Source organism: Marmota marmota, unplaced genomic scaffold, assembly GCF_001458135.2.
Source record: "Marmota marmota marmota unplaced genomic scaffold, marMar, whole genome shotgun sequence".
NCBI classification, from domain to species: Eukaryota; Metazoa; Chordata; class Mammalia; order Rodentia; family Sciuridae; genus Marmota; species Marmota marmota.
In genome coordinates, this window is record NW_026000240.1 from 28,721,036 (window position 1) to 28,788,781 (window position 67,746).

A 67,746-nucleotide genomic window follows, 5' to 3' on the forward strand; every position below is an offset into this window, starting at 1 on the left:
TCAGCTTAGCAGGTGTCCAGATGCTGACAAGGCCGGAGCATCCCACGGTGCCTGTTCCCAAGGGGAAGGCCTGAGTCTGGTGGTTTCCATGCACCAGCCCAGAATCAGCTGGGCCCGGGAGCTCTTTCCCAGCCCTGCCCTTCTCTGTCCCCATGCCGCCCTCCCCTCCCTTCTGGCTGGAGGGAGCACAGGATGGCAGGATGCAGTAGGAGCTGGCCCGGCTCATGTTTCCCTCCTCTCTTCCTGGCAGGGATTACATGGTGAACAAGAGGACAGCTGAGCTGGCAGGTGGGTGGCCCGGCCATGCCGAGGGGGAGGCAGGGGAGGAAGGACAGCTGAGGTAACTCAGGCCTGCAGCAGCCACTCTCCCCAGTCCTTCCTCCCCCATGCTAGCCACCAGGGACCCCTCCATGCCAGTGGTGGATCCACCTGCCCTAGCGCCAATGCACGGACACTTGTACCCCTGTTACCCCGAACTCTGCTCTCCAGGGGAACCAAGGACACATCAAATGATTTCCCAACAGACAGATAGATTGACTTCAGAGAATTGAAAACCTACGCGTTGGTGGGGGAAGTGGTAGGGCTATAGAATTCTAGAACCTGGAGTTAGCAGTGGTCTCGATCTCCCAGCCTCTGCCACACACCCCTACCCCGCGAAAACAAGCTCTGCAGCCATTGGAGGGTATCTGTCTGATAAATCGCAGGTCCGCCTCATCCCCAGGAGCCCTGCACCCTGAGATGTTACTAGAAACCTTACTTAACTATTTAGGAATACCCCCATTTAGGGACAGCAGTTATCAATTAGTGGTCCTTGGAGACTCATTCGAATGGTCAGAGGACAGCAATGAGAATGCACCCAGAGAGTGCCAGGAACGATGTGTCTGTGGGAAAACTGAGAACCTGAGGGGCCTAGGCCTGGCTGAAACCTTAGCAGACGGGAGGTGAAGCTGACTTCTCACCCCACCACTCCCCCAGGAGGAGATCATGGGTCATAAAAACAAAGCTGGACATTGAACTAGCTGTATGGATGTCCTAAAATTACTTGATAAATCCTGGGAAGAAAGTTCAGGACCAGGAATCTTCCAGCTAGATTCTGGATCTGGTGCGGCCACCAAGGAACACTTCAACTCCACATCAAACAGGAACAACCCGGCATCAGACCCCAACAGCTGATTGAGCCCCCAACCTCCTCCTCACTGGGTTCCCTACGAGCAGCAGACTTTGGTTCCTGTCCACATACACCAGTCCAGAAGTTTCCGTCAAGTAACATGCTTTTCAACTGTCTTCAATCTGTTTGTTCCATCATTCTGATGCTTTGGATTAGCAAGTTTATTCAGCCTCCCCCAGGTTTTTCACACTTTAGACATGCTGACCAGGTGCTCTCTCTGAGCCCCAGTTCCCCAACTCTAAAATGTAGGTACCTACATCAAAAGATTGTCAGGAAGGCCAGGTGCAATGGTGCACCCCTGTAATCCCAGTGGCTCTGGAGGCTGAGGGAGGAGGATGAGGATCTCAAGTTTGAGGGTATCAGGATTTCAACATATGAATTTCAGACCACAGCTAACACCCTCATCCTCTCCCTCTTCCTGCCTCCTTTCTCTCTGCCCACTCTGGATCTTCCCAGAAAGGAGCGTTTCCACTGTCCTAATCTATCCACGTTCAGCTCTCTCTCTTCTCCTCCAGTCAGATGCTTTGTGAGCCTGCGAGTTCCCTCCAATAACCCTCTTCAGTTCCACCCTTTCCTTCCTAAGTGGATTTGCACGCTATTTTCTAGGTCAACTATGAGAGAGAGGCTCATTCATCTCTGTGTCCCTACACAAGGCCAAGAACATAGTTTCTAGTTGCAGTGGAGCGAGGGAGTTGGAATTGGAAGGGTGTTGAGGACAAATAGAGAAATCATGACTCAGTGGAGAGGGGGAGCGTGTTCGATGGAAGGGGTGGAAGGATGAAGTTGGCAGATGGGTTGAGGGGTGATGTCCAAGCAGAGATGGAGGGATGGGTGAATAAACAGCGAAGTGAGATGAATGGATGTCAAAGGGTGGTGCTCATGTATCCGAGAGGGTGGATTAGTGGATGGAAAACAGATGGCCGCAGGCACATGCTATGGTTGGCTCTGGGCCAAGACAGGAAGGCTGTAAGGAGCCCCCTTCCATGTTTCCACCCCACACCAGCGTTCTCATCCTGTACCCAGGGCTCTCAAACCATAAAGATCAGGGCAGTAAGGAAAGGAGGGACAGAAACAGCAGAGCCGGGGAGTGACTTCCATCTGGCTTTGCCCAAGCTCTCACTTAGTGGGTCCTGCCACCAACTTCACACAGCACAAACCTCAGAGCCACGGGGCCCCAGAATGGGTGCAAGGCATCAGTGGCGCACGCCTCTAATCGCAGCTGCTCACGAGGCTGAGACAAGAGGATGGAGAGTTCAAAGCCAGTCTCAGCAATGGTGAGGCCTTAAGCAAGATCTAAGTGAGACCCTGTCTCTAAATAAAATACAAAATAGATCTGAGGATGTGGCTCAGTGTTTGAGTGACCCTTAGTTCAATCCCTGGCATCCCCCTAAAAAAAAAAAATAAGAAGGGGTGGAGGGCAACCCTTGCCTCTCTCTGGCCATGTCCCCAATCCACCCTCAAAAGATGCAGAAGAGGAGAACTGGCTACACCAGCAGAGTTTTCAGGGTCCTCTCGCTCAATACCAAAGGCTGGCAACCTGTCAATTTCCCTCCCCACAGGACACCCTGGCATTCTGGCCACCTGAAGTTCATCAGGGCATCACCTCTGAGTGGCCCTCACCAACCCAGAGCTCTTTGACAGCAGGAGTGGCAGTAACCTCTCGCACCATTCCAGTGGCCAACTCTGACACAAAATTGGCACAGAAATAAATGTTGTGGGTTAAGGAAAATAGATGATGTATCTTAGATACAACCCAGTGTCACTGGGGGAAACCAATGAGCCTTGATCTAGGACCCTGAATTTGAACCCAGCTCGGCCACTTCCCAACTGTGTGACTTCACTAGGTCCCTGTGCCTCTCTGAGCCCCCATTTCCTCATCTGTGAACTCAGGATGATGGTTGATACAGTTAACTCTCTCAGGGAAACTTTTAATCTGGTCTTTGAAAGAACTTACCCAGACCCCGGAACCCTGAGAGTCAAACCCCAAAGTTGCCCATCCCTCCTGCCCAGCCTCACCCACCAGGGCAGAACAGGACCCTGTGGGGAGGGGTGGGCAGGCCGCAGGACGTGAACATGCCCCACTTTTTGGTTTCTGCAACTGGGGCTGTACATAATCGCCCTGACCTCAATCTTTCCCTGTGAATTATGGAAAGAGAGTTCTCTGCAAATGAGGCCTGTGGAAAGTTCCACCAGGCTCCTCTCCTCCCCTCATTTCATCCTGCCCAACTTAATAAGGACTACGGCTTATTAGCTGTTCCCGTCCAGCTCACCTTGTCCTGCGCCTGCACACGTGAGACTAAAAATATCCCCAGCTCCTATTAGAAGCTCTGTGCCAGGAACAGGCAAAGCTGGAGATGGCACTCTCACTAAAATCTGACTCCCGCATGCCCCCTGGGATCCAGGCCACTGGGCCTGTCCCTCATGGGGCAGATGGCACTAACATCTTCCTGACAGCCCCCTGGGGGTCCTTCGATACTCATCAAGAGTCCACTGGGATCGTCTGTGGTTTCATTCAGATACTCTAAAGCCTCTTCTGTGCCCCTCCTCACCCCCACAGGACAGGACAGGGTCCTAGCAGAGTGTCATGCAGAGTGCTTCCCCCCAACCCAGGTCCTTGGGAATGTCCAGCTCAAATCTCAATCTGTCCCTGGAAAACACACCTGTGCCCTTTTTCACTAAAGCATGCAGAATGGCAAGTACTTTGAACTCAGAGGGTCTGTCCCCAAGCCACTGGGGACTGTGTGAACCAATCTTTTGACCCTTTGTTTCTCTGTCAATAAAATGGGCACAGATCCATCAGCCTCACCTCAGCTTATTGTGAAGACCCAATGAGTTCATGGAAATACAAATGCAGACTTTGGAAGAACAGAAGCAGAGTTCTGACCCCAGGCAGACGAGGAGGCATGATCCAGGTGTGCAGAACTCTTGTAGGGTTCTGTAGGTAGGCGGATGGAGGAGCAGGCAAGGGGTGTGTCAATAGCTCGGTAATACGGACTTGGCAAGGCTGAAGAGGTAATCTCTCCGCAGGCTTCATGTGCCACTGGATACCTCTCTTGGCATTACCCAAGATATTTTGGAAATGGTGGTGAGAGACAAATTGATTTTCATCATCTCCATCCCCAGGAAAAGGCCAAGAATGCCGTAGAGTACAAAGACTTCCAAAAGTCAAACTCCTTGAAATTTGGAATGGAGGGCTTCCCACATTTGCACACAATTATATGTAAGAAGATGGGATTTTAATGAGCTATGGACAGAAAAATATGGAAAGTCAATTAAGGTGTCGTGAACAGAAACACTGGAACAAGGAATGGCTGACGGGCATTCATCTGGGGCGAGATACCAGAAAGGTTAAGAATGGAAATTGTTTTTAAAAGAAGAGACACAGCTCTGGCTCCGACTGGGGTGGGGTTAGGGGCGGTGACTGCATAGGACTGAGCCGCTGTGTGTCAGAACAAAGCTCTCCCCAAATTCATATTCCAGAAGCTTCTGCCAACAGCAGAGGAAGGTGCCTTTAGAGCCGCTTGTCCTCATGTGACCTCCTTCTCCTCCACTCCCTGAAGGTCTGTGAGAAAGACTCAGAAGAGCAAATGCTACAAATCTCTGAAAGGCTCAGCTATGCCTCCAGGCTAAAGGGAGAAGTCTCAGCTTGCTGGGAGCATTAATTTTGTTCCGTTTGATTCAGACATTTATTGAGCACCTCCTGTGTACAACACAGGCACAGTGGGGGGCTCAGAGGGATTCAGTAATGAGCTAGAACGTGACCTGGTCTTCCAAGGGTTTAAAGAGGTCAGAGGTATGGCAGTGCATTTACCAGAGACTTTATTATAAAATACAAAAGATCAGAGGAAGACTGGAAGAGTATTCATTTTTTCCAACTAACATTTTAAACGCTTGTGCTATTACAATAGGGGGGAAAAAAAAACTATGTGTATGAATCCAAAAAATCCTACACGCACGCACAGGTAAATTTATGTTTAAAAATTGTTCCATCTCAGAGGTGAAACAAGATGAAAATTAGAAAAGTTATACCATGTATCAGTTATCATCATAGCAGATTTATTTAATGATAACATTTGATGCTTGGGATGGTGTACGGAGGGGTCAACATACACAGCTTGTGAGTTTGTGAATAAGCAAAATCTTTCTGGAAAGTGATTTGACATTGTATATATCTCGAGCCTTAAAATAGTCATAACCTTTGACTCAGTAATTCCACTTCCAGGAATCTATTCTAAGGAAATAACCAGATATGTGGTCAAAGGTATAAGCACACAAATATTCATCATCACATCATTTATGAAGGTGGACAATGTGAAACAAACTAAAATGCCAACAATAAGAAAAGAAGAAAATTGGATTGTGGCATGTCAATATAATCCGTAATCAGGTAGCTTTCTAAATTGGGTTCTGAAAAGGATTTTAGTAAACCATTCATTACGTGTGTTGAGTAGGGGAAAAAAAATCAAGATACCAAACTGAACATGATAAGATCCTAATTTTGTTTTTAAAGATATTTTATATATATTTGTATGTATATGTGTAATATTCATTTATTTTATATGGATTGCAGTGGTAATGGAAGGAAATACCAAATAACAGAATGTGTAAAGGTGATTATCTCTAGAAGATGGGATGATAGAATGTGGGGTGGGGTGGGATGGGGGGGTATTTACTTGTTTTATACAGTTGATGTCTTTTTCTGAATTTTCAGCAGTGAACATAAGTTTGGCACAGCAGCTTGGCCTACTGTGGGCCCACGGAACTCCAAGACCCAGCTCACTGAGAGGGTCCCTGGGTCTTGGCACTAAGCTGGCCTCTGGTCTTCAGCTGCAGGAGAGATTCTGCCTGCTCCAACCAGCTCCTGCCTGTCCTCTCTCCATCGGGTCACTCTGCCCTACATTCCCAGATCCTCCTTTTCTTACAGAGCCCTGTGTTTGGTGCATGCCTGTCTTCTCACACTGCCACTGTCGTTGACTTGCATCTCCTCCAGAGAGCCAAGGTCAGGAAGCAGTGGCCATGAGCATGCCCACGGGCACAGCCAGATCTAGACCTTGCAAATACTCTGTGCTCTCCCCTCGCTCCTGACAGTGGCCTGAACTGCTCCTCAGATGGGAGCCGAAGCCCTGCCCATGGCAGAACACCCGTGGCTGCTCTACAGCTCCATGCCCACACCCCAACCCTTTCTCCCTGTACCACACAATACCAGGCAGATGGCTCTGCTTCCGCTCCTTAAAACATGCAATTTCTCTCTCACCTAGAGCACTCCTTCCAGCCTCTCCATCCATCCCCGGAGGTCCCACATCCTACTTCAGTGCCTCTGTCCTACTCATTCATCGGTCACTTTCACCTAGGATAGGGGTCCCTCCCTGGGCTTACTCTTTCATTTCACTGTGTAGTACTGCACATAGTAAGGGCTCAAGAACAGTAAGGGGCTTATTAAATTCCTTTTAATGTCTATGAAAATGGTGCACTTCTGCCTCCCTCTCCATCCCTGGCAGGGCTACTTCACTGTTCCTGAAGACTGCTGAGTGCTCCTGGCCACCAACTTGTGACTACTACCAATGCCACCATGTGTCCCCCCCTACTGATGCCACAGAGAGTGAAAAAATCTGTCCTCAAAGGGCCAGATCAAGGCTTGAGGTCAGAGAATCTTTTCCAAGGCTTAGGTAGAAGCCTGTGGGGAGAGATGTGTTCGCAGTGATTGCTGACAGCTGTTCTTCCCTTTAGCCTGGGCACTAAACAGCCTCAGATCACAGGGTAGGGACTGTTCAGCCTATGAGCTTTGGAGCATATGAAATAGGTGGGTATCAAAGGTTGAGATGTCCCCTGCTTCCCGTAAGATGCCTGTGAGATCTTATGTAAGTCTCCTAGGTTTCTAAGCATCCGTCTTTCATCTATTAGGTGTGGACCATGCAAAGACAGCCCACGGAAGATACACGGTGTCGGGAGTACGGTGCAGGTAGGAGGAAGCAGAGCTGAGCCATGAGCCCTGCTGGAGAGGCTGCAGCTGCACAGACCTGATGTCGCATCTTCAAGGAATGGATTCTGTGGCTCACTGAGTTCCTCTATATTAGCAGAATGGTGACATCGAACAATGAGTGACACAGGAAGAAAGACAGATTCCTCCCCCTGTGTGCATGGAGAAGAGCATGCCCTGTCTGCAAAATCCCCACTAAGAGCCTTCCTTTCCTTGGCCCACACATATCTGTTGGGGGGAGAGAAACTTGCCTCTTGAGAACCCAAGAAAGCTAAAAGGGTTATGATGACTGGTGGCGCCTGAAGAACGCCTACTTCTGAGGAAAGAGATAATCAGGACATCCCCCCCTCTCTGGTCAGGGTCTCCTCTACCAGGAGCCTGATGACTAGCCCTCATCTCCAAGGCAACGAAGCCAGCTCAGGGCCAGAACCACTCAGGCAACTGACAAATCCCAACTCAAGTAAAAGAAAGAGAAGCTTCAAGCTGTAAGTGACAGCTGGACATGTCATGTGACAGTCATGCATCACTTAACAAGAAGGATCTATTCGGAGAAATGCATCTTTAGGTGATTTCATCATTTTGCAAACATCATTGAGTGTACTTACACAAACCTAGATGGAATGTAGTCTACTACACACCTATACAGCCTATTGCTCCCAGGGCCATGGTGAACAAAAAGATCAGATTAAGTCCAGCACAAGAGAAAGTGGCGCCATCAAGAGACTAATCAATTGGAGGGGTATGAAGCTTCTGGTGACATACCACCACATACTGTTTATAGAAAATCTTGTATAAGTAGAAAAAGTGCACTCTCAAATAATGATAAAATGTAATAAATATGTAAACCAAGAATATAGATGTTTATTATCGTTATCCAGTGTTATCTACTGGACTTAATTGTATGTGCTGTACTTACTGGTAGTGTAGGTTTGTTTACACCAGCATCACCACAAATATGAGTAATGTGTTATGCTACGACATCACCATGGTCACGATGTCACCAGGTGATGCGAATTCTCCAGCTCCATTTAATGGTATGGAGCCAATATCTACATGGTCCAACACTGACTGAAATGTTATTGTCATAGGCGAGAATACAGAGATCCTTGAAGCCTGTGTTATTCAAGATGGCAGCAGGATGGTGGAATTTGAATGTTAAGGAAAACCTAGAGGCAGAAAGGCCAGATGTGTTTGGGACATAGAAGAAATGGCTTTGGCCGCAGGATACATGGGTCTACAGAAGGAGGGTAGGCTCAGGGTGTGAACTGTGGACTTAGAATCTGCTCTTTGTCCTGTAGGACCAGCAGGAGGTGGGATTTGAGCAGATGGGATAGAACCTCTGTCTAATGCTATGTCATTAGCTCAGCCTTCTCTTCTGCTCCCCTCCCCTTTACTGATATATCCAAATGCATGTACATACATTTCTTTTCCCATAATATCTCCCTCTCCCTCCAGGAAGAGGTCTCCATGAATAGGTCCTGGGAAGAGGGATGCAGCTGACTTGAACAAAGCCAGGAAGTGCAGAGGGGAGTGAGAAGCTAATCTCATCTTTATGCTCTTGCTCTTGGCAGGGAGTATCTCTGAAAGTCCCAAGAACTGGGCTATTTCATGACAGCCATGAGGGAGAGCCCCTGGGGAGTGGATCCAAGTACTGGTAGCATTAGGATTCAGGGGCAGTAGCATCTCTCAGATCAGCCAAGTTGGCCCCATTTGCTCTCACTGTCACTTGGGAAACATTTGTCTGTGTCTGAAGATGTTCCAGGTTGTCACGACAGGTGCTACTATCATCTAGTAGGTTTGTTGCTAAACATCCTGCAATGCAGAGGACAGCTCTCTACAACAAAGAATTATTTGGCCCAAAAGGTCAATGGTGCCAAATGAGAAGCAAGCCCTGTTCCAAAGTCTCAGATTCCAGACATAGTGGAGAAGCAGGATGCCCCCAAACTGTCTTAGTAGACCTCTGGCTGGCACACTCGCAGGTCTTCATCTTCTCCAGAGGCAATTCTGGGAGGGGACATCATGGTGAGAGAATCCCTAAGAGTGACACTTTCCAGCATGGGAGTTAGAGCCTGTTACTATAAGGTAAGTGGACATCAGCCTCCCTGCTTTCCCCACTCAGCAACAAGGATTATTGGACAGAAGCTGCTGATGGTTTCTGTACTCTGAAGGATAGAGGCAATACTGTCCCAGGACAGTAGAAGTAACTCTGGCACCTGAAAGCCACCTCAGCAGACTCTAATAACCCAGAAAGTTTGCATGGTCCATAGTCCTTTTCCCCCAGCTTCCCAGACCCTTCTGAACATGTATGTGCCCATGTGTATGCATGACAAAGAGAGAAACAGCCCATACACATGTAAACACGGAACAGGACTCAATTTAGCAGGAAAAATCCTGCCTTGGGAGTCATCCACCTCCAGCTGCCCATCCATAGGCTCAGATCTCTAGGGACACCAGTTCAACACTTACCAAAAGCCAATGACAGCTGCCCAGTAGGTGATGAAGTGGTGGTGATACAAAGGGGCAGCAACCTTTATATAGGCCCATGTGAAAGCCAAAGGCACGGGGGGAAGACCTTCAGAATCTGAGGGTGTGGCTGTGTGCACCCCCCCACCACCTGGCTTCATTACTGGCTTATCACTCCACCTGTCCCTTTCCTCACCCTCAAAATGAGATAAGAATGACAGCTAACATTTGGAGACCACTTACTATGTGCCAGGCACCTTACATGCATGTCATTCTCACAACAGCCTTGTGAGAATTTTTATTACCCCAATGATACGGGTGAGAAAATGGAGGAGAAATGGCTGTTCCAAGATCACATGGCCAGCAAGTGGTGGAGCCGGTACTGGAACACAGCCGCCCAATACTGGCAGTTCTAAGGAGAGGATGGAAGCTCCTGGGCCGATCTGCAAAGCAGGTCAGTATAGTCTGACGTTAGAAGGGGTTCCAGAGGAAAGCCCTCCATGTGGACAGCATTTATTCATGGTGGAAATTCAAATTAGGGAACTGTCCTCTACCCCGTGGGCCTGTAGTGCCAAAGGCTACCAGGCAGATGCCCATGTAAACACTCCTTAGACCCACAGCCAAGTGCCCTGCTGCTGTTGGCTGGGCAAGCTAGACCAGCTAAAAATAGAGGGTTCTCAGGTCCAGCTCCCTGACAGCAGCAGGCAGCCCCCTGTGCCCCAGCCTCCTCCCTCCCTCCCTCCTCCTTTCCCCTGAGAGCAGGAGTCAGTCTTCTAGAAGGAACAGAGATTTTACCACTTCCATTTCAGGCTAAAGAAGATAGTTAACCTGATGTCCAGTGGACACGATTTCAGTTTTGGACTAGCCATAATGCAGAGGTTGTGACCCCAACACCCACCCAACTCCCTCCTATAGAGAAAGCTGCCAACCTCCAAAACCCACCCAAAAAATGAATGAGGCCAAGGCCAAAACCTGACCAGTTTCGGCACACCTTGCAGTTTATTCAGGAAGCCCCTTGCTGTCTTTCCTTCCTTGAACTAACTCTCAATGTTGATGGCACTGTGCCATTTTCTGCATTGGCCAGTGACTTTTCTCAGGAGGTCCCTTTTGGGACCCCCTACCCCTAAGTTCTCGGAGATGGTGGGGATGAGACAGCAGCCAGCCATGGGGGAGAACAGTCCCGCAGCCCAGGATCAGCGCTTCAAGCACAGGGGGCGAGAGGCCAGGGACACCAGGAGGGACGCTCTGGAACCCGCCGCTTCTGCGGACCAACGGCCTGGGTGCAGGTCAGGGCTAGGTTTGGGGATTTCCTTTCAAAGGTGACTTAGAGCCGCTTCATTAGGATAGCGCCCTCCCGGGCGGGTCCTAATAATGTGTTTGGCAGAGTCAGCGAAACGCGGTGCCCAGTGGCTCTGGCGGCGGGGGAGCGCCCTCTCCCGCGCCCTGTCCTCTCCCGCGCCAGGCAGCGGTGCGCACGGGGCCATTTGCAAAGGAGGCAGCCTCGCGAGCAGCCGCGGCGCGCCGGCCCGGAGGGAGGTGGCACCATGGAGCTGAAGAAGGACAGCAACGCCGTGTCCATCGACATGCTGCTGATCGTGCACTCGGAGATGGACTCGCAGGCGGACCCGGGCGCGCTGCTGCAGCGCCGAGGAGGTAAAGCGCGCCCGGCCCGGGTCCCTCGGCCCCTTGGCACCTTGGCCTCCACGTCCCAGGGCCCGCCCGCCGAGGGAAGTCTCGTATGCCCCCGAAAGAAGTCAGCAAGCCAGGTCCTCTCCCCTGTGCCTCCACGCCTTAGCACCGGCGTCCCGTGGCAACGCGTAGTCGGGTGGTTGTCCTAGCTTGACTCCCAGTGTGGGCCTGGGTGCTTCGGTCACCCGGGAGCCTGTTTCCTCGGAACCACTCCCTGAAGGGTGCAGATCAGGGTTGGAGGATGCCCTGGAGAAAGGGGGCCAGAGCCTCGGGCTGACTCATGTGTGGCAGAGGCCTGCTGCCCTATGTAGCACACTGCAGGGCACGAGGGACCCAGGGGCATCTGTGTACTGAGCCAGATTCTGAGACGAGGAGCTCCCTAGGTGGCCTTGCACAACTTATAACCTCAGTTTTCCCTTCTTCAGTCTCATTCCCAGCCTCCTACAGATAGAAAGAGCACAGGCTTGGGTGGGATGGTTCTGCTCTCTCAGTTTGAACTTGTCCATCAATGTAACTTGTTCTACAGACTTTCTGGGGAAGTGAAAAGTGGTCAAATAAAGTAACTGGTTATAGAGCGATTGTGGAAGGGGACCCTGGCCTCAACTCAGAAGCAATGTGAATAGAGTATAAATGGTTAATAATGGAGGTTCAATAAGGCCCTGAGAACCATGGGAACCTAATGTCCTGGTCTCCCAGGCTGGTATTGGGGTGCATTGGTTGCCAGTACACCAGGTCTTTGGGAGTGATGTTTGACAGCCCTTATGAGGAAATGATTTCTGCCTCCCCAGCCCCCAACTTCCCCTCCAGTTCTGGAGCTCCTTGGAGCGGGCTGCCACTCTGCCCCTGGCTCTTCTGTCCCCAAAGTCCCAATGCACATTGACCAGCCACCCTCCACCTATCCCACTAAAGCACCAATTCTGTGAATGGTCTTGTACCACAAGCCACCCAGGCTGGAGAGATCTTGGGGAAGCTGTCCAGGGAAAGAAATAGACCCTGGAGGGCTGAGAACATCGAGGGGTGCTCCAGTCTTGGGAGGATATGGGGGTCAGGAGTTGTATAAGTTAGTCGGTTCTCTAGTTCTCAGAGCAGATCCTGGGAGAAAGGGAAATAACTGGCCCACAGGGTATTTATAAGTAGGAAATCAGCAGAGGTCATCAGCTTCATGAAAGACAGGAGACTGCTCCTACTACATGCGCTACAATCCAGACCTCCCCCCATATGTATGTGCTGGAGAAGGTCCCATTCCAAGTCACCCCATGAGTTCCCACATCTTCACCCCTCTGATCATGTCTGTTCTAAAGACTCTGACACCAGAGGAGGGCAAAGGACACAAAGAAGCAGAAAATGCCAGGCAGGGACACCTCTCTGAAAGGTACCTGGTATACAGCACAGCTCCCCATGACTCTAGACCATCACATTTTGCACTCATGACCATGACTCAGGGAGGAAAGCACCCCTGCTTGATAGGAGCTGATATATTTCTACAAATATTTTCCCAATGGAGGTTTCCCAAAGATGCTGTGACAGTGAAGAAAACTGTCACTCATTAACAACCAGACAATTCTGCTCTAGAATGGAAAAAAAGGAAAGAACAAGCCTCCAATAATGCCTGCCGGTAGGTGATGTTCAGGAGACCCCAGGCCAAGTCAGTTTGCAGGCCCGCTCCTTGAGCTGCAGCCCCAAGGGACGAAAACACCAAGCAAAACTAGCTTGCCCAAGGCCTCTTATGATTACACAAGATTTTAGACAAACACCGGCCACTTGCAGGTGTCCCCTCTACATGACCGTTTCCCCACTGGGGAATGGCTGTTCCTCACCTCTGCAAATATCAGAAGAGTGAAGCTCAGTTACTGCCACAATTCAGACACTGGGTGGCCTTGTGGCAGAAAGGAGTCAGAGGGCAAGACAGCCAGGCGAGCGCAGATAGGCTAGTTGCAAGGGCTTTGGGCTACAAAGCCAGTGGATGCTCTCTCCTTTCTTCTCTGGCTCTAGCATCTTCCCAGTTATTCCCTTAGAGCAGAACTTCTCACAAAGCTTGCTTTGGCGGGGAGAGCTCATATATACCTGTGGCAGTAGAGGAGATAGCCTGTAGCTGCCTGCACCAAGTCTGGAAGAGCTATACGCCTAGATTTTTATCCCAGAAGTTTATGTGACTCATGCATTCCATTCCACTAGTACATCAGTGGGAGTTCCAAGTGGTCTTTGGAGGACTTCACAAAAAAGAAGGGGAGTAAGGTGGAATTGGGGGCTTGTGAGTGATTGCAAGTTTGGAGAGCTAGACTCGAGGCTGAGCTTCCAGGAATTGTGTCACAAAGTGTGCTACAGAGCTGGTCTGCTGAGGGAACTTCTGCAGCCACCAAGGTGCACTGGACTTTTTTTCCATGCCAGGAACTCACTTTGATTGCAGGAGCTCCCACTGCCAGAACATATGTCAGTTTCATGCCAGGAACTTGACCTTGCAGCTATCACTTCCAGCTGCTGTCAGAGAAGTCTTCCTTTCCCTTCCCCATTGCATCAGCAGCAGAGTCTGACTCAGGTACATCTGATTGAGCCTAGGCCACACAGGTCCATGCTCTAGCTGTAAGGGAAGCTGGGAGAGCAGGCTACTGTCACTTTCCATTCCCATAGAGGGGTGGGCATGCCTATCTCTATGACAATTCTATTTTAACGGGTTTTTTTAAATGTTTTTGAATTTTGAGGGTTGCCTTCATTTCCTCAAATGCATCTCATTTGAGGGCAGCCTCCCTTGGATCCCAAACGAATCAACTTCCACCAGCCCCACTTTAACACAAATAAGTCTGCACTTAGTACATGCTTGCTTGCCTGGGCCTCCCTCTGCAGAGAACCTCACTCCAGTGTCCTTGTTATTTCACAGGATTCCAAGGTGTTGGAAACGGAATCCGGAAATGGCAGAAATTAGAAGGAAATGAACTTTATGGTAAATTCTCCTTTCCTTTCTGTTTTCCTTTCAACCTCTGCAATCTAATACATTGAAAAATAACTGGAAGGGTTGGGTTTCATTCATTTGAAGACTGGCTCTAGACATCTAACCTCTGAGCAAAGAATGGCTGCTTGTGATTCAGCCAGGCCTCTAGGGCTGCTGTGAACCTGGAAAGTTTTCCCTGGCATCAGGGCCTCTGCTCTCCTGGAGACTGGAGCTGGGGAGCAATGCCATGAACTTGAGCACCCACTTGTTTGCTGGCTAAGCAATAAGGGAAGACTTGGCCTCCCTTGGGGTGATGAGGTTTGATTGTGTTCCCACAGAAGATTGGTCTGCGCATGTCACAAGGCTATCCATTTATTTATTTATTTATTTATTTATTTATTTATTTATTTATTTTCTGAACGGAGGGGATGGTGGCCTGCCTTGGGCCATTGATGCCTGGGGAGGCACTAGTCAAGGATTCTGTTTATAGCTGCCTGCCGGCCTGCAGGCCTGGGACCCAGAATACAATAAGAAGTCAGTTTCCAAAGCCTCTCTCTCTCTCTGGTACTAGACATCTCTCCTCCCTGAAAACTCAGCATCCCTCTGGAAGTGGTTTGGATGGGCTGATTATAATGAGCCCTGTTCTTTGCCTTTCAGGGATTCATAATCCCAGGCTTCAGGGACAAACATCAGTGACAGTACATGTGATGATACATGAGAATTCTAATAGGAATCAGACCTGCACTCCCAGAGCCCCACTATGGAACTCCATCAGACCCCAGCTGTGTGAGCCCTGGAATCAGATAACGGGCTTATCATATGCCAGTCTAAAAAAAAACCACCCTCCGTGACCCTTCCCAAAGGGGCAAATAGGACTGCAATTGAGTAAAACCACATAAGGATGCTCTGTCTTCCTTCTTACAGTAACAAAAGGAAAGGATGGGGTTTCAAAAGTAAGTTCATTCATTCATTCCCTCCACAAATATCTTTAGTGTCAGATACAGTTTCAGAAGAAACAGTGAACAAGGCAGTCCAGAACCCCTGTCTTTGTAGGACTACATTAAAATTATAATCATAATAACATTCATTGCTGTAGAGTCTCAAAATCATGGTGGTGAAGTGTCTTCCTGTTTCCCCTGCTCAGCTCATGGGTAGAAGTCATCCTCAGGATATGCCTACTCCCCACCAGGGAGACCACCCCTCTGTGTCCTGGCTGTTGGGCATGCATGAGTACAAAGGCTTTCTTTACTTTGTTCCTGGGACCATCAGACAGTAGACATACCAGCTTGTGCTCTAGCAGGCACCATAGCTAGTTATGGGCTAGTGAGAATTATAATCAAGACCAGACCTCCAGAAACCTGTCAGCCTCAGAAATGGCCTTCAGGGCGTGCATGCTGGGCAGCGTATGAGTGGGCAAGTGGGCAAAGTAAGCCTCAGGTGGGTGCAAAGAGACACAGCATCCTTATTTACTGCAGTTCTCTCTGACCTTCCCCGGGTCTGGCATTCATCTTAGGAAATCTCAGGAATGAATTGGAATATACTGAACTCCTGCTATTTTTTACCATCTTCCAGGGTCTTGATTTTGGGGAAAGTTAGTGGAAAATACAAAATAATGCAATAACTATTTCAAGACTATTAGAAAACTCTTGTAAAAGACAGGAAGTGGGCCTGGGGCTGGGGCTTAGTAGTAGCACACTTCCCTGGCATGTGTGAGTCACTGGGTTCGATTCTCAGCACTGTGTATGAATAAATAAAATAAAGGTCCATCAACAACTAAAAAAATATTTTAAAAAAAAGATAGGAAGTGGGTCTTAGTCCATAAAGAGGATGATTAAAATAGTTCTTGCAAAACCACCTTGAGAGCTGAGAGTTTGGAGTAAATGCAGAGCTGGGAAGGGAATCGACAGAGTCCTAGTTCCAGAAAAGATGTTGGGTTTTACCACTCCACCAATGCATGTAATTCAAAGTGAATTTTCATTTATTTTTCAAATGGCATGTTTGTAATAGGCCAAAATTAAAACAGAAAGAAGAAGATGCCTTACTTCTTTCTGTGTTTCTTAATTCCAAGATCTGGGCTTCAGGTATTGAAGCTCATCTTTTCTCATACATGCCCTGGTGGAGCCCAAGACACCCATTCCTGGTGACCAGCAGGCCGCCCAGCCCTGGCAACTGGATACTTTCATCTCAGAAGGAAGCAGCTGATGGCCTGGGCTGGTAGAGTGTGCACCAATGAACATGGCATTGATCCAGAAGGGCACATTTTTCCCCCTGTTGCTGCCCTATACACTCCTTGGACCTGGGTGTTGGCAGGTGTGGGGAGGGGGCCCTGGAGAGCTCCAAACTTTTAGAAGCAGCAGGTGTTGGCACTGAGCCACACTGCCACCCATAGCTTGCCCAGCAACGGGCTTCCCCTGCTGTGATTGGCTGCTTTCCTTGGTCCTGGCCAAAGTCTGCCTAGCAGCACAGTATCCAATGCCCTACAGCTAGAGGGAAACCAGTCATAGAGCCCTGACTATAAATACCGCACAGAAGCTATGCCAGCCAATCACCCTCCTTGAGGATTCCCTTCCCGGATCCTGTTTCCTCCTGGAGATGCAGCCAGCTGTGCCCACAAGAGGCAGCCTCCCTGTCCTGCCTGGTTCTGGCCTGGGGCTCCAAACCAACATGCCATATCACCCTGCATTGGCAGACACAGCCTAGCCTCGGCTAACTAACCCTGGCCTGGGGGCTTCAGGGGCCTGGTTCAGCTTATTCACCAGAGAAGACTAGAGCAGTCAGGCTTGTCCCAGGGAAGGCCCTGCCAGGTGGATCACAGATCCTGACCAGCTCAGGGTCCCCTTTCCCATCCACCTCAACTGGCTTCTGCTTGGGATCAGGCATGGGAAGCATCTGAGTGACCCATTTGGTTGAATGTACAAAAGGAGTCATTCAAATGGAATCTGTTCAGCTCAGCACCCCAGGAACAAACTAATCCCCAGGCTGAGGCATTAGTTCCAGTGGTCATTCCCTGTGGCCGGCCTGCTGCAGGCCAGCCGGAGGCCAGAGGAAGAAGATGGCAGGACAGGGTGGTCGTGGTGGAACCACCTATTGCCATAGTCTGGCCCTTCCCCAGCTCCTCCTCTGTCCCCTGAAGCAGAGGTTCAAGGGCAGCTTCCGTAAGACCAAGGTACAGCCCCGGCAGCCAATAGGCAGCAGGGATGAGGGAGAGGTCATGCTTCTCATAGGAGAAGCAGGGAAGCCTGAAGATTCCCCTTTGATTGCCTATGGCAGAGCCTAGGCATCTCTCTGCAGTAGCCTGACCCTACTAGGCTCTAAGGACAAGTGGTTTTCAAAGGACAGAAATATCTATGGTGTATAGATAGAACCTGTCCTGTGATGTTTATGAAACTGAATCAAACTGCACATTGTCCCCACTCCAAGGCTGGCATAATGACAGCTGCCCCTTGTTCTCCTAACAGAGAGGTGGGAAGCTAAGATTTAGGAAACTTGGTGTTCAAGTTCCAAGTCAGAACCTCCCATATGTGGAGATCACATGAGGTCTCCATGCATGTGAGAGTATGCAGTGACACCTGTCAGTGTTGTGTTATGGCTAATGTTGTGTTATGGCTCCACAACATTAGGGGTATTACCGGCTTGGTCCTGTGAGCCCCAGCCTGTGCTGGCTCCTGCTGGCAGGTGGAAGGGGCATGTGCACATGGGCTCCCAGGCATTTGCCTCCATATTCAGGTGCATCTCTGTGCTGGTTCACAGGTGGTGTGCACACCATGGGGGTGTCCACGGGGGTGTGCATGTGAATGGGCCAGGCCTGTGGATGTGCTCAAGCCTGCCTTTCTTGCAGATGCACACAGCTCCCTGCTCTGCCCAGGGAAAATTCCACTGTGTTCCCAGTGGTCACTGCAGGCCTCTCTGTCTTCCTTAAATAGGAAACCTGGCAGAGAAGCAGCACCCTCAGCAGCCCCAGGTCATCACTTCCTATGACAACCAAGGTAAGTGACTCGCTCACTAGTGGTGACCTCTCCTGTGACTGTCCCCCCGGTTCTGCTGCCCCAGCCAGAGACAGACCTGGATGTGGAGCTCAGACCTTGGAGAGCAGCTCCTCTCTGCGCCCGTGGAGGTTGGAGCAAGCACCCTTGTCCTCTCCTGGCATCCCAGAGGAAGCCCTGGGAGGTTTCATGGTCTGTGTCTTCCCTTCATCAAAGGTCAAAAAATAAAGTCCTGCTGGGCACAATGGCACACACCTGTAATCCCAGCGGCTCAGGAGGCTGAGACAGGAGGATCGCGAGTTCAAAGCCAGCCTCAACAAAAAGCAAGCCGCTAAACAACTCAGTGAGACCCTGTCTGTAAATTAAAAATACAAAAAAATAGGACAGGGGATATGGCTCAGTGGTCTAGTGCCCCTGAGTTCAAACCCTGGTACCTCTGCCCAAAATAAAGTCCTTGTGCCACCAAACCCCATCATCATCGTCACCACCATCATCGCCATCACTATAGCTAACCTTTATTGAGTGCTAACCCTGTGCCAGGCACTCTGCCAAGCTATTTACATATTTATTCTCACGGACATTAAGCTTCTCAGCAATTCTATTTGATAGGTGCTCTCACGGTCCTCATTTTACAGATGGGTAGACTGAGGCTTGGAAAGGCTGTCATATATCCAAGATCACATGGCCAGCAGGAATCAAAGTCGGCGCTTTGATCCGTTGCCCTCTACCCCTCAGCAAGGTCTCAGCTGTTACCCGGCTCAGCTTCTGCAATTCCCCTGGAAACCGATCTCCCCCTGCTGGCTGATGGTGTCCAAGCCCTTCTCTGGCCTGAGTCAGTGGCTCCTTGGCCTCTCCTGAAACTGAGCCTGCCAAGAGCTTTCCACCTAGTGCCAAGATGGAGTGATAGGGCCCTTCCTTGAGAATTCTTACTTTTCCAGGACAGGTTCAGGGGAGCTCAGGAACGGCAGGCAACAGCATCACCAGGCTGATTCTGCAATCAGCTGGATCTGGGAGCATGACAGGATAGAGATAGGAGGTCATGGCTGGAGGTGAGGGCCGATCAGAGACCCCCCCACACCCACCATGGTTGTTAACAGCTCTTCAGTAGAGTCTCATGGCCTGGTGTCGGAGGACCCTCAAAGGCTCAGCCCAAAGAGTTTGTCACCAGGGCCCTGAAATCCTAACCTGCAAGGAAATTATCTGATGACATCCAGGGGGGGGATAGCGGTACCCCCTCCCTTCTGAAGCAGGAAGCCTCTGGAGACTCAAGGGGACTCAGAGCCTCTCGGGGAATTGCTCTCTGAAATGCAGGCCTCCTCCACATCTTCACAGAAAGGCGCTGGCAGGTAGTGAGCAAGGGCCAGTCAACTCGGGTCACCAGCATGAGAGCCCGAGGGAGCCAGCTGTCTTTGCATTCTGTGTTTTATGCTAGAATTCCTGGGACTGCAGCCCGGGATAGACACTAGAGCCCAGTTAGTGGGCCCAGCAAGACCTGCCACCTGCCCTGACCACCATATGGACAAGCCCGGGCCCTGCTGTTTCTCTGAAATGAACTTAACTGCACGTGGCTCATGAGCTACCTTGCTAGAAAGAGAATAGACTAGCCGGCCACTGGTGTCACTTAGCCACACAGACCGAGGTTCCGGGTCTTGTGCATCCGACCTCTTGCGAGGAAGGGAGGACGATCCTAACCAAGTGAAACTCAGTGAGGCAGGGGAGGCCGAAGCAGAAAGGATGATGGGGTGCAGGGGACCTGCTGGCAAATTTCCATCAACGTGGTGGCCTTCACAATTCAAAAATACTGACACTTCTGGAGTGGAAATCTAAAATCAGCTGCCCTGGGCTTTTGGAGGCTCTGGGGAGGAAGTCATTCCTGGCCTCTTCCTGTCCCTGGATCTGTTGGTGCTCTTGACTTGTGGTTAGTATTCCCATCTCTGCTTTCATTACCACCTACCTTTTCTCCCCACGAGCAGTTGAGTCTCCCCATCTCCCTCTTAGAAGGATACATGTGGTTGCATTTAGGGCCCGGTGGCAGCCAGGATAATCTCTCTACCTGCTGAGTCTGCATTTAAGGGTATCTGCAAAGTTCGCTTGCCATAGAAAGCAACTTTCACAGCTTCCACAGATCCTGGCACGCTTATCTGTAAGGGCCATAATTCATCCTACCATGAGGGATCAAAATAGAGTAGGTGAGAAAGGCCTCATTGAGAAGGTGACATTTGAACCAGGAAGAAGGGGAGGGAGCAAGCCATGAGGGCATCTGGGGAAGACCTTTCAGCAGAGGGAGCCATGGGGTGCAGAGGCCTGAGGCAGGATCCAGGGAGCAGGTGGCTGTGGCTGGAAGGGGAGGGAGGGGTATGGTTAGGGGAGGGAAGGAGAAAATGAGTCCGAGAGGATCTAGGGTAAGACATGCAGGGCCTGGGGCTACCGTAGGCATGCTGGCTTCTAATCTGAGTGTGTTAGAAATTATTGGATGGTTTGGGACACGACTGCTTCCAACGTGTGGAGAATAAACTGAAGGGGCCAAGGTTGAAAGCGAGAAGACCCCCTAGGAGGCATGATCCTGTAGCAAGTTTTTCCTGTGGTCTGGATCCCAGATGTGAGTCAAGGACAGGACCTAAACAGTGGGGAGGATGAAGGGAGAGGAGATGCGGTGGGATGGGTTCAAGAAGAAACATGAAGAGTTCAGATTTGGCCCTGTTGAGGTTGCTGCCAGCACCTATCACATTCGAAAACAGTGACTTACTCCAGTCAGTGTTTCCCATGTTACTTTGTCCTTATCCAATGAGCCTTGGACTTCTTAAGCTCTGTTCTCTGGACTACCAGAAGCTCTATCTATCACAGTAAATACAGTGACTTGCTATGTGCCAGACATTGAGCTGAGCAACTTTTATAACTCACCTCATTTAATCTTCACAACTACACTCTGGGGATGGGGTTATCACCCCCATTTTACAAATGGGGAAACTGAGGTTCATAGAAGTTTAAATAACTTGCCCGAAGTAACACAGCTAGCAAAGCCAGACCCAGGAGCTGAACCATACCTGAACATTCCCAGAGCCAGTGGGCTTAACTAGTCCACCATGCCACTTCCTCCATAAAGGACAGGTGGTGGCCAAGTTGGATGCAGGACCTCCATCCCACTCCCAAAAAGAAACCCAAGATTTCACCCAGAGGTGGCTGTTCAGAACTCTCAGGTCTTCATAAGACGGATCTGTGATGCACGTATGGATTGGAAGACAGGAGAGTGATCTGTAGGAGGCCCTGTGACTTCAGGTCCAGCGGGTTATTTTGAGGAGTCAGTGTTCTTTCGGGCTCCTGTCCTTCTAGTCATCAGCTCTTAGCACCAAGCAAACACTCTTGGACCAGAAGGGGAGCAACCTTCATTGATCATGCATGAGCTTGGGGACACTGCCACATTTGCAGACCTGGGACTTCCTTGTGGAGCTCCATTCTGCAAAAGGAGTCATGAATGTTCCTGTGTTTTCAAGGTCCATAGGAAACCAGGGGTGGTGGGGACTGTGAGAGAAACCTGTCATCTCACACATCAGCAAGGGCCCACACAAGTTCAGCCCTGAGCTATGGCACCCTGGGGTGTCCTCTCATACCAGAGCAGCTAATACGGAAGGGGGCCCTTCATGCTGCATCTGGTAATACCTATTGAGGTGGTGCTCTGTTGATGTTCCACAGAACCGGACATTTTCTTGTCCCCACCTAGCATGCTGGAATGTTACAGCTCACCACTTCCTGACTATAGCACCCTGGGCAGGACCACAGCACACCTCTGTTGAATACCTGCCCAGGGTCTGTTTAAGGTTGTTTTTACAACGACAAAAGCTTTAACTAAGGTTTTCCCAACTGTCAGCTAATAGAGGAAAAATTTCCAAGGCAAATAATCCAGGTCATAAGCATGGCAGCCTGTTATAGAAAGAGTTAATGAGACCTTAAGTAGGGGATGCAAATGGCAATCCGGCAGCTCTGCTCACACATGTCTACTCATACATGGGTGCACACCCACACACACACACTCACACGCACGCACACACTCACATGCATCCACACACTCACATATGTGGCAATCTTGGTTAATTGATCAGAGCTCCAGGCAGCCACTTCCAATCAGTCAGAGCTAATGAACAACACGAAACCTGTTTGCCCTCCCTGCATTAGGTATTCTGAGCAAATTAGGCCTTTGCACACATCCTGATTGAAACCTGAAGATATCTGGAGAGGAGATGTCACGCAGGAGAAGCATCCTGACTGGATAAAAGGCAGGCCCAAGGCGGTACACACACAGCTGAGCTTGTTTGCTCCTGTGCATCTCCACTTCTGAGAGGGTCAGAAAGGAAGACAAGCCAGTGGGGTTTGGGAAAATGGCCTGGGAGCCACCTCGTGGGGTTCGTGGGAAATAATCTCTAACATGCTTTTACTAAAATGGCCAGAGCTGCAATTTCAAAAATGCTGTCTGGGTGACAGCTAGTAGAGCAGAGGAAGGGTGCCCTGAGAGAGGCGGGACAGGCCATCTAGAGTCCCATGAACATCTCATCTGAATGGGATTCAGTTGCACTTAGAGCTGACTGTGAATATTATTCCACATGTCGACTCTATAATTAGAGATTGATCAAGTTAACCTTTTTTTCTTAAAAGAGATTTATTTGATACAGGAATGTCAAAGCCCACAAACCCTCAGTAGTTCATGCTTTTAGGAAACTTGAAGCTCTCTAGTGAATGCTACCCACCTTGAGACCACATGCCCACCCCACCCTTGGTCCTGGAGCCAGAGAAACCTCCCGGAAGTGCCCTCAGGCACCTGTGAATGAAAGCAGGATTCACACTCCCACAGATCAAGGAGGCCAGAGCTTCGCTCTTTTCTTTGAGGCAGTGATCAGCATGAGCACAGCTTTGGAGAAAAGTCAGGAAATGGGACTGAGGAGAATGTCAGACGTTGACCCCTGTCCAAGAGGAAAGGGGAACCTCAGGAAGGAGAGAAGGGATTGAAGTGGTGATGGGCAGAGCTTGTGGGCCAGGCCCTTGCTCCAAATGGGACTTTCACAACATTTTGTGTGTTGGCTCAAATGCACTTTACCAGAGAGACATGACTGAATAGGGAGTGGTTGGAAGTATCTGGCCACTATGAGAATTTGGGGAAGAGGTTTGTTATTGATCCCGATACCAACAAATTGTCTACTTTCACAACTCCTCGAAATTTACAGAGACTATTCCAATCCAGCATTTTTTCTGTATTTGATAAAGTAATCCTGCATTAAATAGAGTTTTTTGTTGCAGGACTTCTCAGAGCATTCTTGTGTGTGACCTGCAAGAGGGGAGAGTGGGGGGCGTGTTTCTCAATTCATCTTGCACGAGGCATCTTTGGAGCCTTTTACCACCTGGCACCCACTTTGAAAAATATCTCAGAGTGTTTTGGATGGAGAAAGTGAATAGGCAAAGTAGAAGAGACCCCTGCCTGTGTCCCCAGAAGGAGACACACAGGAAGTATTTGCCAGTGAAGGTGATAGCGCCTGATCCTATGACTAGAACTGAATTGTGCCTTCAACTCTGAAACATTTCATGTCTTCATTATCAAATCACAAGGCTGATTTTCTTTGACACAATTCATGTGCTAGAAACTACACTTCAAAATGAATGTTAGTGCCGAGTGCAGAGGTGCATGCCATAATCCCAGGACTTGGGTATTACAAGTTCGAGGCCATCCTCAGTAATATAGGCAAGGGCCTAAGCAACTTAATGAGATCATGTCACCAAAAAAAAAAAAAAATTAAAAGGGCTGGGAATATAGCTCAGTGGTAAAGTGCCCCTGGGTTTAATCCCCAGTACCCCCCCCCAAAAAAAAAAGAAAGAAAAAAAGAAAATGAATGTTAGTTAACCCTTTACAGCAATGCCTGTGAGAATACATGGTATCTTTTTTAATCATTTTGGGAATTGCCCTGTTTGGCATTGCAGAACTACAACAAGAAAATCAACCACATTCTTCTGCAGAAAAATAACTGCAACATATTTAGCAGACAAAGGGTTAATTTTTAAAACTCTAGTAAAATCAACAAGGAAAAAGTAATAAATCCATAGGGAACTAATCAATTCATAAAATAGGAATTTAAATGACAAATATAGGAAGACTACTCTAAAAATTAAAGAAATATACGAAACAATGCAGTATCATTGTTCACTGATAAAAGCTTAAAGAATTAATCAAAGTAAATGTCCGTCATCTATTTTTGCATTACACACAGCACATAGCTCAGCTGCTGAAAACGGTGAGCATTTCCCAGGTTTGAAGCCTGCAGGTTGGCTGGACATTCTACTTGTCAGCCGGTTCTCAGCTGAGCCTGGCTCCTGGCTGAGCTTGCGCCTGTGTGTCATCAGCCGGTGGCTTGGCAGGAGGCCAGCTGTTCTCAGCCTCACCTGAGAGGCTCTGCTGTGCTCCCTGTGGTCTCTCCTACCCAGCCTGGCACGTCCCCGGGGCAGTTGTGGCTGGGATTCCAAGAATGACAGCGAGTGCTGCAAAGTCTCTCGAGGGCTAAGCTCAGAACTTGTATAACATCACTTCTGCCACATGCGAATTGGCCAAATGAAGTCAGAAGGTCAGCCCAGATTCACAGGTTGGAACAAAAGACCTCTCATTGCAAAGAAGGACAAAGTATTGTGGCCAGTTGTGCAAACACACAAGAATAAGCAAAATGGGCATTTCTCTTGCATGGTTGGTGAAATTACAAACCAATGGAATAATTTGTGGGAAAAGTTTGCTGATTTCTAACAAAAGTCTTAAAAATCCCCTTTACTCTTTCATCCATATTTAAGAATTTATTGGAATGAGCCAATTTGAAAAGTTAGAGATGTTTATGTCAGAATCTTCATCAGATTACTGTTTATAATAAGCAAACATTTGGGAAAAAGCAAAATATCCAACAAAAAGGGTTTGCCTGAATAGATTACAAGCCATCTGTAAAATAGAGTATTATGGGCTAGAGCTATAGCTCAGTTGGTAGAGTGTGTGCCTCGCATGTACAAAGCCCTGGGTTCAATCCTCAGCACCACAAGGAAAAAAAAAGAGTATTATGCAGCCATTTAAGATGATAACATGTGGCCATATTCACCCACATGTAAAAACTTACATGACAAAAGCAGATTATATAAAGCATGTTGACTGTATTCCTGCTTTTGGATTTTTAAATGTAGAAATTACGTCTAAAAGGATTTTTCACATTCTCTTTTGTATCTTTCTGTAACATCCAGATTTTTTTTCACTTTAATTCTACTTGTTGTTTTTTTTTCCCCCCAATTCTTAGGGATGTGGTTAGTATTTTTATTTTATTTAAGCACTCTGTAAAATGTAATTTTTTAATTTTATATTAACACTCAGTAAAATATAATTTTTGTAGCATGTAGTCCTGAGTTTTAACACATGCACGGATTCACTGAACTACCACCAAAATCAGAATATAGAACAGCTCTATCTCCCCAAAAATATTCCCTTGTGTAGACTAATTCTCCCATTACTCCTATGTGTTGTAAAAGTACTTGACGTGGATGTATCACCGATTGTTGATCTATTCACTCACTGAAGGACATTTAGGTCATTTCCAGCTTGAGCTGCTGTACACATTCATGTACAGCATTATATGAACACGAGTTTTCATTTCTCTGAGTTAAATGCCCAGTGGTATAATTGTTGGGTTGTATGGTAAGGACCTGCTTTGTTTTATAAGAAACAGCCAAACATTTTTTCCAGAGTAGCTTTTCTATTTTACAACCCACCAGCAATAGATGAGATCCCATTTCTCCGAATCTCTGTCAGCATGCAATTTAAAATTATGCTATTGCTCTTCCAATAGATGTAATATCTCAGGGTGGTTTTAATTTGCCTTCTCCTAAGGCTGATGATGCTAAACATCTTTTTGTATACTTATTTTCCACCTGGAATCTTTTTTTTTTTTTTTGGTGAAGTATCTGTTCTTGTGCCTTTCTCCTGTCTAATTGCCTCTATACTTTTATAAAGAAAAAAATTGCCATATTCATGTGGATATCTTTCTTGAATTTTATCTGTTTCATTGAGCTATGTTATCTATCCTTTTGCAAAAATCAAAATGTTGTGATTACTGTAATTTTATTCATACATCTTAAAATCAGATAGTGGTAGTCCTCTGACTTTTATTTTTTCAGAACCCTGTTGGTTATTCTAGTTTCTGTGATTTACCACCTAACTCATAGAATCATCATGCATATATCTACAAAATTCCCCTAGGGGTTTGATTGAATTTGCATTAAATTTTAGATCAATTTAGAGAGAATTAACAACTTGACTGTGCTGAATCTTCCAATGCATAAGCTTGGCATGTCTTTCCACTAATTTAAGTCCTCTATAATATGCTTAATCTTATTTAAAAGTTTTTTTAGTATACAATTACTAAAAAACTGTTTGGGGTGGTGTTTGTTTGTTTGTTTTATATTTATACCTAAATGGTGCAATTTTGGAGATATGGGAATTGGTAATTTTTAAGTTAATTTTCTAATTTTTATTGTTAATATAGAGAGATTATTTTAATCATATATTCTGAGACCATCCTGAATTCATTTTAGGAGTTTTTAGATGACTTTGAATTTTTTTACATACATCTGTAAATAAGAACATTATAGCTATTATTTATTTTTCTTGTCTTATTGCATTGGGTAGGTATTATTTCCAGAGCAAGTTATTAGGAACACTGAAAGTAGACATTTGTGACTTGTTTCCAACACTACAAAGAAAGTATACTATTTTCACCATTGCTGTTATCTATATACATTTTTATAATACCCTTTGTCAAATTAAGAAAATTTCCTTTTATTCCAATTTTTTAGGAAGTTTTCTCATGAATTGATGTTAAATTTGTGAAAAGTATCTTTTTTAATCAACTGGTATGATCCTGTGGTTTTTCTACTTTAGTCTGTTAATGTAGTAAATTATATTTATTAATCTTCAGATATTAAACTAACTTTACCCTTCCAAAATAACGACCCATGGTTGTTATATATTATTATCTTGTTGTATTGCTGGATTTAATTTTTTACACTTTGTTGAGAATTTTGTGTTTATTTTCATGAGGATTATTAGTCTGTAGTGTTCTTATGCTGTCTTTGGTTTTGTATAAGACTAATGCTGGCATCTTAAATGGAGTTATGAAGTGCTCACTGTTCCTCAGTTTTCTGAATGATCTTATGAAGAACTGGTATTTTTTTCTTTCTTTCTTTCTTTCTTTTTTTTAGAATTGGTATTCTTTCTAAATATGTGTTGGAATTTACCAATGAAACCATCTGGGCCTTGCTTTTTGGTGAGGAGGTGTTAACCAAGTTTAATTTTAAAAATAGATTTAGGAATGTTCAGGTTATCTAATTCTTGAATGAGTCTTTTTAGTTAGTTTGTGACTTTTAAGGAATTGGTCCATTTTATCTAAGTTGTAGAAATTATGTGCATAGCATTGTTTGTAGTATTCCTTTATGATTTTGGTACATATAGGGGGTGTATAGAGATGTCCATCCTAATGTTAATGTCTGGACTCCCAATTTGTGTCATAACTCTTTTTATCTTCATCACTCAAGCTATAGGTTTATCAATTTTACAAATCTTTTGAAAGAACTAGCTTTTGGTTTCATTGATTATTCTCCATTGATATTATTTTAAATTTCACTGGTTTATGTTTTTATCTTTTTCATTTCCCTTCTTCTTTGCCTTAGGTTTAATTTTATATTATTTCTCTACCTTATTAAGGTGGAAGCTTATATTAGTGATTTAACATCATTCTCTTTTTTGATATAAGTATTTAATGCTATAGATTTCCCATGAAGGACTGTTTTGCCTTCATCTTACATATTTTGATGTGCTGTATTTTCATTTTTGCTGAATTCAAAATATTTTCCCTGAGACTTCCTCTTTGGAAGGATTATTAGGAAGTAAGTTACTTAATTTTCAAGTGTTTGGAGGTTTTCCAGCTAATCTTTGTTTTTAACTTCTAGTTTAATTCCACTATAGTCAAAATGGCCAAAGAAAAACTTCATATGATTTCTTTTTTTTTTAACTTTTTAAGGTTTGTGTTATGATTTAGGATATAGTCCATCTTGGTGAATATTCTATGGGCACTTGAATGTATATTCTGCTATCGTTTGATGAAGTATTCTATAAACATCAAATAAATTCTGTTACTTAATAGTATCACTCAATTCTTCTATATATTTGATTTTCTTTCTACCAATTCTCTCAATTACTGAGAGGAGAGTGCTAAAATTTCCAACTGTGATCTAGATTTGCCCAGCCCTCCTTTCAGTTCTATCAGTTTTTGTTTCATGTATTTTAAAACTTTGTTGTAGATGAGTATATATTTAAGCTTATCATGTCTTAGTGAAATGACTCATTTATCATTATGTAGTATTTCTCCATCTCTGATATCTTCTATGCTCTGAAGTCTACTGTGTTTGATATTAATACCGCAACTCCAGCTTTAATTTTTTTTTACTTGTTTGTTTTAGTTATACATGACTGTAGAGTATATTTTAACATATTTACACAAACACAGAGTGTATATTATTCTAATTAGGATCCCAGTCTTGTACATGATGTGGAGATTCACTGTGGTTTATTTACCTATGTACATAGATTCATTCTACTCCCTTTCCTATTCCTGTCCTCCCTCCCTTTCCCTCATTCTTCTTTGTGTAATCTACTGAACTTCTATGTCATCTTTTTTTAACTAATCAATGTCACAATGAAGTTGAACCCTTAGGAACAGAATATATTTCAGTCTCCTTTCTTACCCTTTCTTACAATCTCTATTTTTAAGTAGTGCACTTACCCCATTTACACTTAATAAAATTATTGGTACATTTGGATTTAGGTGTTCCACTTTATTTTTTGTTTTCTGCTTGTTCTTCTGTTACTTCTTTCCTGCTTTCTTTATTATCTTTATGTCTTTCAGAATTACATTTAAATTATTTATTGTTTTATGAAGATTTTTCTCTTTGTATAGATCCTTTGTATGTCTTATAGTATACAAATTTCACTTTTCACAATCTAAGTATTATTAATGTTAACATTTCAAACAGAATGAAGAGACTTTACTTCCATATAGGTAGTTATCATGTATTTTATGTCTACATATGCTGAAAACCTATTAAACAATGTTAGGATTATTGCTCTCAATCATCATCCATGTTAAAGAATTTAAGAGGAATTGGCTGATATATTTACCTAGGTATTTACCAGTTTTACTCCTCTTCCAAGTTTCCCTCTAGCAACTTTTCTCTTCCATCTGCAGAACTTCCATTAGAATTTCTTTTAGAGCAAGTCTGTTGTTAATGAACTCCTGGTATTGCTTTATCTACGAATGTCTTTATTTTACTTGCATTCTTCCATGGTATTTTTACTGGATATAGAATTCTGCTTTGACAGTTTATTTCTTTTTGCATTTTTAAAATGTTCCACATCCCTCTGACCTGGTTTCTAACAAGAAAACTGCAGCAATGCTATACATAATGTATTATTTTTTCATGGTCTACTTTAAATAATTTTTTTGCCTTCGATAGTTTGATTATAATGTGTCTGGACTTGGATTTCCTTATTTATCCTGTTTGGGATTCGCTAAGTTTCTAGAATATGTAAGTTATGCCTTTTATCAAATTTTGGAAATTTTTGTTATTTCTTCCAATAGTTATTCTGCACCACATTATTTCTCCTTTCCTTCTGACATGAGTGTTAGACTATTAGATTCCTATCTCATAAATCCCTGAGGCATTGTTCACCTTTTTCCATTGTTCAAACTGAATAGTGTCTGTTGCTTTATCTTCAAGATCTCGGACTCTCCCCTGTCCTCTTGAGCAAATCTGGAAGTTTCTGTAAACTATTTTATATTTCAGTTCTATCATCTCTCTTCATTTCTTCTTTACATCTTCGATTTACTTGCTAATACTTTGTATCTTTCTGTTTATTTCAAAACTGTTTGCCCTTGCTTTTTGGAGCATGACTGTCATGGCTACTTTAAAGTCATTGTCTGACTTGAATCTGTATCATCATGGGATTGACAGCTCTTGATTATCTTTTCCTTTTCAAATTGAGATTTTTCCTAAGTCTTCTGCTATTAGGGTTGAAATCTCTGAGGTGCTCTACAGATCTACCCTGTATGGGCAATACCCAGTAGCCTGTCTGGGACTGGGACATTGGTCTTCCCCAGAGTTTAGTTCTCAAAGACCCATGGTGTGATGTTTAGGTTGAGATCTGTCCATGAACAACTTGAGGTGACCACAGGAGTTCATCTACAACTTTATGGAATTTCTCTCCTGAACCCCCTCCTTTTCATGACCCACTTTCTGGTTCTCCAGCTGAAAACCTTGTTTCCTCTCTCTGCCATATACTTCCCATAACTGCATCTGTATTAGGGACCAATCTGCACAAAACAGAGAAAAAAACAATGAATAGTGCTCCCCACTTCTCTTAAGTTCACTGTTGCCACTACTACCGCAGGAAACAACACCACCAAAAATAAGGACAAAAGAGCAACAGAGGATTTCCCCCACTCTCTGACTCTCAGGGGTCCCCCTTCTCATGCCTCAAGCAGAAAAGGTTTCTCTAATGGGCTTTTTCTCTGCACCCACTGTGAAGCTCTGAGCTTGAGGATGCCTTTCAGTCCAATCTAGGTGATGCCGGAGAGGACAGGAGAAATAGACTCAGTGCTGGTTTGGTGATTCTTTCAATCCTGATTCTTTCTTCTCCATCTGCCTTCTACCATTGATTCACAGGATCTGCAGGTGGTTTCCCGGTGCATTCTGTCCAGGATGGACAGTGGCCTCTGGTGGGAGACAGGAGGTGGAGTGTGCATATTCCATCTTGCTCAGATCCAGAAACTGTCTGCTTAGTATGTTGTTTCATTTTTTTTTAATAGAAACAGGAATTACTTGCATATTCAGAAGAAAGCTCTAAAACAAATGGTGTTTTGTTGTTCAAACATCTGTCACAGGGCAGCACGCCCTTCCTGGCAGCACCTGGCTGAAAACAGCATCTCCTGCTCCTTTTCAGGGACACAGCTGACCGTGGAGGTTCACCCTCGAGACGCCATGCCCCAGTTCCTCAAGAAGTTCTCCTTGGCTAAACGTACGTACGTACAGGGCTGCTGCTGGTGGAGGGGCGGCAGGGGCCACTGAGGGCAGTGGGTGGGCCAGATTGCAGCCTGGATATCTTCTGAGGGATGAGGAAGAGTGGCCTGAGCTTGCAAACTGGGAAAAGGCAGAGAGCCATGACAACATCTTCCTGGGATACTCTCTCTGCCCACCCAGCTTCCACGGTTCTTCTGTCTCTGGAATTAAGCCTGAGTAACACCGGGTAGGTGGCTGAAGGTACCTGCCATTACAAGAGTGTTGTTGCTGGTGTTTTAAATACTATTTGCTGACTGTCTAAGCAACGGCATATACAGTGCTAAATACTTCAGTAACTTCATAGCCCTTTGGTATAAACTGAAATTACCCCCATTTGGTTTGTTTCTTTGTTTTGATTTTTTAGATCAGCAGAGGCTCAGAAAGTCAAAATAACTGCCCAAGTTACCCAGCTAGGAAGTGGGTCAGAACCCAAGTCTGTTTCTGAAGCCCATGATCTTAACTTAGTGCCCAGTGCCATGTACACAGGCCATGTTCAGGGCCACAGTGGCTTCTCTGATCCCTTCTTCTTCCTCTATCTGTCCATCTTATGGCTAATCAGAGGCCTCAGAAGGCCAGGGAAAGGATGCTACAGAAAACTAAGCCTCAGTCCTCCCATGACCTCTCGATAGGCCACAGTCCCCCAAGGCTAGCAGGCCCTGCAGTCCTCAGTGCTCAGGATCCCAGCCCAGTGTGGAAAGGGAAGCTCGGGAGGCCACTGGCTGGGTCCATTTCTCAGATGTATGACCTTGAGCAAATGGCTTAACCTGAATGTTGAACTCAATTTTCTTATCTGCAAGAAGAGGAAAATAGGTAAACCTCCCCCTAGGATCACTGTGAGGTCAGAAGAGATGGTAAAAATAAGGCCTAGGCCAGGCATAGGAAGTGCGCAATAAGTGCTAGCTACTCTTTTGAACCCCCACCATTCCATCCCAGGATGTAGGTGGAAACAAAATGTAGATGTAAGAAACAACAGGACTACTATTTCTCAAAATTACCTGTGTACATTTGCAAAGTTCTGTTGTAATATTTACCACCCAAAGTAGATTTTACACTTACCTTGACATCCCCACCCCCAGCTCCATGTGGACTGGTTTCAAATCAGAAGGAACAGTTCCCTTCCTTTTGCTTGTGGATATGACAACTATTGGCTAGCATTCTTCTTTTTTTAAGATATTTATTTTTTAGTTTTAGGTGGACACAATATCTTTATTTTGTTTTTATGTGGTGCTGAGAATCTAACCCAGTGCCTCATGCATGCTAGGCGAGCACACTACCACTTGAGCCACATCCCCAGCCCCTAGCATTCTTCTTTAACCACCCTGAATTCATAAGATTCAGTTGCCCTTTGACGATCACATGGGTAATTGTCAAAGGTTCTAGGTTCCAAGGTCCATACAAACTGCCTCTTTCATTTTTATCCATGGATAGTTCTTTTCCTCGGGTCATCTGGAGGACACCAGCACACACTCTCAGCATCTCCAGCCATGTTCCAAGATGGCGGGAGAATGCATGGGGTGGCCAGGAATGTCAGGCTCTAGGGGGACCATTGCATCATCCAAAGTGTTGAAGCCAGAGCACATTCTGGCTCTGCTCACAGGCCGCAGCTCTGTCATCCACTCCCTGGTTCCCAGACTTGCCTCTGCCCCACAAGAAAGTTCACAGCAATCTCAGCAGCCATTGGGCAGTGGGTGGGGACGGGAACAAGGAACCTATGAAAAGGAGATGGAAGCAGAGGGTCAGAAGCAAGGACCGTCACACAGACATCTTCAGAGCTTGCATTCCTATTTCTTATTAAATGTCTCTACTTCTGGCCTTTGGGATGTTGTAGGTTTACAAGGTGATAAAAATGGAAACATGAGACCCCGGCAACCTGGAGGGAAAGATGCCCATGGTAAGTTCCAGGCCCCTCTCCAGGGGCATTCTCGAGAGAGAGCCTATTGAGTTAGCCTCATGAGGCAATCACCAGTCAACTGGCAACGGCTTCCGGGGATACTGAGCATCTGGGGTCACCTCTGGGTTTGAAAGGAAGAGTGTCATGATTGATTAACTATGTCTGCCATGGACAAGGAGAAGAGGGATGTCATCCCAAAGCCGAATATTGACCCTTTCCAACACCAAAGCAGTCCATTATGGGAAACGATAAAAACAGTTCAGAATTATGGTAACTTTTAAACTGAATGCCAAATGTCTGTAAGGCAAACTAAGGCAGGGGAGGAAACACTGGCTAGGATGAGAGACCGTCTGGGTTGGAATCCTGCTTTCCCTGCCTGACTTCCCTAGGCCTCACTTCCCCCCCCCCCGTGGTAGACCAGATGTCCTCTAAGGCTCAATGCACTCTGCCCTTCTCCCTATTGTTTTGCTTTAAAATGAGATCCATTTAGTTAATGCAACTGGCATATTAAATGTATTTATGCAAAATCATATTTGGATTTATATAATCTGCTCAGAAGATAGAGTTAGTGAGACGCGAATCATTGTGGATATTCTTCAGTGTAAAATATTAAATACTGCAAAATGGAACCAAGAAAGAGTAACACTAATAAACAGGGTTTTCAATCCCATATTAGAAATGCCATCCTTCTTCTAAATGGGATAGGGAGAGAGCGGTCGTGAGTGGAACCTTTTAAATGTGTAAGTCCACATCGTATTCACCTAGGTCACCTCGATATCTCCTATCAGACAATGGCAGGAGCCAGTGTCTGTGGAAGGAAGAAATTGAGACATGGGGAACCTCGGCAGGGCCCTGCCAGGGTTACCGTGTCCCCCCCCCCAGAGGTAACAGGCACAGAGGAATGAATGGGAACAGGAGTTGGTGCTGTGAGCTCCAGCTCTCCCTCCCAACACTGTTTCCCAATTCTGACTGGAGCTCTCCTGTGTCCAGTGGGGAAGCCTGGGCAGCTGCTGGGCCTGGTCAGCATCAGTCTTGAGTTGCCTTTCTTCCCTGTGTCTCTGGGCCCAGCCTCCTTTGGGGATTTCCTCATAGTACCTTGAGCACCTGGCACCTGAATATCTCCACCTACAGTTGGTTTTCTGGGGTGTTCCAGTCTCCAATTGGGCATGGACAAGGAAGAAAGCCAAACACACCTCACCCTATGGGACCCAGATGGTCTGCCCTGCTATGCCCTCCTACCCACAGGGCGCTCTGCAGTACCTCATCCAGCACACGGCCATGGCGCTGACCCTGTGTCCCTGCGTTTGTCAGGAGCTAGCAGCACTGCTTAGACATTTCCCACAAGAATCTGTAGAAAAATAGTGGGAAGAAGGAAATTCCCTTACCAACACGTCTGGGGGTTGCTGAATTAACTAAGGTGAAGCCAGTCTCTTGAATGATGATTTGCCAGGGTCTGCAGGTAGGCCTATGTTCCCCGTGGATATCCAGGAGGACTAGAGGAATTGCCATGGTTCTCAAACTAATTTTACCAAAGAACCCTTCTAGGAGATACAGCTCTTGGGAATTGTGTTAAAGGTTGGGCAGTCACAACTCCTCAAAGAGATAGTGAGCACTGGTCCAGCAACCCTCCTCAGTGGATCTCAGTCACTGACCCAGCCTCTCTGTGTTTCCAGCCTACCCCTGGGACCGGTCCAGCCTGAAATCCATGCCTCTGGACCTGCGGCAGTTTGAAAAACTGGACACCTATGCCTCACAGGTAGGGGGGACGGCCCCTCTAGCCAAAGTCTCCCAAAGTTGACTTGGAGTTCCCTAACCCAGGCTCCTCCCGAACATACCCTGAGTCACCTGGTTGGATGGCCCCAGAGTGCCTTTTCACAGCCTTGGATGTCCCAAGGGCCCTGCCTAAGACCAAAGGCATTCCATGCCAACCCTGCCCACCATCCTGATGCATCCTGCCGGGTGGCACACCCCAGAGCTGCCCATTGGCAGGCCCCTCTGGCCAGCTCTGCTGTGTCCTGGCCTTGACCATTTGGTTATCACTGCTGCTGAGCTCTGCCAGCAGCCCATGGAGGAAAGGATGGAGAGGGTGGGGGACGGCCACGGATGCAGACGGTGAGAGCCACTGACCACAGCAGTGCTCAGCCCTGAGAGCATGAGCTGCCATGGTCTCCCCCCCCAAGGCATGTCAGAGGAGGGTGGGAGGGCAAGAGGAAGAGCTAAAGTGCCCCCTCAGAGGGGACTGGAGGGCTCTCTGACCCTCAGGAGGCTGGCAGAGAAGGGAAGCCGGCTTTGGCAGGACTGGGAAAGAGATTACGAGGGTGTTTTAAGGTAGAAGAGCAGGAAGACATAAGGCAGCCAGGAAAGGAAGGAAGGGGTGGGGACCCAGAAAAGGAAGGACACTGACTGAGGAAGCCATGTCCCTGCAAAGGCAGGAGACCTGAAGGAGCAGGACCTCATCAGTAAGCAAGTGTTTCCTGGCCTCACGGGAGGCCTAGGCCTTGCCAGGGCCCCAAGTGGGGAAGGGGTGGGGCCCAGGGTCCGAGGAGGGTGGGGCATTGCTCCTCCTGGCTCCCTCTGGGCCACCCACTGTTCTCCAGCCCTGGCTGGGCTCTGGGCACTGTGCACTGTCTCATCCACCCCACTTCCGGTGTGGCCATTACCAAGTGCCCCACCCTCCTCAGACACCCCCCTCCCCCCTCCTCAGATACNACCACTTGAGCCACATCCCCAGCCCCTAGCATTCTTCTTTAACCACCCTGAATTCATAAGATTCAGTTGCCCTTTGACGATCACATGGGTAATTGTCAAAGGTTCTAGGTTCCAAGTTCTCCCCACCAGGCCAAAGCACCAGCGTGGTAGGAGTGGTCAGAGAGTGGGGCCTGGGAGTTCCCAAGTAAGTGATAGAACCGCTCCAGGTGAAAGCAAGTCAGGGAGTCCCCTGAGGCCAGGTGTGGACACTTATGGGACACCTACTGACACCTACGTAGGCCCCAGGCAGGAGCCACTCCACCCTTTCTCAAGAGTTGAACAGGGTCAGGGCTGCTTTTCTCAAGCCTGTTTCCTTTGGAAGGTCTCTGAAGAAAAGCTCATTTGTTCTTTTACCCTAATTATTATTATTTTAATGATAAAATGTAGGTAACATAAAATTTGCCATTTTATTCATTTGGAGGGGAGCTACCAGGGATTGAACCCAGGGGTGCTTAACCACTGAGCTACATCCCCAGCTCTTTTTTTTTTTTCAGGAACAGGGTCTTGCAAAGTTGCTTTTAGGAACAGGGTCTTACTAAGTTGCTGAGACTGGCCTCAAACCTGGGATCCTCTTGCCTCGGCCTCCCAAGGGGCTGGGATTTACAGGCATGTACCACCATGCCTGGCTTCATTTTATTCATTTTCAAGTGGAAAATTCACTAAGATTAATTAATTAATTCCATTCACATGTTGCACAATCATTGCCACCGTCTAAAACTTTTTAATCATCCCAAGCAGAAACTCTGCACTCATTAAGCAATGCCACGTCCCACGTCCCAAGTCCCACGTCACACGCCCCACATTTCACTCATTAAGCAATGCTCTCCTTAGCCCCTGGTCACCTCTGCTTACGTCTATGAATTTGCTTCTTCTGGCTATCTTGCTTAAGTGAAATCACATAACAGCTGTCCTTGTGTCTTATTTCATCTGGCACCATGTGGTAGCATGCACGGAATTTAATTCCTCCTTTTTATGGGTTGGATAATATTCCATCGTGTGCCTGTGCCACATTGTGTGTTGGGTGGATGCTTCTGTTATCTCCACCTTTTGGTGGAATTAATTTTCATGAATTAATGCTGCAGTGAACGTAGGTGGATGAGTATCTGTCCGAGTCCCCTGTCGTCAGTTCTCGGGGGATCTCTCTGGGAGGGGAATTGCTGGATCATCTGCTCATTCTCTGCTCAGTTTTCAGACCCATCATCACCACAATGTTGTCTCCAGCAGCTGCTCCACTTGATATTCTCACCAGTAAAGTGTCAGGGTTCCTATTATTCCACAGTCATGCTCACACTTATTATTTTTAGGGGTACGAGAGATTGAACCCAGGGGTACTTTACCACTGAGCTCCATCCCAGGCCCTTCTTGCTAAGTCAACAAGGCTGGCCTCCAACTTGTAATCCTCCTGCCTCAGCCTCCCAAGTAGCACACATGGGATTATGTATGTTCGCCACCTTGCCTAGCTAACAATATCTTTTAAAGTTCACAAAATTTTAATTCTAATGAGCTCCAATTTAATCTATTTCTTCTTCTTTTGCTTGGGTCTTTGACATCCTATCAAGGAACCCATTGTCAAATCCAAGGTCATAATGATGAACCCCAGTGTTTTCTCCTAAGAGTTTTCTGGCTTCAGCTCTTATACTTGGGTCATTGATCCATCTTGAGTTGGATTTTTATACAGGGTGTCAGGTAGAGTCCAGCTTCATTCTCTTGCAGTAGAAATCCAGTTGTTCCCACCGTTTGTTAAAGAGACTACTCTTTCCCCTATGGGAAAAATTGTCAAAAATCAATTGGCGGACTGGGGATGTGGCTCAAGCGGTAGCGCGCTCACCTGGCATGCGTGGGGCGCTGGGTTCAATCCTCAGCACCACATAAAAATAAAATAAAGATTTTGTGTCCACCGAAAACTAAAAAATAAATATTAAAAAAAAATTCTCTCTCTCTCTCTCTCTCTTAAAAAAAAATCAATTGGCCATAGATGTGTGGGTTTACTTCTGGGTTCTCAATTCTATTCCACTGGTCTATATGATTCTTACGATAACACCAAACTGTTTTGATTAGCTTTACAGTAAGTTGTGACCCTGGGAAGGGTGAGTCCATCCATCTTGCTCTTTCTTTTGCACAGTTGGCTTTGGCTACTCAGAATCCCTGGTAACCTCACATGAACTTGAGGATTGACTTGTTCATTTCATCCAAAAGAGCTTCTAGAATTTTGATCAGATTTAGGTTGAATTCATAAATGGTTTCCAGAGTATTCATCATGACTAGAAGCCGCTATAGCCTCCCAGAAGCCCACCTGTCTGGTCCCGAGATCTTTACAGAAAAGCCCGTGGTGGCTCTGGGGCTGGTGATTCAGCTGGTCAACACCTCTGCCCTGCCCAGCACCCCTGTGTCCATGCAATTGACCCTCAACCAGCCTTTGTCCTTCTGCACCTTGGCTCTGGCTTCCCTAGCAGCCCTGACTGCAGGTGGCAGGTGCTGGCCTCCCCCACCCTCCTCCAGGCCCTAATGCAGCACACCTTTCCTGTTCCCCAGGTGACAGTCAAGAGTGGCCTGGATGAGCTGGTGAGTGACCTGCTCCAGGAGGCCCACGGTGATCTGGAAAGGGTCCGTGCCATCTGGATCTGGATCTGCCACCACATAGGTAGGCTCATGGTGTAGCACACTGGCTCTAGAACCCTGAAGTCATTCTCTGTAGCCCCCTGTTCCCATCCAATCACCGGTATGTGCAGAGCGAGTTGAAGGTAGGGGAGGAGGACTCCAGCAGCCAGGCCCTCCCTGACCTGCTGCCATGAGGATTTTCCTTTGTTCTCTGGAGGCAGCTTAAAGGATGAACTCACCTGACATAGGCAGAAGGTCTGAGCATAGGGCCATGAAGCCGCCTCCTCCCATCCCAACCCCTCCAGCAATGCCAGGAGCAGAAATAGACCCTTTATTTATTTTATTTATTATTACAGGCACACACAGCCCTCATCAGAGGCCTGAGAGCCAAGTGCCTCTCTGCCTTGGTCTTGCTCACCCTCTCGCTGCCTACACAAAAGGTGCCATTTCCCAGGCCTGGCTAGCTCTGGGGACCTGGCTCCCTTCAACCCACTGGCCCGCTCCCCACACTGGCCTGGGATGCTCAGAGCACAGCTTGGATGGGGGCCATCCACAGGAAGTGAGGCCTCCTCTCACCTCTGCACCGGGTTCCGTGCTGGTTCCTCACTGTCCCTTCCTCTGCCCTCCAGAGTATGACGTTGAGGCTGCCCAGGAGAAGGACCGCCAGGCCTTCAAGCCCACTGACATTCTGAGGACCCAGAAGACCAACTGCGACGGCTATGCTGGCCTCTTTGAAAGAATGTGCAGGTATGACAGGTGGCCAGCAAGGGACAGGAGTCTCCGGGCTGACCACTCGACCCCATCCTTCTCCTTCTTCCAAAGAGCTGTGTGCCTTGGCTCACATGCCAGGCCCGGAAGCCTGAGTTTGCAAACTCTGCTCTGGAATCCAAGTGAGTCCTGAAAAGGTCAATTTCTCCCTTTTTAACACCAACATAATTGACTTTGTACCATCTGCCGGGCTTCGTGAGGCATTAACATAATGGCAAATGAATGCACAGAGATAATTTGGTTATAAAAGGCCCTTTTTCTGCCTTTTCCCTTCTCCATGCAGCTGAAGGTTAAAGAATGGCAGGCCTGGGAACAAAGGATGTGGCTGCTGGCACCAAAGGGACTAGGAAAGGCTGTCCTTTGGACTGGCACGGGGTCCTCACATGGGAGAAACAGAAATTCTACCTGAAAAGATCTGTCAGATGGATCCTCACCCACCTCCCTTCCCCAGGCTGCCCTGAGCCTGGGTTCCTGAATTCCACTAACGACTCACACTGTCCTACAATGTCCTCCAAAATCTGACCTCAACCCTCTCTCCAGCCCCTGCACCCTCTGACAACACGCTGTTGCCCGCTCCTTTCTTTCTTTCCAGGCCCCACCCTGGGACTGTGCACAGCACCTTCCCCTCCCGGAGGCCCTCAGCATATACCTTCTACGCCGGCTTGTGCATTGCTTTATGATTTCATTTAATAACTTTTTCAATTTTTTAAAAAAATTATTCATTGTACAAGATCTATAAAGTGCACAAAGCGAGTAGAAAAAGAATTAAGTGCCTCCGAATGCCACCACTTAGAGATAACGCTGTTAGCAATTTGTCACCTTCTTTCCCAGGCTTCGTTCTGTGTGTCTAGGTGCTGCTGTGCTCATTTCTCCTTTATGTCTTAGAACTCTTACGTGACTTTGGGATCTCTAGCCCCCTCTCTTCCTGCCTTCCTGTGAACACTCATCTCAGTATCCTAGACACAGTAGGCCCTCAATAAGTATTTACAAGATGACAGGAAATGAAGGGCAATTCCTGGCACACTTGCGTATTTTTTTAATATATTTTTTATTAGTTGTTGATGGACCTTTATTTATTTATATGCGGTGCTGAGACTGAAACCCAGTGCCTCACACGTGCAAGACAAGCGCTGTACCACTGAGCTTCAACTCCAGCCCCTTGTCTATTCTCTTTCATAAGAAATAACTACCAGTCTGTTTTTAGCTCCACTGTGTCTAGGAATTTGTCACCTTCTTTCCCAGGCTTTCACAGTATGATCATTTTCATCTGATTTGTGAATTTGAAAACAATGGGTTGGTTAGTTTTTTTTTTTTTTTTAAGTCTAAGAGAAATGCTTCTTTATCTAGTACATGCTTTCTAGCATGCTGTGGGAGTCCCAGATTTGAAGCCAAAAAGACCTGAGTTCAGTCCCCATTTGACCACCTCTTTGTTTTGTTCCTTTGGGTAAGGCACTGAACCTCTCAGGGCCTCAGTCTTCCCATCTGTACCTGGGGAGCTATATTGCCTACCTGGCAGGACTGTGGGACTGAGTGAGGCCATGCAGTTTGGGATTTGGGTCACCTGACTTTGGAGTTGCTGTTTTTAAACAAGTCCTGTCTTTCTTGAGTATTGGAGTTTTTTCTTCCTGTGGAACTTTCCTACAAACTGCGCCAGCCCACATAGACTCAAGAAAATTGACACTTGTCTTGAGTGAAACTGTCAGCTTTTGGCCCAATCCAGATGCTTAGCAGTGGCCGTATTCTGGCCCACGGCCGATCATTAAAATCCATCCCAACATTTTGCATCACTTAAAGTAAGTTTCAACCTGGCAGTTAGCAGGCACAAAATTCCTCACTGCTGCCCTGGATGTGCAGAAATAGCTCACAGATTCCCCAAATTCCTTTAACTTCTTCCTTAAAGATCAGTAATCCAGCCATGCCTCACTTTCTCAATTCCCTTTACCTCTGATATAACTGCCAAAGGTTTGTAAATTCATCAGCCAGTTCCTTAACAACTGAAGACATGCAATCCACACTTGCTGATTTATCCCTCATTGGTTGACAGGGTGGCCTTTTAGCAAGAGTTGTACCCACCTGACCATCATTACTTCTTACCAGGGCAGTCCGCCTCCTTGTAATGGTCTCATTAAAGACTGATTTAATAAAGTAATTTGGAGGGGAATCTAGAGATTTTTATAGCATCATTCATTTCCTCATTGTCTTTCTCAAGTTCTAGACATGACGTTTTGGCTTTTTTGTTTCTGTTAGTGCTGTTGCTAATAATTGCTGGTCCAGTTGCTTTCTGATTCTCTGTCAAATGTTAATCTCTTCCCTTTCACCTTGACGGCCCACAGCCTGAATTGATTCTGCCTAATTCTTTGCAGGGGCCAAGGTTAATTCCCTAGGCTCCTGCTACTGAGTCAGCCTCTAGTAAATTCACTCTAGCACCACCAGCTAGCAGATTTCCAGAGATTTTGAATAACCAGGAGCTTAAGGTTAGTCCGAGGCTTTGAGACTGGGTGGTCGCGTCACCAATCCAATGTCATCTGGCTTTCCATCCATCCTCCAGTTGCCACGGAGTGCAAGTGCAGAGGCATGCATACTCAGATGGCTGCTTCTGGTCCGCATGTCATCCCCCCGAGGTCCTAAAGCACCACTTGGATCCAAATGCCCCCAAAGACAGGAAGTAGCCATCTAAGCCTCCTGAGAGATGCAGATTCCCCAGGAGATGGATAAATTTAAGTTATTGCAAAGCTCACTTTGTCATGAAAGCCCCATGAAAGGGACATTAAACTCCCTCTACCCTTCTGATACAAAGGTGAATTACATCTCTGTAACAAACCAGCTTTAATTTCACTTAACCCACCACCCACAAGTTCACAGGTGAAGACAAAAGTTCAAAGCTTTACCAAAGGCCTGATGCAACAGAAAGTCTCCTGATCTGTACCTCGGGACAACTGCATCCCAGTTTCACTTCAGCCTCTAGCTCACTCTGTGTCCCCAGGCCAGGCAGCCTCCCTCTCTGAACAACTGACTGGTCACCTATTGGAGAGGAGGCCTCAGAGGTCATATGTCATGAGCTCTACATACCTTTGAGTGAGGTTATCATTGGGAGTTATTGATCTAGCCAGGAGGGTAGTGTAAGAAAAGGGGAAAGAGGGGACATTTATATAGTTAGTGGTCTTTCATAGCACCTGTCAATTTTGCAGAGAAATCAATTACGTAGGTACATTGTGAAAGATAAGCCAAGGGTTGTTTGTCCTCTTGAGTACAGAAACTGCATTATTTTCAACAAAATGGCAGAATAAAAAAGCATGTTTCACTGCCTCACCTACAGCTATGGTTCCTCCACCCCTCCCTTTTTTCCTCATTGGCTCAGACATCTTGGCAAAGATGATCAGAGTTGGGAGAGTTGGTCAGAGCCCAGTGGGTGCAGGGCACCCCGCCTGCCCACCTTCAGCCATACTGTTCCTGGAGCCTGGCAGTGACATGGCTCTAACAGTGTCATAGGATGCCTATGGCAGGTCCTGGACCATCTCATCATCTTGACCCCCCCACACACACCTGCTCAGTTAACACCTGAGGATACACTGCACTAAGCTGGGAAAAACCCATCTTCTTAAAATAAGGATAATGCACTCAGACCTGCAGTGACCTTAGGGATCCAGCTAATGACACTGCCTTCTGTCTGCCTGCACTTGTGTTCAATCCATCTCTATCAGACCATATTGAGTGGCTACCTAGTTCTTTGCAGCCTTGGGGGGCCCTGCTCTCATGGCTCCTCTGGTTGTGACCCTGAGCCCTGGCACTTGCTGGAGACCCAACTGCAGCTTTCTCTGGATCCTCTGGAAGTTCCCTGGGGCATCCTGCCTGCTTGTTTCCTTTGTGGCTTGAGATACACATCAGCCTCATGCTGTGCAGCCTGAATAGGGGTTGTAAAGACTGTCAAAAGTAAAAGCAAAGATTCTGCAGCCTATGGTGTCCTTGGGTGATATTGGGTGCTCTAGCTTTGAAGAGCTGGCTGAGCTCTTTATTAGGTGGAGATGTTTCTCAAGCTGGTCCGTCCTTCCATATTCTCCCAGCTCCTGTTGGCTGTGAACACCCCTCTGCTGAATTCCCTGGGGATCTGCTTGTACACTGGCATTTTAGTGACAGTTCAAAGATCTATCCTTCTCCCACCATGAACAGCTCCTGGGGCAGCCACTGAGCTTCATTGGCTGAGCTTCATTGGAGGAGTGTGCTTTTTTTTTTTTTTGTTGTTGTTGTTGTTGTTTTAGAGAGAGAGAAAAAAAAATTTTCAGTATTTATTTTTTAGTTTTCGGTGGACACAACATCTTTATTTTATTTGTATGTGGTGCTAAGGATCGAACCCAGCGCCCTGCGCATGCCAGGCCAGCGAGCTACTGCTTGAGCCACATCCCCAGCCCCATTGGAGGAGTTTTTTATTATGTGATTGTGTTGTGTTGTGTCACATGATGTCATGCTGTGCCACGGTACATGATCCCCTGGTGCCTGCTTCAGTGCTTGGTACGTTATTTATATAGCTAGTGGTCTTTCATTTCTTTAAATTATTTTTTATTTTGAGACAGGATCTTGCTAAGTTGCCCCAGCTGACCTTGAACTTGCAATCCTCCTGCCTCAGTTCCTCCAACAGCTGGGCTTCCAGTAGTGTGACTGCACCACCACACATGGCTAGTTAGTGATCTTTTGATGACAGTAAAGGGTCGAGGGTCATTGTGACTAACAACCAGAGGCTAGACACAAAACTCCTACTAGTTCTGCAATTATTATTTGATACATATGGAGTATTTTCTTTTATCAGCACTATTTTACATTATAACTTCCTCTGCCCACTCCACCTTGCACGTGGCTGCCAGATAATAAAATATGCTCATGTCATAGTCAAGCAACGCGTGGCTTACAGCTGAGTTCTCTTTTTTCATCTTTTTTCTGCCGCAGGCATTCCCCATGGCCCTCCCAGACTCTCCTTGCGCTATCAGAGGAGAATCACCCCCTGGAGATAATTTAATGCCAACTTTCTTTTTTGCCCATCATGAGTCTGGCAAGGTCACACTGAAGGCAACCGTTAAACCTGCGAGTAGAACCCTGATTTCCTGGCCAGGCCTGATGACCAGCCACCCCCTCCAGCTTGGAGCAGTCCGGGTGGATGTCCCCGCCACTTAGTTTTTCTTCCAGCCCTTTCCATGGTTGGGGAGGCTCTCACTACTGCTCCCCACGTGGTTCTTCAGACCCTCTCTCCACTTCACCCCTTTGGTGGGTGGGTGTCACCCTGGGGACACTCCTGGGGACACGGCTTCTTGCAGAGGGACCTCAGGCTGCCCACATCTCCAGCTTGCACCAACACCTGGAGATTATGTGGATCCCAAATGCTCCTCCTCCTTCCTTGTCCCCAGGTGGCTCTGAATGGGACAAGCATCAGCAGGCAGTTTGCCCAGAGCTGCACGGATCAGTTTACCTTAATGCAAAATGAGCCATTCACTAAACACCAGGGTTCCCAGGGCTCCTTCATCCATCCCTCCACGACATGCTGGAAATTCCTAAGCACAGACATCTACATAACAGTGGGAAATCGTTTACTGAAGAATATAATTTTAAGTAGTATTTATGGATTTTTCCCAATTCTAAAAATAACACTTAATTGTTATTTGAAATTCAGAAAATATAGAGAAAATTTTAAAAGTAAGTTAAAATCACCCATAATCCCATTTTCAGGAGATCTGGTAACATTCGCTCTGGATCGCTCTCTCTCCCCCTCTCTCATTCCGCTGCCCCCTGTTCTCCATGCATGCACATATTTACCCACATGCAGACACTGCACTGATTGTAGACTTTTATCATTATGTCAGAAATACTAACCTACCTCCCTAAATATTTTTTTTGTAAATACTTATATTTTAGGTGTAGATGGACACAACACAATGCCTTTATTTTTATGTGGTGCTGAGGATCGAACCTGGGTCCCACCTGTGCTAGGGGAGCACTCTACCGCTGAGCCACAATCCCAACCCCCCTAAATATTTTTTACAGCATTTTTTTCCTCCTCAACCAACCTCTGAGTGGATGGGGCCCTGTCTCCTATGGAAGGCCCACTGCCCCACCCACCCCTCCACCCACACCTCCACCCACCCCTCCATCCCACCCCTCTGGATTTGCTTGCCACCCTCCCCTCTCTGCTGATGTTCTTCTTTAAGACAATAAAACAGGCTCCCTAACCTGAGTCCAGCATCCCCTCAGCACAGCCTGTCATCCTCCACTCTGCTGCAGAGAAATGAGGTCACTGGCTCTTCAAGTGTGGGTGCTGCTCTTTCTCCTCTCCCATGGGCTCCTCCTGCCTCTGGGCAGCCCTTCTGTTCTGGAAGTCATTTTTGGCCTTTTCCAGGAGAAACTTCTGCCATCAGGGTCTGTCTGCCAGTGGGTGCCCACAAGGGATCCCAAAGTCCTTCCCGCAGGGCCCAGCTGGTATGTGTGCACCAGGGTCTCTGGAGAGCCAAGGAGACCTGGACCTCCTTTCATGAAACTGTGGGTCGAGGACAGAGGCTGCCAAACTTCCAGGCCTCTAAGGAATCTCAGCATGAGTGGCCTGGACCCTGCAGTTGGAGGAGGGTTAAAGCCTGTGTGGTAACATTGTCATTATATGCACATGAGGTAACATGGAGGACAGGGAAAATAAAATCAGCTCACCTTCAGGACACCACATTTTACCTCAGTGACTCTCAACAAATGATGTATAGATAATTTGGGGATTGAACTCAGGGTGCTTTATCACTGAGCTATCTCCTCAGTCCCTTTTTATTTTTGAGATAGGTTCTCGTTAAACTGCTGAGGGTCTTGCTAAGTTGCTGAGGCTGGCCTCAAACTTGCCATCCTTCTGACTCAACCTCTCAATCAGTAATTTTTAATATTACTGATATTCTGCTAACTTTTAATTCAATGTTTGTTTTCCCAGGGAAAATTCTCCTTGTCCTTATAGTACATGCATGACAATTTCACCCCACTACCCTGAGAGCCCATGGCCCTATTATTTAGAGCAACTAAAGCTGCGGAGTTGGTCCATGACAGGACCTGGCCCAGGCCCCCAGAGGGCCACCCTCCTGAAACTTTGGTCCTGAGCCTCAAACTCAGTTTTGAGAGGTCTGCAGGATCAGCACTGTGTGGAGGGCTGGGCAGCTTGTCAGATGCCAAAGGAGCCCCATCTGAAGGGCACCCTGCACATCTGTAGATGTGGGCATTTATTACAACAATTTTCTACAAGTGCAAGAAAACCATTTGGGGAAGGAGTGGCTTTTTCTAATTCACACAAAGGCCTTGGAAGGGCTGGCATGGAGTGCCCCTGGGTCATACTGGCCATGGAATTATCCACACAGTCCATCCCTTGGCAGCCATGTGAGATGCAGGGCTGCTGGGGAGGAAGGCCAGCTGGCATGGCGGGATGGTCAGAGGTCTTGCTTTTGGTGGTTTCATAGCCCAGGCCTGGACCACATGAGTTTTAGCTCCAAATGCCTGGTTTTCTGTGGTCTCCAGAGGTGATCAACACCCATTCCCCACTGTCTAGGCTTCCCGAAAGTGGTGCTATCAAGGCTGTGAGCATTGCCAAAAGGACCCCAAAGCTCAGGCTAACACTGCTCAGCAGTTCCACTCCTCCCAAGACAGCTACGGGGAACACCAACCTGGTGGCCCAGACAGTCAGTCTGTGAATGATCTTCATGCACCGTGATGTTCACAGAGGACTGACCTGTCCATCAGACCTGAGAGGAACTGGCAACTGGTCAGGGCTCCCTAGACCAGCATGCAGAGACCAGCTTGCCTGCAGACATATTTGGAAAGGTTAGCCAGGGGGGCAGGGGTCAGCTTTCTCCTGCCTTCATGACCAGCTCCCCCAAAGGACACTGGTTCCTCCAGCTTCTCTTCACCTCCCTTACAAGGACATCATCATTTCCCTGGTTCCATCTTTACTCTTGGCCTCATTTTTCTCCTGTGGAAGAGCTAGTGGCGGATCATGTCAAGCAGGCTCTAGGGAGACATTTCAGAAGTGATTTGAACAGTCTCACGGGAGGGAATACAGCCAGTTTGCAGTGGCAAGATCAGCCAGCACTGAGTCTGCCTGTCCCCACCCCCAAGATAAAAGCACTCGAGGATGCACACCTGTGAATGTGTAAAAGGCAGGATAAAGGAGGGACCTGCAGCCTGGGGCCATGGACAGTCCCACCTGGGGACCAACCCCAGCAGGAGACTCTCTCAGACTCCTGTCCCGCCCCCAGGATCGCTGGCGTGCAGTGCGTGACGGTGCCCGGCTACTCCAAGGGCTTCGGCTACCAGACAGGACAGAGTTTCTCTGGCGAGTTTGACCATGCCTGGAATGCTGTACACCTGGAGGGGAGATGGCACCTGGTGGACAGCACGTGGGGCAGCGGCTTGGTGGACACTACCACCTCCAAATTCACCTTCCTGTGAGTGCCAGTCTCCGTCCTGCTGGGTGTCTGGCTGGTGGGCTGGGAAAACATGGGGTTGAAGGAGGCAACAGGTGGAGAAGGCTTGGTGGGCGGAAGGAGAGGCTGGCAGCCTCATCTAGCAGCTGGCTGTGACTGGAGCCAGCTCTAGGCCACTTGTGAGGGCCCAGACTTTTCTATGACCTCACCCTCCACAGACAAGTCCCTCCTCTGGCTTCCTACTGCTCCCTCCCCTAAACCCCAAGGGCCTCCCTCACTTGCCACCAGCATGGATCCAGAGGGTAGGGCTGAGAGGCCACCTTAGCTGTCTGCAGTCCCACTCAGGCTCAGCCTGTGTCACCATGCCCAGATGCCAGCATGCTCTCCCATTGCCTCCTCACAAACCAGGCTCCTCTGTGTACTGAAGAAGGGCTATGTGCGTGGGAAGGAGTCCTGTGGGTGGTGCAGACTCCCCGTGGGCCATAGAAGGGCATCGTGGCAGGGTTGCAAACTGGATTGTTTTTACCCTAAAGGGCTCTGGGCGACCCTGGCCTTCTCCTAAGGTCACACAGGCCATTCTGAAGGATCATGATGTCCATTAGCAGCTCAGATTCCTTTTTTTTTTTTTTTTTTGGTACCAGAGATTGAGCCCAAGGGTGCTTGGCCTCTGAGCCACATTCCCAGCCCTTTTTATTTTCCATTTTGAGGCAGGATCTCAGTAGTTGCTGAGGCTGGCTTTGAACTTGCAGTCCTCCTGCCTCAGCCTCTCAAGTCGCTGGGATCACAGGCTGCACCACTGTGCCCGGCTCAGATTCCTTTTTATTCAGAAAAATGAAAACATTCTCTCTGGTTTTTGCAGCTTCAGTCCTGACCCTCCCACACTGTGACAAACCCCATGTCACATGCCCACAATGTCCAACACACAGGGCTCATGTGCTCACAGACAACCTCGTCACCTCTGATGCTCTGAATGCTGGTCTCCTTAGGTAGAGTGGAGCCTCCCCCATCTCAGGATGAGCCTCCCCATTCTTCTCTTGGTCTCTATCACTGGCCTCAAAGCCTCTAACTGGCCCCCAGAAGCCACAAAAGTCCCCACAGATGGGGAGACATGGAGGTGGGACGTTCAAGCACTTTGCCTTCTGCCCCCCTCCACAACACCTCTACTGCCAGCACCTGGTCCACAGGTTACATTATACTCTTCAAATTTCTTTTTGACATTGAGAGGGGAACCATTTTTCCCCCATGGACACCTTAGGCCCTTCATAACTGGCCACAATTTCAAGCATGGCCTTCCCTTAGGAGGAGCCTGGGACTCTGCCTTGGCTCCAATGTCCAAAAGCAGCCACTGAGGAGTCCGGTGGCCATGTCAGAGCAAAGATGGCGCCTCTTCCCATTGGATGCCAGCAGGGTCCCTCCCGTGAGTGTGTCAATCAAAAGAAGCCTGAATAGTTCCCCCCATAAGCCCTGCTACCTGCCGAGCAGGGTGGGAGTGGTTGATCCACTCCCCACTCCTGGCTCCTGACCAGCTCTTCCTCCTCCAGCTACAACGAATTCTACTTCCTCACTCACCCCGCACTGTTCATCGAGGACCACTTCCCGGACAATAAGAACTGGCAACTGCTAAAACCTCCTCAGTCTTTGAGGCAGTTTGAGAACAACATGTATCACAAGAGCGAATTCTACAACAAGGGGATGCTGAGCGCCCACCCAGAGACTTCCATGATCAGAACAGGTAACGCGAAGCAGGTGGCCAGGCTGGGCCCCACAGCAGGGACAGAGCCATCTGCTCTGTGCTGCTAGAAGGCCACCCTGCAGGGCCCTAGCCAGAGCCTATATGTGCCCATAGGTGAGTGGGCACCAGACAGCCAAGACCATCAGTGCAGGACATGGATGTAGGTCACATTGGCAAGGACAGAAGCCCCCATTCACACTTGCATAAGAAAAGGATGTCAGAAGATGTCACAGCCTGTCTTGTCACAGGACCAGGCCTGGAGGGCCCCTCTGTCTCAGCTCACGTGCCAGAGGACAGGACTATCTTAGACCACAGACACCCACCCGCTCAGGAGCCCAATAAAAGCTGACCAGATTGCTGTGCTCTCCTGGGCTCAGGCAGGGAGCGTGTCTGGGCCCCACAAAGCTGGGGATCCAGTGAGGTCAGGGGCAAGGTCTCTCCCTGGACAGGTAGAGGCAGTTCCACCAGGACAGAGGGCAGGGAAGGCTGCCTTAGAGAGGTGGCCAGTGTGCTGGGTTGCAGGAGATGGAGGACAGGTCCGATGGACTTGTCATAGGCAGTGGGAGGAGGGGGGAGGAGGGAGCATGGCCCCCAACCTCCACTCTCCAGCCCTGAAGACTCCACAGGACTCAGGCTGGCCGGCTCAGAAGCCCCTTCCTTTGGACAAAGGATCCAGCCTTCTCTGGCCAGCTTCCCTGGGGCCCAGGGCAGTGTACCTAGCTATCTCCCACAGCTGGCCAGGGCTGACATTAGCCCTCTCACCTGCCCAGAGGAGCCAGGGCAGCTCTAAGAGCATGAATGGCCAAGCCTGAGGGGCCAGAACTGTGGTCGAGGCCTCGAAAGCCTTTCTCTAGAGGACTGTCTCTCATGCTTCCCTGAGGGCCCAGCGCCTGGTCCAGGGCTGGGTGTGCAGCTGGGCATCCTGCAGGGCTCAGAAAGCAGTGGGCCCACCTCCCACACCTTGGCAAAGCACTGCCACCAGGGGGCGTCCTGGACGGAGAACTGATCTCACATTGGCTATCAGCTAGGGTGACCTGTGAGCGGGCCCCCAGCCTCACCCCATTCTGCAGGGCCATGAAGGCAGACAGGAAGCCCACGTGCCCTCAGGTTAAGCTGTGGCCACCTTGTCTCTCCCGTCCCACAGGGGTCTCCTTAACCAGTAGGCTGAGCTCCTGCATTCTCTTCACAGCCACAAATGCCTGGCAGCTCCTGCTGCTAAAATAACAGTGTGAGGCTGCTCACTTTTGAGAATCGGTTTCCTGCGCCTGCATCAGATGGAGGCCTGTTCAGTCTGTTGTGGGTCATTGAGCCACAGGAAAGAATCGACCTGGCTACAGCATCAAACTAATGTCCCTGAGTTGAGTGTGCCTCATAGCGAGACAGAAAATTGTGAATGCCAGATTTCTTAATTTATAGTCATCTAAAACTTTATTCTATACATTCGTGATACACATCAAAAAAAAAATATTTCTTGATGGTAGCAATTTACCATAAGAGTAGGGATGGGAAAGAAGAGGGAATCTGAGGGGGACAAAAGGAAGGGAAGGAAGGGGACCCCAAGAGGTGGGAGAGAGAGCACAGACTGGGACAGGGAAGCAGGAGCCACGGAGGGTGGGGAAACGCCATGCCTTCTACCCAGGGCCCCGAGGGGTCGACAGTCCTTTACTAAAAGCTTCTCAGCCATTCCGTTCCTTTGCTAAGAACCCTCTGGGCCAGGCAATGTGGCCAGGCTCTAAAACATGGCAGAATAGGCCCTTCCAAAGACCCCACAGCCCAGCTGAGGACAGACCTTCTACAATGTTCACATAATTAATTACAACCCTAATGAGTTCTCTGAAGAGAGCCAGGGTCAGGACAGAAGCTTCCTGAGAACTCAGGTTCGCCTGAGGGGTCAGAACAGGCTTCTTAACAGCTGAGCCTTTAAGTTGAGGTCTGGCCAGGTTTGAGGGAAGGGGTCAAGGATCAGATTGCCTGTCTCCACCCGTGGACAGAGCTGGGGAGGAGGAGCTCCATTGGCGCACTCTTATAAGACAGAGCTGAGGAGAATCCTGGGGTTGGGGCTGCGGGTCAATTTCTGGGTGAAGGTGAGGCAAGACTCAGAGAAGTCACTGCCCCTCCCTGTGGTCCTGGGAGCCAGGGAAGGCAGGTAGTTGAGTCCTCACGGGCTGCAAAACCCAGGAACCTGTTCCTTAAAAACAGTGACCAGGACAAAGGAGTTAAAAATGTCAGGGCAAGGGAAAAGACCAAGGAAGAGGGTATGCAAAAGACCCTCAGGGGCACACACTGCGTCTTCTAGGTCCCATTCCAGAAACATGGCTCAGGTTTGCCTATGTGAGAAGGAGGGGGTGGGGCAGGGGAAGCACCTCACCCTCACCCTCTGGGCACAGTCTCCAAGAGTAAAGTTTTTAAGGGACCGTGTTGACAGGAGAGCTGTTGAGCCATAATGAACAGATACTGGAAGGAGTGGTGTGAAAGCAAGACCTAAGACTTGAACAAGATGGTGCCCTTCTGTCCCTTGACCCTCTCCCCTGCTCTGGAATCAGGCCAAGACTCCAGGCAATCTTCATCTAATGTGAATCTAATGGGTGGGAAGAGCTCATACAGCTGCAGGCAGGTTTTTCTTGAGACCCCTGCTCTCAGCTGTCTCTAAAAGATCCACCTAAAGTGGGTAGAGGAACTCTTTCCGCTGGCCTATACCATGTTCAGTAACATCACCTCAGTTGGTTCAAGTCAATCTTGGTGAAATATTTACACCACAGAAATGGGCAAACACAGTAAGTTAGACTTTGGGTTTTTTTCCCCCAGAGAGTTAGCTGTTAAGTATTTATCAGCACGCAAGCACACGCTGGACCCATCTCACCTGACCCCTGCCTTTCTCTCCACAGTGAACGGAAAGGCCACAATCACCATTGAGAGCTGCGCCCCAACGCTGTTCATGTTTATGCTCAATGGCAAACAGGAGCATGGGCTGCTGAGCCTCAGGAAGAACGGCATGAAGCTGGACGTGTACCCTCCCACCATGGGCACCCACAAGCTGCAGATCTTCGCCAAAGGCAACTCCGACATCTATAGCTCGGTGCTGGAGTACACGATCAAGTGCAACTACGCGGACCTGGGTGTCCGGCTGCCGGCCGAGCTTCACCAGCCCGTGGGCCCCAGCTGGTTCTCGGAGCAGATGGGCATTGTGAAGCCCTCCCACCCTGACCCCATCATCCACACCAGCGATGGGCGCTGCTCCATCAGTTTTGGTGTGGAGGAGGGCATCAGCGTGCTGGCTTCCCTACACGGAGATGATGGCCCCATCACCGAGGAGACCCAGCGCCGCTACATCTTCCAGCTGCACCGGGAGAAGAGGACAGAGTTGAAAGTCCAGCTGCCCCATGCCGGCAAGTTTGCCCTCAAGATCTTTGTCAAGAAGAGGCAGGAGCCCGGCAACTACATCTTTGTCTTCAATTACCTCCTGTGCTGCGCCAACACCAAGGTGAACTGGCCCGTGTTCCCTGAGAGCTTTGGCAACTGGGGGCAGGACAATGAGCTGCTGGAACCTCTGTCGGGCGTGCTTCCTGCCAACCGGAATGTCCCATTCAAATTGAAGCTGCACGGGATCGCCAAAGCCCTGGTGAAGGGGCAGGACACATGGCCCCTGACCCTGAACCACGAGGGCTACTGGGAGGGCAGCTGTAGCACTGCCGGCTGCCAGGAAGTCTACGTCATGGTGCTAGAGAATGCCAACCACAACTTCTACTCCTACATCCTGAAATACAAAGTGAACGCCCAGTGAGGGCCTGCACCCCACTCACACCACCTCAGAGGGCCCCGGGGAAGTGCAGAGAGCCCTGGACACCACTGAGTCTGCACAAAATCATTTCTAGGCCTCTGCCTTGGTTTCCCTGCTCCGCTGCAGGTGCTGAGATATTTGAGTCCTAAAGGCTTCCCTCAGTGTGGCCACTGCTAAAGGGACCGAGGCAAGGCCTTTTAGAATATAAAGGTGCTATGTAAATCCAAGGTCTTGTGAACCGTACCCCAGTACCCAGATGCCCCCTTCTTGTGCTAACGCTACCATTGTTGTTAACAGGGCTCATGTGGGACAGCCGGGCTACGGTCCAGGCTGCAAGTTTTCTGCGTGATACTTACAGAATTCTCCTCCATGTGCCAGAGGAACACGATTTGCCAGGTGGTCACCCCCGAATCATGGAACCCTTTCCAAGTAGCTCATGGTATCTCTCTGCAGCTCCTCCTGGACCCAGGGAATTTGGGGTCTGGCCATCTCATGCATTCCCACTGCCTCTTTATTAGCCACTCCTTGCTCTTCAAAAGCCCTGGAATAAAGAGAATGTGGAAAGGAAGGTACCCAACTCCCACCTGGCTGGAGTCTATGCACCCCCGGTCCCTGCGGGTAGCCAGGAATGTGACAATGAGAGCAGACAGCAGACCCAGCACCTATTCATGGGTGCCCGGCAGAGACTGGAGGATGGATGGTGGTGTTCAGTCCTGCAACCCGAGTCTGAGGTTGCGAGGCCTGACTATGGGACTTCCGACAAACATGAGGGGGCGGTTGATCTGGCCTAAAGCCTGGGGCTGCCCCCAGCCCTCTTCAGCCCCCTGCCCTCCCAGGAAGCCTCCAGAGGTCGACTCTTTCGGGAGCCTTGCTGGTAACCCCGGTAGAGACCAGTGCCTGGGTAGGAGGTAGGGTGAATGAGTAGCAATGTGTTATATCGAAGTTCTCAGGAGACTCGGGTGGTAACAGGGTTCTGCCTGCTCCAGAGTCCCCACCACACAGCCAGACTGGGGGCATCTGCCCTGGGAACAGTTTTTATACTTGTACTAGAAGAAAAGCCTTATCCCATCTTCCTGTCTTTCTTTGAGATGAGACACACACTCCCTGGCCTTTGCCAATCCTGCCTTCTGTGGGGGTGGTGGGGGGAATTTAAGGCCCCTTGCTCGCTCAGGCCTGTCCTGAGAAGCCCCAACTGCCCAGCTGACCCTCAGCGGTGACTGAGGCTGAAGTTGTCATGGCAACCGTGGAAAAACTGGCTCTAGCAGGGCAGCAGGGAGGGAAAGACAGAGAAAGACGCCATGAGGCCACTCCAATGTGGTCCTAGCACATGGACACACTCTGGGGTGGGCCCTGATGAACTTTTGGGTTGCTCGTCTCTGCTGCCCCTGCCTATGTCAGGTCCCTGAGAGCTGATACTACCTAGCACCCATCCTTGGTAGTCGCTCCACATGCCCCAAGGCTCAGCAGCAGCCACAGCCAGCCCAGAAAGGGGCCTCTGCATTCATCCGCCAGGTGTGTACCTCACAAATGCTCCTGGGACACTTGGTAAGTGCCAGGCACTGCGCCAGATGCTGGGGCTACACAAGTGAACCCAGGGTGGCCCAATCACAGCCAAACAGAGCTCAGGGTGGATGGCCCCAGGTCTGTCTGAAGTTTCAGGCTCCCAATACTTCAGTCCATCATCCCCTGGGGCCCCTCCCACTTAGGTTCCCACTGCCACCCAGCATGGACCTGGCCCAGAGCCTCGTTACAAGGTGCCCAACTTCCACCAGATGGATCCTCCCTGGGAGGCTGAGATGCCCTGGCCTGTGTCCAGCATCCGCTAACAGGGTCTGCCACCCAGCACTGTGTCACTCATGCCTGAAAAATGCACAAAGGCCCCAGAGGCTTAACCACTATGCATCATCCCGGGGAAACAAGGGCAGTGTTTACACCCTGAAAACAGCCTTTTCTCAGACCTTTGATATTATGGGTTGAAAGAAATGTGCTGCGTTTCTTCAAAATAATAAGTGCCTTCGGTGACTCATGTCACTCACTGCAAGCAGCGCTGATTGTCACAGCTAGCCCTACATTCTGGAGCGTGTAGAGGATGCTACCCAGCACCAGGGAGGGAGGCCCCGCCTCTCAAAGCACCCGCCGGGCTCCCTCCTCCTTTAACCAGGCACCCCCTTTGTAAAGACAGCTGTAGGCGCAGTCAGGAAATCACCTGCCTTTCTTTTCACGGAAGTAAAAATACATGAAACGAAATTCAATCTTCATGAATTTTTACACGCACGCTGCTCAAGCTAGAAATTCGGAATTGCATTTTTGAAGGCTTTTATTCAAATCCCCATCTTTGTTTCCTGCTCGACGAGTCCCCGTGGCCGGTGGAATGGCACGAGCGCCACCTGGTGGTCGAAGTGCGGAGCTGCCGGCGCTGCAAACAGCGAGGAGGGAATGCATCCCCTGGTTTTTTAGGCAAAAAAAAAAACTTGAAAAAATAGTGTTGAGTGTTTATGTTAAAAAATCACTGGGTGCTTTTCTCGTGGTTTCTCAGCGTTTTCGCGTGTGTGCACCCAACCCGTCTTTGCCATGCACAAGCTGTGAGGGGAGCCTGAGGGACTGCCTGGCGTGGTGAGAAGAGATGGTGGTTAAGAATTAAGAGCGTTTTGCCCGGAAATCCCTTCTTGAAACAGAAACGCTGGACATAGGACTGGATGGGGGCAGCTTTGATCATGCTCATTACTATGCCAGTGAAGGACCGAAACTGATCAAACTCAGAGCATTTGCAGGAAAGTCCCAGGATGGGTGCCAGGATGCATAAGGGTGGGGGAGTGATGATGGGGCAGAGGAGAGGGGTGGTAGCCACCACTGCAATTAACTTCTTTTCAGCTTGTTTCAGAAGTGCCAGGAGCACAGCTGGCCGCTGTTTTCAGTCTGATTGGGATCACTGTGAGTCCCCCCATATGTTACATTGTTCCACCAGGACAAACCCCTCACAAACCTGCTGAGATTAAAGTGAAATAAATCAATGAACTGAAGCATGAGGGATTCAGGCTAGACATCAAGAACTATTTCCTGTAGTCAAGCGGGAGGAACACGTTGCCAAAAAAAAAAAAAAAAGTTTGTGAGATTCTCTTCTCAAAAGACTTGAAAAGCAATAGCGTAGAGGTTTAGACGCCCTGCTCACTGGAAGGATTAGTTTTTCTTTAAACCAATTAATTCTTGCAGTATACCGGATTGCTCACAGCAAACACATTATTGCCCCATCGTTCGCTATTGGCAAAGATTTCAAAGGTAGCGTGCATCTGTGGCCCACATCGGTTCCTCTGAGGTCTATAATTTCTTTTCATTAGAATAAATAGTAGTTAGAGACCTGATTATGGCTCATAATGTGCACATTGAGTTGTGTAGGCCCGTGGCTGTAGTGTATGTATGCTGTTCCCATATTTTGCTGGTGTTTTCCAATAAAATTTATATTCATTTTTATCCAACAATGTAATTATCGATCCATTTTTATCATGGTGTTCATAAGAGGGAAAAAATTTAAAAAAAAAAACACTTTCATGTTCAAAGGGAACAGGAAAAAAAAATCAATGTCCCAGCCATTTGAATGTGATGGTGAATGCAAATCAAATGTCAGGCAAATAACTATTCCACATTAAAGAAAACATAATTAGGTTAGCTCCTACCCCTCGTTGGCTTACATGCCTTTGAAGAACATGAAGGCAATGTTTCTTTCATTGAATCTTGTTTAACTTGAAAATTTTTTAAGTCAATCCAAATTGCTTTTTATAGTGGGAGAAAAAAATATATATATACCAAAAATGCCTGTCGACCTACTTTTTTTTTTTTTGGTTTTTGAATACATAATATCTGTTTCTTGATGTTCATATACATGCAGGAACTTTCTAGCAGGTTACCTAAACAGATTATTCATAAATTAGACATTTAGAGGAATATAGAAAATGAAAATCGAGACACCTCTGAGAAGCTGCGGTAACCATGGAGACCATTCTCGTAGCTGTAGTGTGAAGGACAAAAAGAACTTGTGTTCCCAAATCTGGGCTTGTCGTGTTCCTTGCTGCTAGAGCCACAAGCCTGAGACATTGCAAGCATGCTTCTCCTTGGGAGTGAGCCTCACGGGGGGGGGGACCGTGTCTTTAACAATATATTCGGGGGCGGTCAGAAGACACGAACGCTGTACAGCAGAAGAAAAGAACTCTTGCATTATCAGAGCAGTTTGAAAATGCCAACCGGGAGACTGGAATCTGTGACCTCCAACGTCCCTTCCAGTCCGGAGAGTTTGTGAAGCTGTGTCTGTGTGAACAGATGCTGGCAGGCACGGGGCCTGGGGTTGTCAGCTGCAGAACATCTGAAGGGCCCCGCTGCATTAAGAGCCTGCTCCTCGAGCCCCCCGGCAGACTGTGCAGCTGGCCCCTCTCTTGCCTGGGGGCAAGGGGCTGGAGAGAGCCCAGCAGAGGGGCCAGGGAGAAGCAATAGCCTCTGACAGGATGTGGGTTCTCTCTGATTTCGCATGCAGAACCAAGGAAAACTAAAAGACAGCTGGGCTCTGTCTTTTGAATATTGCACAGGCGTCTCCAAGTGAAAAGGTGCAGAACAGAAGTTACTTTCTTCCCCCAGATCACCAACTCCTCCTGGACCCCTGGTTCAGTCAATGCATCCTTATCCACCTGATACCTAGGTCAGAATCGTGGGGGTTACCAGTGACTCCTTCAGTCCCTGGTGATGGAATCTGGTCCATTACGGAGGTGCCTCAAGTCTGACCTCCTTTCCCCCTCCCCTCCCTCCCTTCCCCCAACCTGCAGCCCCATAGTCCATCCAGGTCCTCCTGCCGTCTGCCATCTCAGTCATGCTGTTTGGTCGCCCCCCTGTGATGAGATGAGCTCCACCTGTTCCATTTCCATCCATGTTGGCCTCTCGTGGAAACACCAGTTAACCAGGCTACGTTGAGACAGGTTTCCATGAAATGATCCCAGAAAGACATTCACTGTCTTTGGAGAAGGCATTATTTAGCTCAGGTACTGATAGAAAAGGTAGGTCTTCAAGAAAATTTTGGTTTCATTAGGGGAACTAGGAAAAACCCAGTCTCCTTCTTTTTTGCTAAATAGACTTGGTTCCAAGGTCCTTACTCCTTGGTGAGTAAGGACTGGGACAGTGACAGAGCCCCAGAGGAAACCTTGCCTGCAGGTGAACAAGCTGCACCTTGAAAATCAGGTTATGCACACTCATGGCTCAGCCACCATCCCCCTGTAGTCCTCCAGGATCAACAACCGTACTGGTCACGTGTTTAGGTACACCAGTCAGTTCCCTGGGAGATGGATGCTGAGACAGTTAGAAATGCAAATGGTGTTGAAGAAAATAATACCTATGACAGATCAAAGGGGAGGGAACAGGATCTAGGAGAGATTCCCTCAGACAGTGGTAGGAAGCTCACCCAGTCCCAACATGGAGCTCCAGAGCAAAGATCTCGTAGAAGAGTCTCGAACAGAGCAAAAAAGATCAAGTCCTGGACAATCCACCATGCCCAGCCCCTGGCTGGAGATGCCTGGGTAGAGCTTAGCCTCTGCTCAAAAGCTAAGGTAGGTTCTGAGGCATGAACAGCTGGAGGCCCCCAGCTAATCAGCAAATTCTTTCCAGAAGGAAGAGCTGAATGAAGCTCTCTGTGGCTGCACAAGGGAATTTGGCTATCCTACAGAGGACTCAGGAAAGGCTGGGTGAAGATTCTGGAAGTGGAGGCTGCCTGCCCAAAGCCATCTTGGATCCAGGGGACCCTTGGTGAAGCTTCACAAGATGGTTTGTGGAAGGGACCAGGTGAGGCTTCAGCTCGGGCTGCCTCTGCACTGCACTGGAGAGATGCACCCTCCAAGGCCCACCTTCAAGATCCTGTGGACCAGTTGGACAGAAAGCAGCCCCTTCCTTACTTCTGCCCATCACCCAGGACAGCCTCACACTACAGCCCACGTGATGTTCTTACTTACAACCTTCTAATTGCTCCCCATTGAATGAGAGTGAGGCTCAGCCCCCTACTCTGTCCTCACAGTTCTTTCTCAACTTAGTCTCTCTTAACTGTCCCCTTAGAATAGTTCAACCAATCCCAGCAGCTCAGGAAGCTGAGGCAGGAGGATCGCAAGTTCAAAGCCAGCCTCAGCAAAAGCGAGGTGCTAAGCAATTCAGTGAGACCCTGTTTCTAAAATAAAATATGAAATAGGGCTGGAGATGTGGCTCAGTGATAGAGTGGCCCTGAGTTCAATCCCTGGTACCAAAAACAAAACAAAACAAAAACAGTCAATCAAGAGATACCCAATAGCCACAGACCTTCACGCCACCCTGCATTAGCACATACTGTTCCCTGTCATGTTGACACTCTTCCCCACCTTTCTGGCCTTCCGGGATTGGGCCAGCCCCACAACCTCCACCAGACCTCCCATCCTCCACCACCCAGCCCCACATGGGAGTATCTGCACATCCTCCTCGTTCACTTCACACCTGCGGCTCATCTTTCTATGTGATTCTGTGAAGACAGGGTGCTGGGAGGTTCTGACCCCTGGGATGTCAATGCCTTGAACACCTATTCCTTGAATCTCCCTCTTGACATAAACCAGGTTTTTCAGAAAAGCTTGGTGAGAATTTCTCTGGGAAAACTGAGAACGAATGTGAAGACAGAGCCAGGGAAAGGACATAGCAGTCCAGGGACATTTCACTGAGTATTTGCTAAGTGTCTTCCCATTTCACCAGGACCAGCCCTGGAGCATCTTTGCTCAGCTCTGGATGCCACAAGCTGGACCAAGGTACTCTCAGAGAAGGGCCACACCCCAGGGAGGACTAGGAATCGGGTGGAGGGAGAGCGTGGAATAATCACCCGAGGAGTTAGATAATGGTGCTCTCCAAGGAATGGAGGGACCCTCTACCAAGACCAACTGCCTAAACTTATTGACGAAGCTCTAAAAGAGGGCACAGGTTTACTCTGCAGAAAGTGACTTACATGCAAGACTCCAGTGTGACAAGAGTGGCCACCTTGCCTATGGAGGTGGGTGGTAGAGTGGGGTCAAGCATTTTGGCCATGAATGGTCTTATACAATTGCTTTTCCTCTATTTAATTTTAGTTCCTGCCCTGTTCAAAGGAGATTCTATAACCTGACCTTGATACTTCTGCTTAACCCAAAGTAACACACAAATATAGCTAAGGGCTGCTGATCCCGTCCCCATCCATCCAGAGCTCAATAAATCTTTCTCAAAAACAAAAAGAACTTCTTAAGACCCCAGGAGAACCTGTTATCTTAGGAAAGGGTTGCAAAATGGCAAAGCTCTATCTAATTAGGGCCAGAAGGCATAAGTATTTTCTACTGGCAAAGCTTGAGCAGGTAGAACTACTTTCAGGGGAGCTGATATTTTTAAAAACATCGTTCAAGTGAACACTCAAAGCTCACATTTTCTCTATACATGGTTGTCCTCAGCACTGATTCTCTAAAGAGAAGCAGCTTAGCCAGGCTCACACTTATAATCCCAGTGACTCAGGAGGCTGAGGCAGGAGAATTGCAAGTTGGAGGGCAGCCTCAGCAACTTAGCAAAGTGCTGAACAACTTAGGAAGACCCTGTCTAAAAAATAAAAAATTAAAAAGGGACTGAGGATGTAGCTAAGTGGTAAATTGCCTCTGGATTATATTCCCAGTATAAATAAATAAATAAATATTAAAAAGGCAGCAACTTGGGCTAAGTGTTAAAGAGCAAAGAGCTCTAAGGTGTCTGGTGTATCCAGTGGACAGCTGAGCTTGGTGGGTTTGAGAATGGGAAAAAAGCCCGGACAGGGTCCACAAAGAGATGTCACCTTTCCAACCAGTCATCTGGATGTTCATCACTGAGACAACTCTGGGCTCAGTAGGAAAGAGTGTGGTGATGAGTAGGGATCCTAGGCGCTAGATGGAAGGGTGGGGTGTGCCACGTGTTTGCCAATCCTGATCTGCAAGCAGCCAAATCAGGGCCAAGACCATAAAGGAAGGGGATTATGCAGACAAGTGGGCAGCATGGGCTCCAGCAAGCCCGTGCTCTATCTGTCAACCGGTCAGCTGCCAAGGTCTTTGGAAGCTCCAGCGACCTCCTAACCACCTCTGAAGAGGAGTCGGTGGACACCCCCACTTGGAGCACACAGGAGCTCGCAGGTGGCTCACTCCAGGGGGAAAGTGCGGACCACCCCTGCTAGTTCTTTCATCTCCTCGATAAACAGCATCTCCACCTTGAGAACACATGGTCACTACTTTGAAGTCGTATTGATCTGTCATTTCCAAAATGAAATAATAAATCTCTGGGTTATTTACTTGTCCATTTACCAAAAATCCTGTTGAGTTACAAGACCCTAAATAGTCATTTCCTTCTTTTTCCCAACTAACTAAAGAAGTAGATGCACAGTGGTGAGCTCCCTTGTCCCTGTGGGGAATGTGTGTTTACAGGAAGAGAGAAATGGCCTCCTGGCTGAAGGCTCATGGCATTTGCCTCCAGGAAAACAATCAAAGCTTAGGCAAGCGATTGATCAGAGAGGAGAGTCCTTCATAGGGGAATGCACCCGCCCTGTGCTGAGATGGCTTTGATTCCACTGGGGGACGGCGGACTGCCTCCATGACACAAGGAATCAGCCATCATTTTGCTCTGACTGTGGAGGGACCAAAGCAGGGACATTCCCCCTCCAGGGTGGCAGGGACAACTGTGGAGAGGCTGGGGACATGAGGACAGAAGGGCAGCCACAACCATGAATGGTCAAGAACAATTGAGCTGTGTGATTAGTGAAGAGTAGATAATAGGAGCGGGGGACCCCTGGCAGTCCCCACAGGGACAAAGGACGTTGGTAGAGAAAATGAGGAAGCTTTATTTAAAAGGAAATGACTTCAAGACGCCAAGTGCCCAGTGAACACTGCTGATATTCGTATCGTATATATGTGTGAACACCAGGAAGATCTGAAAATTAATATTGATCCTTTTATTACTTTATACAAATATGAAGTAAAAGGAGGCACTTGGAGGCCACCTCTTTCCCATGTCCTTTGCAGTCCCACCCCCCAGGAATGAGGCAAGCGTGGATCCCAGACACCCTTTGGCCTCCATGTCATAAGCATCAGATCCCCTTCCCCAAGCCCCAGGAGAAACTCAGTGGAGCAAATCTGTTAACCTGGTTGTGGGAGGGAAGCCGCTGGCAATAAAAGCTTCACTTGATGTTTTTTAAAGCTCAACCAGAGTGTTAAAAGGCCATTTAGGCAAGAATCCAATGGGCTTCTTTCTGGAAAGATGGCCACTTAGCCACTAGTCTCGTTTGACTGAAAGCTGTCTTGTGCAGTCAGGAGCCATTAATGTATGATTGAAGCCTCCAGTTTCCCTCTATAAATATTGATTGGCTTGGGGGAGATTTTCAGTGAGCTGGGGACCCCTCCTTGCAGATCTCTGACTCGGGCAGGCCTGTGGCTTGCACTCTGATGGCCAACAGGCAGGACAGAGTGAAGGTGAGGAGTACAGATCCCAAAGCAAGTCTTCCAAGTCCTTCCAAGTCCAGCTCTGCCATCTGCACCTGACTCAGGCAAGTTCCTGATCTCTGTCTCCTCACTGGTAAAATGGGGATAACTGTTACACCTACCATGGAATTTTCTTGTGGGGTTTAATGAGTTAATAGTGATACAGTGACCAAAAAAGTCCCTCCCAAAAGGTAAGTACTCCATAAATGCCAGCCAGCTCCACCCTCCTGTCCACTGTCATTGGCATTATGATGACAATATCGATGTGTTGTTCTCTAAAGGATTCAAAGGTGTCAAAACCCTCACAAAAATCACACCAGTTGATGGTTTCAGCCTCTAACTCAACACAGAGATCCTGTCTTCAACACACTAAAGATTAGGACAGAAAAGCCTCCTGGCTTCCCCTTTATTCTCCCTCAGAGAGAGGTCATTACACAGCCATAGGTCATCAACACAGCATGTTAGCATCTCACTCTTAAAAATGGAAGGACCTCCAGATATTCCCAGACTTGAGGAAAATGTCTCACTTCAAAGGACAGGAAGAGAATGATGGTCACAGTGAACACAGTAATGGTGCCCAGTCTGTGCCAGGAATGGCTAAGGATTGAATTCTTGAAGATGTCAGTCAATTAAATTTCCCATGATTCTGTGACATAGAGAGAGAGAAATGAATAAAAACAGACCCATTCAAAGCTACGATTATGAATTTCAGAGCACTGGAGACAAATAAGTCCTCCAGAATAGAAATAAAATAAGTCGCCTGCAAAGGGTCAGGAATCAGAATGGCGTCAGGCTTCACAGCAGCACAGAAGTAGGAAAACAGTGGGTCCATGCCTTCAACACTCTGCAGGAAAATGATTTCCAGCCTGGAGTCCTCGCCTTCGCCAAAATCTCCATCAAGGGTGAGAACAGAATAAAAATGTTTAGAAACACTCCAAGTCTCAAAGAAGATCCACCTTCCATGAGCCATGGGGTCACCCAAGAATGCAGACCAAGAAAGGTCCACTCAGAACCAGGAAGCTCCTTCACAAGGGAAGGACACAGGGAATTCCCAGGAGGATGGAAATGGGAAGTATCTGGAGAACAGTTGTCATTGAAGATGATGAACCCAGTCCAGGGAGAGTAGGGCAGACCCATCCAGGAGGCACGCCACAAGGGAAAATAAAAAATGGCGCCCATATGTGGCTGTCTGATGCAGTGGGCATTATTGAGGGAATTTTAGAGTGTCATGGAAGATTTGGAAGAGCTGTTTGGTGAAAATTATGCAGAAAACTAGGGAAATGGTAACTCCATGGGAAAAATTTGTACAACAAACTAAATGTAATCATAGTAGACTATGTGTCAATATTTACAAGGTCATAATAATGTAAATATCAAATATTGATGTTAGACGCTGTTTGGACATCTAATAGCTATTCCAACCTCATTCTCCCTTATTCATCTCACACTCCAGAGGGAGCAAACCCTCACTTTCTCTTAGCTATGCTTAGTAGGTTATTGTAGTCTTGGGTATCTTAGATATATTTCCAGCTGTTGAAAGTATCTTTTCTTAGATATATTTCCAGCTGTTGGGATGATGTGGTACATGATGTCAATTTTTAAGTTCATTTTCTAATTGCTTGTTTTTAGTGTGTAGAAATACAAGTGTTGCCTATTGATCTTGTACATAGTGATCTTATTAAATTCATTTATTAATTCTAATAGCTTATAGGGAGATTCTTTGGGATTTTCTACAAAATCACATAGCATGAATAATTATTTTTTATTTTCTCCTCTCTGGATGTTCTACCTCTTTTTTCTTTCCCTTGTCTGACTGTGCTGGGTAGGAAGGATGAGGACAGTGGGTATTCTATTTTGGTTCCTAGTCTCAGGGTAAGTGTTCAATATTTCACCCTTTGGGATGTTGTTAAATAAAACATGCATGCCTGGAATAAATTTAGCTTGGTCACAATATATTATCCTTTTTCCATATCACAGAACTTGACTTATTAGTATTTTGTTTAGAATTTTTACATCTACATTTTGTTGAGAGATTAGCCTGGGATTTTTCTTTTCTGAAATGTCCTTGTCAGACTTGATATCAAGGTTATTCAAGCCTATAAAATGAGAAGAGAATTGTTTGCCCTTTTATCATTTCTTTGGAAGAGTTTGTATGGTTTATTTCTTCCTTAAATATTTAGAAGCATCCACTGGTGAAGCCATCTGAACCCGGTGTTTTCTTTCTGGGAAGTTTTTCAATTAGGGATCAATTTCTTTAAATTATATATGACTCTTCAGATTTTCTATTTCTTCTTGTATCCATTTTGGTGTGCTGTGTTTTAAAGGAATTTAGCCATTGTACTTAAATTTTTATATTTATTGGCAAAGAGTTGTTTGTGCTTTTTCTTAGTGTCTTTCAGATCTATACTGGTCTGCTCTTTCTTCTTAATATTGGCAATTTGAACCTTTTCTTTCATTTTTTCCCTTGATCTATCTAACCAAAGTTTAATCAACTGTATTAGTGTTTTCAAAGAAACCATCTTGACTTTTTTTCTCTATTGTGGAGTTGTCTTCTAATTCATTTATTCCCATTCTTTAGATCTTTCTTCTTTCCACTTTCTTTGAGTTTAATCTCCTTGCTCCTTCTGAATTTTTTAAGGTGAATAGGAAGTTCATTTATTTTCTCAACCTTTTCTTTTCTACAATATGCACTGAAAATTATAAAAGTTCTAAACAAAATACTAATAAATCAAGTTCTGCGATATGGAAAAAGGATAATACACTGTGACCAAGCTAAATTTCCCTTCAAGCATAACGTGGGCGGCACACCAAATGTTTTCATATGTGGTATTTTCAGTTCTAAATACTCTCTCATTTTAGTTGTGGTTTCTTTTTTCACCCATGTGTATTTACAAATTTCATGCCTAATTTTCAAAGTTTGGGGATATTTTTTAAAATATCTTCCAGTGAATTCAGACACATTGACCATTGTTAAATCTCTCCTTTTTTTGGAACATGCTTTTTGACATAAAGTCTATTTTATTTCAAGTATAAAATGAAATGTTTTATTGTGGGTTTTGTCATATGCTTTTGCTAAGATGATTACATGGTTATTTTCTTGACTCTGGTAATGTGGTACATTGGTTTCCTGTTGCTGCTATTACAAATTGCCAGAGTTAATGACTTAAGACAACACAAATGTATTATCCCATGATTCTATGGGTCAAAATCCATAAAGTGTTTCACTGGGAGTCAGCAGGACTGTTCTTTTCTGGAAGCGTCTATGTCTTTTCCAACTTCTAAAGTCTTCCTGCGTTCCTTGTACCATGACCCCCATTCATCTTCAAAACTACCATTGGTCAATAGAGTTAATTATATCACATCACTGCTTTCTTCTCCCTGTTCCACATTTAAAGTCCCTGTGATAACATTAGACCTACTTGGATAATCCAGGAATCAATTTTAATGCTAGCTGATGGCATTGTTCCATTTGATACTTTCATTTCCCTTTGTTATGAAAGATAATCACAGATTCCAAGGGTTAGAACACGGACATCTTTGGAGGACTGTCGTTCTGCCTATGACAGGTAGTGAACACCACTTGTTTTTCAATTGTTGGATACCATTGGGATCACACGAGACAAGCCTCACATGGCTGTGATGTGCCACCCTTGTTCTTTACTGATGGATCTCATTGGCTAGCATTTCACTGATGGTTTTTGCATTTACACTCATGGGGGATGTTTGTCCATAAATTTCTTTCCTTCTAAAGTCTTTGTTGGGTTTTAGTATCAGGGTTATGTTAGCCTAATAGAAAAAGTTGAAAAGGATTCTTTTCTATTTTCTGAAAGGGTTTAATTATGATTGGTATCATTTCTTTCTGTTTGTGTGTTTGTGTTTTAAACAGCTTTATTGAGCTATAAGTTACAGGCCATAGAATTCACTCTATAGAAGCATATTCACTGATAATCTTTATAAATTCTTAGGGTTGTTCAGCCACCACCCACAATTCAGTTTAATAACATGTCACTTACCCCAAAAAGCTCCCTCATGCCCACTCCCAGCCCCAGGTAACCACTGGTCTGTAGACTTGTCTTTCTGAATTTCACATAAAGGGATTCATAGTGTTTAATCTTTTGGCTTCTTTCACTTAGCATGTTTTTGAGGTTCATCCATATTATAAAATGTTTCAATACCTTATTCCTTGGTATTGCCACATAGTATTGCATTATGGATACACCATATTTTATTCATTTAGCAGTTGATGGACATTCAGATCATTTCTGGATTTAGGCTATTATGAATACTATGGATATTCACATAAGGTCTTCACATCAACTACATATATGAATACATGTTTTATTTCTATCACATAGGCACCGAGGAGCAGAATTGCTGTGTTGAATATACAAAGAACTCTTACCACCTTCATAATAAGAAAACAACCTAATTAAAAATTGCTGAGGGCTGGGGTTTTGGCTCAGCGGTAGAGCACTCGCCTAGTATATTCGAGGCCCTGGGTTCGATCCTCAGCACCACATAAAAGTAAATAAATAAAATAAAGATAATGTGTCCAACTAGAGTATTTAAAACTATCTCAAAGTGTTTTAAAAAATTGCTGAGGGCAGGAAGATGGCCGCTGCGCACGGGGGTTGCTGAAGTGCTGAGCGGGGTGCTCAGAGCAGCGGCTTTAATCGAGATTTCGCACAGCGTGTAAGAACCCCTTCCACCGTTAATCTGTAGCGGATCACTTTGCCAAGCAACAGGAAGAACAAAGAGATCGAAAAAGAGACGCTTGGCTCCCAGACGCTTTGCCGCCCAAAGCCGCGGACGCTTTGCTCCCATCTGCTTCCTCTTTCGCTTCGCTCCGGGCAGAAAAGGTGAATGTGTAATCAGCAGTTGATTGTAAGTACCCTAGGCAAAGAAAGCTCAGTGCGCCCTGCCTTTTTT

The 67,746-nt window shown here is 47.4% G+C and overlaps 1 protein-coding gene across 2 annotated transcripts; it reads left to right on the forward strand.

Annotated features, from left to right (window-relative positions):
* The first annotated feature begins 10,969 nt into the window (after positions 1-10,969).
* Positions 10,970-53,888, forward strand: Ky (kyphoscoliosis peptidase). Of its 2 annotated transcripts, XM_015487020.2 has the most exons (11): positions 10,970-11,261; positions 14,173-14,235; positions 18,147-18,209; positions 31,264-31,338; positions 33,208-33,270; positions 34,944-35,026; positions 38,551-38,659; positions 39,246-39,363; positions 47,643-47,831; positions 49,352-49,542; positions 52,428-53,888. In XM_015487020.2, exons 1-11 carry the CDS (start codon positions 11,153-11,155, stop codon positions 53,321-53,323), a joined length of 1,959 nt encoding a protein of 652 aa, XP_015342506.1. In that variant the 5' UTR covers positions 10,970-11,152; the 3' UTR covers positions 53,324-53,888. The 2 variants fall into 2 exon arrangements, with proteins under 2 accessions (XP_015342506.1, XP_048650094.1); XM_048794137.1 differs by lacking the exons at positions 10,970-11,261; positions 14,173-14,235; positions 18,147-18,209; positions 31,264-31,338 and having other exon boundaries at positions 31,439-33,270.
* Positions 53,889-67,746: the final 13,858 nt, after the last annotated feature.

Excerpts from the sequence above, each read along its gene's own strand:
- Ky (XM_048794137.1), top strand. The coding sequence starts at position 32,874 with ATGGCGGGAGAATGCATGGGGTGGCCAGGAATGTCAGGCTCTAGGGGG. Across the intron at positions 39,364-47,642 it reads CTCTTTGAAAGAATGTGCAG|GATCGCTGGCGTGCAGTGCG; the intron begins GTATGACAGGTG and ends TCCCGCCCCCAG. Across the intron at positions 47,832-49,351 it reads ACCTCCAAATTCACCTTCCT|CTACAACGAATTCTACTTCC; the intron begins GTGAGTGCCAGT and ends TTCCTCCTCCAG.